The sequence below is a fragment of the Coloeus monedula genome (genome assembly GCF_965178545.1).
Source record: "Coloeus monedula genome assembly, chromosome: 3".
Taxonomy (NCBI): domain Eukaryota; kingdom Metazoa; phylum Chordata; class Aves; order Passeriformes; family Corvidae; genus Coloeus; species Coloeus monedula.
Window position 1 is genome coordinate 55484454 of NC_138783.1, and position 53102 is coordinate 55537555.

At 41.3% G+C, this 53102-nt stretch overlaps 1 protein-coding gene across 2 annotated transcripts; it reads right to left on the bottom strand.

Annotated features, from left to right (window-relative positions):
- Positions 1-736: 736 nt before the first annotated feature.
- Positions 737-27573, bottom strand: ITM2B (integral membrane protein 2B). 2 transcript variants are annotated; one of them, XM_082277350.1, is made up of 6 exons: positions 27342-27573; positions 10306-10434; positions 8021-8224; positions 5962-6072; positions 2736-2886; positions 737-1455 (listed from the first exon to the last, which is right to left on the bottom strand). In XM_082277350.1, the coding sequence occupies exons 1-6, from the start codon at positions 27438-27440 to the stop codon at positions 1367-1369; spliced, it is 783 nt and encodes a 260-aa protein (XP_082133476.1). In that variant the 5' UTR covers positions 27441-27573; the 3' UTR covers positions 737-1366. The 2 variants fall into 2 exon arrangements, with proteins under 2 accessions (XP_082133476.1, XP_082133475.1); XM_082277349.1 differs by having other exon boundaries at positions 8021-8227.
- Between the last annotated feature and the right edge of the window lie 25529 nt (positions 27574-53102).

Genomic DNA, 53102 nt, shown 5'->3' on the forward strand with positions numbered 1-53102 from the left:
GTCAGTTCCCATGTCATGGAAGCTCTCAAGTGGATCTGGGGGGAGATTTTCCAGCCTTGTTTTTTCAATGTTACTCCCTTTTTTTTCTGTCCTATAATTTTTGTTGCAAACAGCTTCAAAACAGCAGCTACTATGACACATTTTATTCTGCGCTCTCCCCTACAAAAGTTGGCTTTACAAAGATGCAAATCATATTAGAAAAAATAAAATCAATCTTGCTTTAAGAATAGCAGTTTTAAGTGTAAATGGCACGATACAGGGATGGTATTGGTGGTAACTGAGCAAGCCCCAAATCAACTGGCAAAGCTCAGTGGCACAGGCTGGCAGGAACACCACAGTGGGGAACCAAGGGAACAACACAGTCCTGCAGGTAGCGAACACATGGCTCTCAGCTGGGTCAGCCTGGCTCACAGCACATGCTGGATGATGCCCCTCATTTGACAAATACTTAGGAGAGGGATTTCAGACATTAACAACAGGTTAGATCAGCTTTGGGTCTCCACTCTGATCAAATGTATTGTGGAAATACCCATTCAGAATTTAAGCAAGCAGCACAATATTGCCTTTAAATGAAAAGGGACAGAAAAGCATGCTTCTCTGTTCATATTTCATTTCTCAGCTATCTATTCTGTCTTTAGAAACAGCAATTCAAGTAAAATGCATTAATTTTAACTGTAGTCCCCTCCTCTTAAAAATAATCCAGTAGTAGCAGAAGAAAACACAAGACTTTTAGACAAACAGGTTTATAAGGTTTATTTTCCATTGCACATACATGGATTATATACAAGTTAGTAACATAAGTTACTTCTTAATTTTCTAAAAGATTGTTACAGCAAACACTTGCCATTTTAAAACATCAAGTCAGAAATCAATCTCAAAAAGGTAAATATGACAATATTTTAAAAACAAAACAAATTGCACTTGGTTAGGATAGTCAAATACAGGTTTGTCTATATGCTGTAACAAACTATATAGCAGGTAATATTACAGTTAGAAGTAGCTCTTGCAGTCCATTTGTACATTATTAATGTTTTTCAATTTCACTTATTTAAAAACTGGTGGATATTTCAAAGACTTCCTCTTCTTCCTAGTATTCAAGATTCATCACATGAAATGCACTAGCAACTAAGTCTTTATACAATTGCTACTCAAATATAAGAAGAACACCACACCTGAAAATAAGGAGAAAACGAAAACGTATTGATTTTATATGTATCATGAGATGACAAGTATGGAAGGTGTTCAGCAAGAAAGCCCTGTCCACTACTTACATTAAAGAAGAGTTTAAAAAATAATCACTGCACACAATACAAAGGGTGGGGTCATACTGTACTTTTTAAGTCTCCTGTAACAGTACTATTCCTCATTACTGTTCACAGATGAGTGTTTCCATAGCAAACTTGTTCTCAAAGTGTCGAATCTTTCGGCAGTTGATGGCTTCACGCTTCTGAATTCCTGTTGTATTGGTAAAGAACAGAGTGTCAAGAGGAGAAGGGCTGAGGTACATCAGAGACAGAAGTTTTATGTTTGCTATGGTAAGATGTCACCAGAAATCACAACTTCCCCTCTCCCGTCCAAGGAAACACACACAGGCACACATTCAGACATAAAAAAAATCAATAAGCAGGGAATGATCCCGAAAGTGTGGTAGACCAAATTCAAGTACTGGTTTAGTGAAAATCAACCTGCCAAAACCCCCCACTGGCTAGTTTTTAACCTAGATCAGTTCCCAATCTCCCTCTCTGTGTGTCTGTAAAAATGCTTGTGGTGATGTGAGGGAGGGAACAGCAATAGAATTAACTGCTACACACAAAAAAGAATGGACTTGTAGTATTTAAACATTATCTTGGTATCAGAAAAAGACAGAATTTAACCAAATTTTAGGCAAACTTACGCTTACTGCCTACCTATGCCAATCATTTATTACTACAGGATAAACATACTGCATTTTTAATTGGATTTTGCTATTAAGACCTTTTAATTTTCAAACATCATTCTAAACTGCTTTCATAAAATGTATTTCTTCTCTTTGTTTTCCCAAGCAGTCAGATCTAACAATATGACAGAAGCAATTAAACTGCTTTGGTGTGTACTTGCGCACCACACGCTGATTAAACAACAACAAATCAACCAACCAAAAAGCAAAAAAACCAAACTACCTAAAAGCGAATCTGAGTAACATTTGAATGGAAATTTTAAGGCAGTATTTAATAACTTTTCAAGACTCTTCCAAATAATGTTTTTCAACCATTTTTCCATGAAAAACTACCAAGCACTACAATTTTCCTGTGAAGACAGCTCTTACTCACATTTCACTGACACAAACAGGAAGACATGGAACAATGTATAGATGGCTTTAATGACAAGAAGAACCTGCAATTCTGTACTTGGACTACAAGGCTAAAGCTTCTCCTGTATTAAACATTTTTCTTTGATTTGGGGTGGGGTGGGTGGTTTAGGGTTCAAGATTGAAGAAGAGCATCAATGAAAGCCTGAGCTCCAGGAAACACACCCATGCACACACACACATTTTGGCACTCGTAGCTCACTGGGGTCTTGAGCACTTTTGCAGCGGGACATGACTTATTTCCATACCTACACAAGAAAATATCAGACACACTGAGGCTTGTTACTGCAATAAGGAACCCTTGCTTTAATTAGAGTCTTTTCTTTGAACACACTCAGGCATCACTGAGGTTTTTGCCAACACACAAGACCGCGGGAGGAGTGTTTACCTTTCATGGCTTCTTTGCGCTGTAGTTTGTAGGTTTCCTTGCCGCGGCAGAGGCGGTAGATAAAGAATCCCAGTTGATCCACATTTTCAATGCGATCAGTAACAATCATCTGCTCATGAATCAAATAGGACTGAGGCAAATATGTTCCAGCCTGTTGAACAAAAATGTAACAGCTCTGTCAAAAGCCATCTCTTCATGGTCTAAGTACAAAAGAAACACTTCGCAATGTTTTTCTTCAACATATCTTTGAATTATTTCAAAATATTTATTATCCACAGACTTCTACTCTAAACGTGCAAACTTCAGTACAGAAACATGTAACAGTTATATTCAAAAAGGTCACAGAACTTCCACTGATGCTAACACCCACTGCCCTCTTGATACAGTAACATCAGTCTTCAGCAAGTTTTTTTTCTAAGGGCACCCACTGTCACAGGTCACTTCTGCACTTATCACTTGAAGTTTTCACTTAATTAATAACAGCCTACCAGACCTCAGTGGGCACAACTCCCAAGCAAGAGTTGACAGAAGCATGGTCTACGTGCAGATACTCCTGCTGATGAAGCAGGCCAGCTGCAGTATAATCTGGCTGCAGTCCATGGGGTTGGGAAGCCTTGAACTTATTCACAACACGGGTAACTGCTGTCCAGCCAAAGCCAAGACGAGATCATCCATACCTGTAAGTTATTGTGGCAACTTCCACAATTGTTTATGTGGAAAGGTATTACAAAGCCATGGTGGGACATCAGGTGTTTCAAGGCAATACACCGAAAAAGGGGAGAGCCACGATGACATGCAAAGGCTTCCCAAGCCCTCCCTAGTCCCTCCAGTATTATTTTGCCAGAGATGAAATGATGAAGGAATCTGGCTCTGTGCACACCTCACTGCACATAACTGAAGATGCACAGATTTAGCTACGAGCCAGTTTTCTAATACCACCGCTATTAAATAATCATAATTTTTTTAAAATATTAAGAAATCCTGTTAAGAGTGGTTCTAATTTATAGCAGTAAAGAAGGTTCTCCTTGCTTCCTAAAAATAAAATGATCGCTTATTGTCAAAACAAATTCAGCTTCTGTTGTGAAAGATCTTTGTATTTTTTAGTGACAATAAACAACTTGAAATTTCCACTGCAAAACAAGATCATCTTTTCAGCTCCAGTGACATGCTGAGAAGCTGATTAAATGCTATTCTTCTCAGTAAAGAAAGGACTGTATAAAATTCACTTTAAATTTTACATGAATGAATAAACCACGAATATTTTCTTCAATATATACTATGAGGAAAACAACAGCAATTTTTTTTAAGTAACAACTTAGCAAACATCACTCTCCCAAATTATCCCACTCATAATTTTGTAATTAAATCTCTGTAAATTATTGTATCTCAACTCCTGGTCTCTCAAATCTCAGGAGGGAGCCCTGAGGGAGTGCCAGAGCAAAGCAGTAGTGCAGGGCACTGGCAGGGTGGGTAGCAGTGCTGAGGACTTGGGGGGCAGCCTGCAAGGACACTCCTGGGCTTATGCCCTCCAAACCACAGGACCTCCTGGACCAGACCCAGCCTTCTCAGCCCTCCCTGGGTGGGACAGGAGGAGAGGAAACTCAGTGCAGAGATCTCCTCTGCCCAGTTGCTGCAGCAGCAATTATCCAGCTCTGGGATCCAGCACAGCCACAAATATCATCATCTTTGAGACATCCTGTGCACTGTGTACAGTTAAAATTAGCCAGTTGGCTCAGCAGCAGGAACGAGGTGGATGAGCAAATATATCTGGGTTTCAGTTTTGCTTCCCAAAGAAACAAAGGAGGCCTTTCATGTCTGCACATTGAAGCAAACTGTATCAATATATAGAAATGTGGTTCTTTAGGCTAAAATTATGGTGTTTCTTAAACACCAAAACAGCCCAGAGCTCCTCCATTTTCATAAAATGCTCTCTGTATGTATTCAGAGCTCATTTTAATGAAACTAGCACATCAGTTTCATACATTTTTTTGCTGGTGCAACCAGTGTGACTGCAGGACAGTATTTACCCACTTTGTGTATCTGCAGCATAGTTTTCCAAATTCCAGTTATAAATATTTAGCCTGATTTTCTGCGACATCAAATGCCCACAGCTTTTTGTTAATACAATGAGAATTAAACAGATGTCTCATAAAATTAGGGCACCCACTGTTGGGCACAATGATCAAAACTGTTTGCTTTTGCACAGATTTTCAGATAAGTGCGAGATGCCTGGTTATCCTCTTAGTTGTAAACCAAGCAATTTTGATTCAGTACTAATGACAAACTAGGAAATTAACAGATTTTAATAGTGAAATTTGTGTGATCTAAAAATGGAAAGAAAACACCACAGACAAAGTTAAAAAAAAGGGGGTCACTGAGTTTTACAGACACCACATAATCCTTATGTACAGGAAATTAAAGTGTGGTTAAATAGCCAGTCTCAAAAAAGCAGCAGAGGACTTACTTGTGGTAACTTTTCACATAAAATTTATTTATATACACAAACCACTCAGAAATGGCTAAAATGGTTCCTGGAGTCCTAATTCCAAAGCCTTTTTTGAAAGATGCAAACCCGAAGGTGACGTAACAGGTCTAAAGTTACAAAAGCCCAGTAAAATATTAAAACATTCTCCCTAAGTCTTAAGTCACATTTCATCAGCTCTCTTCCTCACCTAGACTGTTTTGCTGTTCTGTGAAGAAACCCAAAGGCCAAAACCCAAGGTAAATACTATTTACATCTGCATTAAAAGCATACATTATGTGAAGTGCACACCCTCAAGCCACTGGATTGAAGTGGGGGCCAACCCTAGAGACCAATGCCCCTGTTAAAAGGATTTCCCAGTCTTATCTACTTCATGCCTCTCAGCTAACCAGTCTTAGTCCAGTGCACACATGCTTTGTAGAAACTTTAGTCACAATGGATTATAAATTAAAAAACACACAGACTACTTTCAAATAGTCCAGCTACACCACATTTACATGATTTTGTCAGCCAAATTTACAGCACTGAGGAAAATCAGGGTTTTTTTGCCTTCCTCTGAATTAGTAATTCCTTCATGATTGTAGATCATTAACTAAGTAGGTTATAGACTTTTTTTCTCTTTGATAAGACCTCTAGCAATCGTATGCCTTGTGTGAATGTCAGAGGTCTGCAGAAGGGAAAAAAAAAGAAAAACTTTTACATTTTTCCTGTCTTAGAAACAAACTACTTGTGATTTAATCATACCTTGATATTGATGAGCAGCTCCAGGAAATTTTTTGGTGGCATAACAACTGAAGTGTTCAGAGGAATCACATAGCACTTATCCAGGCTAAGGTCAAGATAGGCAGTGAGTCTCTGTTGAGAAAACATTTATTTTAATCAAAATAAAAAGAACATCAGAAAATTGACAGACATTACTGAACGGCTATTGCCTCATGCTGTTCTTCTTTTGTTCACTGTAAAGCCTGTCCAACAAATCCCAATCTTAGGGCAGGGAAATGCACAAAAAAAGGGCAGCCTTGATGACAGTTTCTATCTATGACAGGGATTTGGGCAAGGCAGCAGGTGATGCGTAGCTCAAATGCACTAAGCAAGGAAACTACAAAGGTGCATCTGAGCTGTTGTGGAAACAAGTACAGCATTCATTTATGCCTAGTGCCTGCATTTCAAAACAACAGGGCAAAAACCTGCTCTAATCTTCATGCTTTTATATTTTGTTATAGTCTAAAGAGGAAATGCTGCTGTAAGAACAAAAACAGAAGGAAAAAAATATTGCTACAGATAATGCAACAAAAGTAGTTTTAGTTTCAAAAATACTACTGAATTGCAAGGTTAATGATTATTCATAGTTGAATAATTATCTTTATACAGTACCTGAACTGCAATACTTGCCATTACTTGATAAAAAGCTCAGGGAATTATCCTGATGAATCCTGTAGCTCTGTTCACTGAGCTGTGTTTTACTGCACCTGTTCTTGCTAAAGAAGACATTATCTCTAGCTGCTGAAAGCTCTGAGGCTGCAGACATATATAAAATACTGAGCACCAGGAGCCCAGCAGTCAAAATAACACCAGGACAGCAATCATCAGTGCAGCTAATCTCATTACATGGAGCAAGTGCTGTACCTATGTCAAATGACCCCTGCACTGACCTCTAGAGCAAAGCCTTTAACTTACTAAATCAAAAGTAAATTTCTAATATTATACTGCTATTACTTGCTTCTAAGATGCTTTCCTTTTTTAATTTTCTAGTTTTCCCTCTTTAGAGTCTTTATTCTAACTCTTAACAGAAGCTCCCTAAATATATTCTGAAATATTATTTAAATTACATAGCTTGAGCAAGCAATGTTTTCCTCCAAATCTGGCTATGAATATTTGATAGATAGCACTTTAAACTCAGAAGTTTGCATAAAAAAATAGGACACTTCCCTATTCTTTTTCAGCTTTGCTTAAAAAAAGCTGTTCAGCGAAGTCTTCAAATGTTCACAGAGATTTAGCTTCCTGAAAACCAGCTGTACAACATTTCATCACCATCAGACAGCTCCAACCATGCTGATAGAGAAAAGGAAGGCTTCTAATTGTTTTACAGCTGCTCTTAACACTGAGAGCTGTAGGCCTGACAGCTGCCTTAACAGAAATTCATTACCATGATTCCTATCAATCAAGGTTATTTCTCCAAAAAAGGAAGACACAGTTTTGAAACCCTAGTTCAGTGCCTCTAGGAATTGCAGTAGCCTGTGGTGCACAAAGAAATTAAACTTTGGCTTCCTGTGGCATCTGGAAAATGAGCTGTCTTCCACAGTCCTTCCCTTTCTGCTGCTGCTTTGGGGTTTTGAGCCATGCTAGGAGAGCACCTCTGGGGGTGCTTGAACACACCCAGCGACATCAGATGCAATCAGCCGCTCCAAGCTGATGTCAAAGCTATGACAGCCCTTTCCAAATTTCCCTTGGCACCACAGCAGTTGGTCAAATTCTGGCCCAGTGGACTCAGCAGAGAAAGAACAATATTCTCTTTCCTCATACTAAGGAAGCAAGTAGGTCTAAGATCTTTCCCTTTCTAAAAACAGAACTGTATTTGCAAATGATGGTTTACACACTACCTGATGATGACTGTATCGTGCTGTACTTCATGCCTGGTTAATAACTGCTTGCAGCCTGCTGCTGATCAAAACATTTCTGCTGCCTCCTCCACCCTTCTGCTTTCCCCCACCATAATAAATAAGGAGTATATTTATCAGGATGACTGAGGGGGAACATTTTTCAAGTTTTAAATGCTTTCAACTTCTTCAGACATATTTCTTACCCGGTGGAAGTCATGGACAATATCAGCAGGATCACTATCAGCAAATTCAGGGACTGGCACACTGATAAACTCAACATCTTCCTCCTCCAGGATCTGAATATTTTGCTCAATTGTGTGGTAGCGAGCACTTTGAGCCTCTGCCCCAGGCTCAGGTAAACTTAAGCCATCTTCAATGTACTTTATTCCGCAGAAATACACACCACCCTGCTAAAAATAGTAAACAACCCAGCAACAAAAAGATCAGTAACATAGAAGTTTAAAAGTAATATTCTCAGAGCAATGAAGAGAAGAAACACTTGTCAGATTAAATGAAATTTTTTGACTTTAATTTGATTCGTATACCACAGTAGGAGCCAGCTGCTATCTACAATAGGACCACAGATAAAACCTCAATTACACTCACCCCAGAGGGAGTTCTTCCCTTGAATTCAAGGAAAACAGGATCTCGTAAGGAGGTTCTTAAAATCCATTCTTACATGTATTTTTAGAAAGATAATGAAGTTCCTACATCTATATGCATGCATATTATTATTATTAAATTATGATCTAACTGTAGTCAAAATTATGATAAAAACATTAAAACCATTCAATGGTCATCCAAATCACCTTTAAAAAGCAAGTCTAACTCAAAATTTGGTCCTGCTTGCAGCAGAGGGTTGGACTAGATGACTTCAAGACTTTCCTTCCAAACTCAATTATTCTGTGAAGTTGCTTAGTTTTACAAGACTTCAGGAGTCTGGCAAGTCAATTTCTAAAATAATTTTTAAACAGTTTTAAAAGACAAAAAGGTAAAAAGAGAAATTAAAACAAGCAATTTGTGTCCTTTTGCCACAGCACACATGGCAGGCTACCTAAGTGAAGTGTAAAACAGTTTTGAGTCACAGGAAGTCACATACCAAATTTACAGGCCAGATAGTTTTAGAAATAAAGAACTTATGCATATGCACATGCCATCAATTTTAAATTTTACATTGAAAATGTGTTTTCAGTGCAATGTTAGCTCAATTCCTGAATGTTTCCTTTAACGCAAACCTGCCACATAAACAAGTAGCACAGGTTTGAATTAAATGGCACTTTCAGCTCCATCTCACTGGCAGGTGAAAGGTGGAGCACCCAGCGCTAAGCACGGGTGAAATGTGCATTAGAAATGCAGCCGACCTTCAGCTCCTCAGCTCGTTAATCCACCGGGATAAGCTGTGCTGTTTACGCATCATCGTTTGCAACACTACTGCTCCCCTGTAAATTTGGTTAATGTGATAGCCAAATAGACTACAAACCGCAAGTTCAGCTAGAATTTCTCAAGCTTAATCACTTGGCTTTCCACATTAGCAGCTACTAAAATGGGGGAAAAGCAACAATCCTGCTATCAGGGAAGAGAACATGAATTTTTACCTTATAATTAGGTGCACTAACCAGTGGGCTAGAGAGATTCATGTTTGGCTTATCCTCTCCCTTTCTAGGTCTGTGATCTTGCAACCCCAGCAGCTTCTGCAGCAGGTAGGGTGTGCTTGAGCCACTTGGGCAACAGCCCAGCACACACAGCACTGCCCAGTGACAACTTCCCCCAAGGCAGACAATATTTAACTCAGATTCCCCATGTTTCAGGTAAATGCTCCGTTTCCCCGGCACTGCTGCCTTCACAGAGCTCCTCTTGCAGCAGTGCCATTTGTTAAAAAGACTGAAAATACATTTTGTTAGAGGTCTGATCTTGTCAATGTGGATTAGACTTGACAGAGCATGTTCAAACCACACTGACTGTGCTTTTCCCAAGTCCCCTGCAGGGCCCGTATTTCTTATCCTTGTGGAAGCTAGGGAAGAGGAGAGTCACTGTGTTGCTTTGACAAGCAGTCCCTTTCCTGTACATTAGCAGTGCCACCTGAGTTAGGAAACCTGGGATCAAACAAGGAGGCTTTCAAGGGGTTAATCCACCTCCAGTATTTGGCACTGCAAGAGAGAAAAGAGAGCAGATAAAAATCTGGGACACCACTGGGGCTCCTAAACCCAAGTCCTATTTAGATACAATCTTTTCTCTGCAAAGTGAGGTTTTCAAAAGTGTTGCTCCCTTTTATTTGCCAGCTTCACTTCTGCCCTCCTCTGCTCATAGGTAACTTCAGAGAAGGCCACACTCCGGCCTTCAGAAAACATGAAGTTTTGGAAAGAAAAAATAGTTTACTTCCTTTGGTTTAGTCTGTTGTTCCTCTTCTAAATGTAACACAAAAAGAACAGTCTGTTGCTCCTCTTCCCACAGAGAAAAACAGCCCTCTCATAACAAGTATGTGACTTACCTGGAATGCAAAATATTTGTACAGATAGGCACCACCCAGGAACACACCAGCCAGCATAAAGGCCAATCCAAAGCACATGCACCAGCACCAGGCCCTTCTCTGTCCAACAGGCACAGCATCCTCAGGGTCCTGCAAGGCATCAGAGAGACCTTCAACACACTGTTCCCAAGGCAGGTTAAGAGAGCAGATACTTCAGGCCCAGCAAATACAAACATTGCATCCACCAGAAAAGGCTGTATGTACTTCAGCATAAACAAGTGTTTAAAAACTTACTTTATTTGGTAAAGTTTAAAACAACTCTATTTTAGTTGAGGTTTAGTAAAACGTGTACTATCAGTCACTTTTAAAGCCACAGTCACTGACTAAATCAGTGGACTTAAGAGAAAAGTATAACAAAATCTGCTGAGATACCTAATAATACACAGTGAGCCACTTCACAGGTTGCAGGCAGAAAAATACCCATTCTCAGGCAACCTCCATGCAACAACAACAGAGCAAGGAAGTCTACTCAGAAAGGTCAGATTCTTTTTTACCTTAGTATATGCAATGTAAGTGAACCTGAAGAACCAACAAATGATCAAAGGTAACAAGAGCAGCAAAATATACCCTTTCCTATGTTTGTTCCATCAGAACAAAACAGCCTTTACCACAGCTTGGCTGGCAGAACAGCAGAGTGGGAATGAAAAAAAGATGCTTTGTAAGTTGTTGTTAAGGAAGCTTTCTGCTCTAAGACAGCATTTGCCATGCCTCTATCTGCTGTTCATGTAATACTAAAGGAATGACAGGATGTTTCCCCTTTAGGGCACTAGTTTGCATAACCATGCAGTCCCCACAGGCATCCTAAGCAATAAACCGCTGCTTGCAAAATCTTTCCTCTATCAGCCACATTACAATGCTCTTTCCTCCCCCAAGTGTTTGCATAACTCATATCCAAAGAAAAAAAGAAAAAAATTAAAAAAAAAAAAAATCCAACTTTGAGCTACCCTGTTCCAAGCCAGGTTTTCCTGGGAAAACATCTGAATTCAAATAAATACAAAGAAATTAATTACCCTTTTGCAACCACAAAACAGTAACGTAGAATGAGGACCAGGGTAAAATCATTATGACCAAATGAACAAAAAACCACCAAACCAGAAAGCTGAGGAAGAGCATGAGGGAAGCGCCTGAGAAGGCTTCGACAGCCATAGTTGCTAGTCAATATTCTGCCTGTTGTGTTGGGTCTTTTGGCTGCATTTGCTAATTAAGATGATACCCCACTTGAACAAAGTTGTGGGCATAGTCCCCAGCTGCCTTGACCCAGTAGGGAAGGAATTCCCCTTATCTGGCTGAAGCCATCTAAGCAAGTCTGACACCAAATGGAAAGGGGACCCTCCCTGTAAATGGTGGGAGAAAGTGGCACTTCCCGGGAATGACTCAGCCATCCCAGAGAGGGATAAGTAGCATTTTGGAGGGACTTACCTCTTTTCACTGATTACAGAGGGAAATTCCTTGGTTAACAAAGTAGGTACCTAATTCATATGCAGCTAAAATTAAGTGATGTGAAATCCACCTTTACAGTATACTGCAATTATCTTTCATACAGAAGTGGCAATGCAGCTTCTTTGCCAGGCAACAGCTGCCAAAATCTGATTCAGAAATATTTAGAGTCAAACTGAAGATATTTCACACATTTTATTTAACTTTACCTTGCTAAATACCACAGTAAATCAGATTGTGAAATCTCCATCTTTGGAGGTTTTCAAGACTCAACTAGAGAAAGCCATGGCTAATCTTCCTTTGGCAACCATCCTCTTTCTAAAGGGAGGCTGCAGCAGATGACTTCCAGAGGCCCCTTCAAACCAGCATTTCTGGGATACATTACAAAGCAAAGTGAAATCGGCAAAAAAACATTTGCTGTGGACTGAAAAGGCAGAATATAAAGACAAGAAACAACTTTTTAACACTTTTAGAATACAAATTATTTAAGGAATTCAGTGTAAAAAATTACAGGATTACTAGCTGCCTGATTTTTAACCTGGCTCTTTGCAAAGACTGAGGATAGGACATAATACCCATGCTAATCTAATTAACTCTCAGGTCAGGTTGAGAGTCACCGTGGATTCTTCTATAAATCATCTGAATTACAAATCTAAACCAGGTAAACCAAGGATTTTTATTTTTATGTTGCCCTGTATTAGGTAACTATTTCCCTAGATATTTCAAAGCATACAGGACACCCGATTGGAACTTTTTAATAATAGCTGTCATTTAAACTGTTTCAAGTTAACATCAGAAAAAGCAATAGCAAACTGCCTTTTGGATACAATATCAAAATATTCCCTAGTGAAGAATATAAAGAGTATCTTTATTCTTTCCTAGTGCTGCATTTACCCCCTACACCTTTTTAACTTCACCCAGAATTATCCATTAGTAGACTAACTGCCTCTTCCATTTTTTTCATTATTTTTTAAGTTCAGAAAGACTAAGAAAACATGCATCTGGGAAATGGTGCAGAAGGCATACAGAGTACAAACACCTACCTGGAAATGGGGGTTAATGTCAGATCAATTTTCCATATGCCACAAAAATAATCAGAAAAAAATGAAAGTAACTTTTACACTTTTCCCATGCTAGGAGGAACCTGAAGGACAAGTTTATCAGTATTCCACCTTAAACAATTTTGCTTTGATATATGAGATGACAGATGTAAACAACAGGTTTAATACAACTCTTTTATCCTTTACCACCAGCTAATGGCTATCATTATTATTTCTGAAGGTGTCCCTAGTGGTGGCATGTTAAGCTACTTTGTATTTGTAGTTGCCTATTGCATTGATTTGTCCCCAGCCTACCAAAAACAACCCACCAAATTCAGAGCAAGAGTTCAAGCCCAGTTTAGGCTCTTGCTTAGGGGAATGAATGGAAGCACGGCACCTCAGCACAGGCAGAACCTGAAACTGACAACACTGAAAAGATTTTATGTTATTGAAAGAGAACACAGAATTGATTTCCTAGTTTGAAAACTAAGTATATTATCAAGCAGTTTTAAACCAGCTTAAATTAAAATATTATAAATAATTTACTGAAGCCAAATTATACTCATATTTGTAGCTGACCCATGGCTAAGCTTTCTAAGCTTTTGTATTGTTGCCATGACAGCTTAGTTTGGGCTGTATTGACCCAAAAGAATAATCTTCCCTTGCTATATAAATCTGACCCTCCACACTGCAAGAGAAGAAAGCACAATGGATGCTCACCCTGTTTCCAGGTGACTCATGTTCTGAAAAAAAAACCATTAAGTGAAAGCAGATCCCCACTAAGAGGAACAGTGCTGAATTAGCGCTTGCTTCTCCCCACATGGTTACCACTGCACTTTGTTCCCAGGCAGCAGCGCTGGCTTCTGAAGCCACAGCACAACACGACACTGCAGCCTCAATGACTAATTTTTCTCTAGGCCAGCTTTCCACTGCCAGAGGTATCTCACAAAAAGAAAGCATTACGTATTTGAGGTGAAGACTGACCTCTAAGAAGACACCTCTCTACTTCTGTGAGCGGTAATAATTAATCATTACTGTCCTGGTCCCTTTCTTTCCTCTCTTCTGCTTCATCCCTGCCCCGTGTGCTTTCAACTCCCTTGTGAATCCCCAGCCTTAAGATGATGCCACAAAACTCATCTCTGATGTGAAATGCCTTAGGAGGAACTGGATGCAAGCCCAAAACTAGCTTGTTTCCCTTGATGAGCTGATTGTTCTAATTGGAAAACATTTGATTAGCCTACTTCCAATGGATAAGACATGAAACAGAAGCATCTCTCTGCCACTTGTACACTAAATCCTACAGTGTTGAAATTAAATGGTTCATAACTTCCCAACCTGAATAGCTTCAAGCTCTGCAGTAACAATTTTCCTTTCAGACAGAAAACAAGTATTAAATTCTCTATTATTTGAGACTAGCAAGATTCAAATCTAGAGTCTTCTCACAAAGAAGTGACACGATGACTGCAGTTTTCAGTACAGGTCCCTTCATCAGTGACCACAGCAGTGAATGTAAAGCTGCTCTTTGTCTCCTTACCAAAACCATGAAACACTTCTGAGATGGGCACATGATACCACAAACTGTTTACCAGAACACCTCTCAACTATGGAGAGATCTTAACAAGATCATAAAGAACATCATTTTACATCACTTAATTTTAGCTGCATATGAATTAGGTACCTACTTTGTTAACCAAGAAATTTCCCTCTATAATCAGTGAAAAGAAGTAAGAACATCTTTATGACAATTAGCATTAACTGTTCTGCAGTAGATTTAAAAAAAAAGTTAATAACCCCTTAAACCTGCAAACACTAGCAGTTATTAATGGCTAGTGGCCATATATTCTCTTGCTCTTTTCAGCTCAATTTTAATGCTACTTTTTTTTTTCTTTAAGTAAATGCTGAATTATAGAATGGCCAAATTCATGTTTGGGGTAATATCACAAATGTATTCTAAGAAGCTCCAATACTGAGCTACAAATATGTATAATTAGACTTGGTAATTACTTAGATTCTTAGATTTTTCCCCTTGTGGCTTTTTGTACATAGTGGAATATAATTGCTTTAACATTATAAAAGTAAAGCAGTCTGTAAACTTACAAGGCATGTCTAGTTCATATTAAAATGAGTAAGAAGATTATCAGATGTTGTTCCTTTGCAGAAATTAAGGACACGCCTATCTAAACCAGGTCTGATGGACAACATGCTGTGAGAAGTCCAGAATACTGTATGACTGCTATGCAAAAGATAATGTCCCAAATTTAAAAACAGATACTACAGCAATAAAAATCATTTTGGGAGGGGGAAATGTCTTTCAGAATGAACAGGTTTTGATCCACAGAGAAACCAGACGCAGAGAATTACTGAGTATTACAAGTATTACTAAAAACGTCTGCAGCATAATACACAAAATGTCCATAATCATGCATGTGAGAATAATATCTAGCACATATACACAAACACATATATAAAAGCTTACAGTTAATGTGGGTAGAACTGGCTGGAAGCTGTTCAGAACAGTTTTCCTCCAAGGTCCTTTGCATACCACTTAGCTCACAGGGATGGACAGAACACAGTGGGACAGACTGAGCTTCCTGAAGGCAAATATTGACCAACTGCAGCTTTAATTAGTAGAACAGGAAGAACGGAAGTTAATGATGACTCCCTAGAAGTGTTTTTTAATGAGAGAGGCTAAAAAGTCTTTAAATAAAATACTGACCAATGGCTGTATAAACTGAATTCTGTTGGTCAGGCTTGCCTGCTCTGACTTGTCAATCTGACATCTGTAGAAAATCCTCACAAAAGAAAGTAAATTTAAAACGAATTTAATTTAGAAAGACCTCTGCATTCCTTCGATGGTATTCCTGCCTGAAGACTGCTTCAAGCCTGATATTCTACTTATTACTTGTTGCAGATGGGAAATTAAGGCAGGCTTTTGCAAGACTCCTCACTTGGCAGATGCTGCTAATCTGGAAGGAGATCATACTAATCTGCCTCTAAAACAGCAACTTTATCCTTACTAATAAAATTAAATTTAAATTTTAAGTACAATCATCTTTTAACTTGCTAGTTGAAAAAAACCCACTCTATATACAATAGATGCTTCAGAGATTTCTTGCTTGTCCAGAAAACGAGCTATGGCTGTTTATGTACAGTTGGTATCTGAACATTACAACCCTTCAGTGCCAGCACTGCCAGTTCTGTCACAATGGGCAGGGACTTGTCCGTCTGACCAAAGGCTCTCTGCCTAAAGAACAACATGAAAACACGACCTCAGTTTTGCTGCCATTTGCTGTAGTAACATAGCCTGAATAACTAAGGAGATTAATCAATTAGAATTATCTATTAGGCGGTTGGTACTATTAACCTCTTCTTGTATTTCTCATATCTGTATATGGTCTTTGAAATAGTATTGTAAATACAAAATCTTTTAGACAGCACTAGGAAATCCAGAAGTAAGAAGAAACTGCATTCCAAGAGCTTTACAAGTTCGAAGTCCAAGGTCATTTTAATTAGTTGAATGCTACCTTTCACGAAATAATGGGGGAGTTTTATTAAAACGTAAGGTGTCTGTCAAATGACTTATTTCATTGTTCAAACATTGTAACTATAACAGAATAAAAACATTAGTATAAGCAGCCAGCTCAAGATCATCTTAAAAGTGGAATGAGTGCTAGTGGGTAGGAACGTAGCTGCAGCTGCATGTATTGGGAGAGACAGAGGTGTAAAGAGAACAAAAATTGGAAAAGAGGCAAGAGTACGGGAGCAGGAAATAAAACTTAAGAGAGAAACATGTTAGAACATGAAGAGTTCAAATTTTCTGCAGGAAGTAAAGCAAAATTACAACTGTAAAGTGAATGTTAAGAACATGAATCAGCAGTTTATCCACAGCTACGTGACAGAGGGACAACAAAAGAAGCGTGTCCTGAAGAGTAATCCAGCAACTCCTAACCAGTGTGAGTAATCCTGATTTACCTAAACACTGCCTTATTTCTGAGATAAGAGACTGCAAAACCTGATGGCAGTCAACAATTAAAGACGATGGGTAAAGAGGGAAAAAGCCAGTAACTATTCAAATTGTTGCTTTGGTTAAATTTTGGACTAGCATTAAGATTTGTCATTGTTAGCTTTGGTCTTACATGTACTAGAAAGTGACAGGGTACTTAAATGGCCTGAAAGTTTTATTTGTAGACCAGGCAAAGACTTCTTTTCAGGTCGTTCACGTGCACTTTTGGCTATATCCTCGTCCCAGGCTGTCTACAGCAAGTGTACAAATAACCACACACTGTATTTGACTGTTTTAGTCTAACTGTGTTCCCCAGATTGTTCCTCTTCTCTCTCCAATTCCAAGATCTTCCAACTTCTTTCTCTGGCCACTTATCCTATGTCTGTGCCCCCTGTACCTTTCCCCACCCAAAGCAGAGCTCTCCAGTATCTGCCATGTGCAGAGTAACTGGGCACACCTTATTTCCATTTCCTCCCTTCATCATTGTCCAAGATATACCACTCACCACTATGCTCTGGTGATGAGGAGCTGGGCTATGGCCACAGAACTGCTCTGTACTTTGGCCTGCCATATCAACCAGCACAACACTCCTGTGCCTCTTGGCCTGCATTTTCACAGTAAACACTCAGGACAAGGATTGCCCTCCTGGGTCTTTTTCTGTACAGATGTTAGCACCACAGGATCTTAATACCATCTTATACTCTTACTGAACATGAGGAAACACTTCTTCTGCTGTATGACCACAAACACTGGCACAGTTTGCCCAGGGAGGTCATGGAGTCTTCCATCTTTGGAAATACTCAGAAGCTGGATGGAGATGGTCTCAGGCAATCAGCTGCAGGTGGTCCTGCTAGAGCAGGGGAGTTGGCCCAGATGACCTCCAGTGCCAGCCATTCTGTGATACACATCTACAGTTTTTAAGTAACACTAACACTATACATTGAGGATTCACAAATAACTCTAACCACTTGCTGCATTAAAGAAAAAAACCCCAGACTTCCAGGAGTGCTGGGTCTGTGCTAGACAAGTAATAAAGCTCCACACATCCTTTATTTCCTTTGCTTTGGAGTTTCATGAGTCTTCTGCCTTCTCCTCGCTCCCCAACATGAAAACTTCAACAAAACCTACAACATTCGGAAAATGTCTTGCCTCTAAATGTCTGGAAGCTCGTGGTGGAAATCAGGTTTATTTATAAAATATATTAATGTTGCTAAATTTATCTACAGATTTTCATAAATTAGAATGATGGAAATTTGTTCTGCATTCCACACTTAGTTTTCTCAAATACTTAAAGAAAAGAGAGCATTCTGGTGCCAGTTTGCAAGTCATAGACCGAAACATGCAGGTGGAAAGCCTGAACAGATATCCAGCAAGAGGGATTTTTTTTTTTTTAACAAAACCCTTCAAACCTATGAAGTCATATGGGATGTTCTTCAGAATGCATTTTGCTTTCAGAAAACAAAACCACCACACCCTTTATAGTTACAGCATCCCAGACATGGCATTTCATTAAACTGTCCAATTTTGAAAAATGTTTCATTTTAAAACATTGCCAAAATAAACCCTTTATTCTTTGACTTACAACTGAGTTGCATTCTACCATACTTATAAAAACTACACTAAATCAATCTATAATTTTAATGCAGTATTTCTCTCATCTTTATCCTGAATTAGATCAGTGTTTGAAAACAGGAACTTAGAAGGTTCCTATTCCACTTAAAATGGATCAATACTAAATTATCTCTTTGACCTTGATTGTTCCAGTTCCTGTTTCTGCCTTACCCTGCTCTCTTCTCTCTTCTTATATATGAAATTTCTTTTTTCCTACGACTGCCTGATTCTCAGACATCAGTATGACAGAACGCTATGTGAATTTAACCTAGATTTCTCTCAAGGCTATTTTCCCAAGCGGCATTGCCTCTTTCACCCAAGAGATCTCATTAGCATGCACATATGCACCACTGAGCCTCGGAATTTAATAACTCTATTCCCAGTTCAGCCACAGATGGTATGTCATCTCAAGCAAGTTACAAAGGCTGTTGTGTCTCAATTTCTCTCAAAAGTAGAATCCAGCATCACAAAACCCATTTGTGAGGTCTGTAGTCCTGCTTCAAAGGAGGGTGGACTCTGAAGCCTGTCAGGGTTGCTGAGGGCTCTTGACCAGTCAAGGTTTGAAAACCGCTAAGACTGACACTTCAAAGCTTCTCTGCACAACTTCCTCAACAGCATTCAGTTCTTCTCAAGACTGCGGAATATTTTGCTTCTATCAGTTAGAAGCTCTCCTTTTTCAATTTATGACCACTGTCTTTTCAGTCATCTCCCCAGGTACTGGGAGGCTGCTGTGAAGTCCTCCCTGCAGCACTTTCACCTCTGGGCTGAATAAGCCCCCCTCCCTTGGCCACTCCTCACAGGGCATAACCTCCAGCATCTGACTATTGTGCTGGCCCCTGATGGACTCGAACCAGTTTGTTGCTGTCTTTTTTTGGATCAGAAAGCTCTCAGCCTTCAGTGATGTCAGTGACTAGTGTCCAGCTGACTGTCCACCAGAAGCCCTGGGTCCTTCCCAAGTAGAGCAGCTTCCCAGCTAGGTGGTCCCCTGTGTGTCCTGATGGCTGGGATGAGTCTGCTCCAGGTACAGGACTTGGCATTTGTTATTTCTGAAACTCATGAGATTTTGTTCAGCTCATTACCATAGCCTGTTGAGGCTCTTGGGAATGGCAGCCCTGTCTCCAAACACATATACCCTGCTAATAATGTATTAGTGAATTAGAATACATAGTACCTGTACAGCAAGCAAAGCTCTCTGAGTGGAAACCATTCTATATGCAAATACAGAATAGCATTTAATTGTAGCAGTTATGAGTATCAGCACAGGAGAGCTGACCTTGAAAGGCTTACGTTTAATTACACCCTCTTTCTAGACAAAACCTTTGTAACAAACTAAAGGGCTTCAGTGCAATTAAACTATTCAAAGTCTGAAGTGGAGCACACACTCTAGTGCCCAGCACCTGGCAGCATCACACCCTGCAGGATCACAGATGCTGGCCAGTGTTCAAACAGCTCACTAAGAGAGCTTCCCAAAACTGCAAACCTTAGGCAAGACAACTCACTGCACTGTGCAGCAGCCTCCGAGAGTCGTGTTTGGCCTCACACCCTGCAAAGGCTGCTGCATTTTCAAATGTGTAAATGCAAGGGTTTTCTATCTCTGTGTAGGCTTTATCTTTTAAAACAAATAAATAGGCCTTAGTGATTCAGCAACTATGTGAGATCCACCCCAGAGATCACTGACCCCTCCCAGTTATGATCTCCCCAGCATGCTCTTTTTTCACAGTCATTCCACCATGTCATTCTACCCACAAAAGAGCAGAAAGCTGCCATCAAAGCAGGAGTTTGCTGAACCCTAGGACAAAGACAACCACAAATTAACCAAGGATTTGCATTCAACGAACTCTGCTCTTAAAATGCCTGTGGGTTTTATTTTTATGTGTGTATATATATATATGAAATTATATGTTTTGCATACTTAATAACATATAAACTTTGTAAAAATATTTGTGTACACACACACACACCCACTGACACTATATGCAAAGGGCAAACCAGATACCAATTTATTTTTTCCAGGAACTCTATAATAACTGTTGGGCAAATATGACTTTGGCATTTTGTCATGACGAATTTTGCACAGCTGTTGCACAGAGGACCCCTGCTTGCAGATGACACATGGATCACTCGGAGAGGACCTAGTGCTTTTCTGTATGTCCGTTGTGTCCCAAACCCTGCCTAGATCACATGATGTCTGCCACAAAACCATTTCTGACTTCATTGCAGAGCTCAATCTTATTAATTATCTCATTCCTTTGGTTTACCACATCTGTAAAATTAGGACAGATAGCTGAATTTTATAAATTAGCATGCTTTTCATCTGTAGATTCAAAGTAATTTCCACTGAGGATAAAAAGCAGTACATAAATAGTAAGAAAATGAATGTTGTATTATTCATACAGATCAGGAGACTAAAAGCAGATAATGCTAACCTTTGTCAATCATAGTATAAGGGAAGGATGGGGAGAAAAAAAACAGGAAAAAAAAAGGAATCTGTGCAATAAGTAACAAAACACATAATTACTTATCCCAGCTGTTGTTACATTTTAAATATGTCATAATGTTTTTGGAAATACAGAACAAAGAACATTTAGAATTTCTAGGACTGAAAAATGCAGTATTTGCTTTTGAAGGTATTTCTTGAGAGTCACAGAGAGGACTGTTTTCTTTTTGTGAAGTGCTATCAGATGCCTGTAACTGCTAGCTACTAGATAGAAAACAAGTATAAAGCTGACAAATATTCCAAAATCACAACTGAAGAACAGTTAACTGAAAATATTACTGGAGGTAAGTATGCTTACCATTCTTATATACCCCCCCAAAAGTCCATTAGCATCAATATTTCCTAAAATGCTGATAAGAAAAAGAAAAAAAGGGGAAAAAACCTACATAAATAACAAAGAAAATAGATTTGAAAATAGAAAATAGAATTGAAAAGAGAAATTAGTCTATAAAACCACAACTGTTGGATTACATTTGCAACTGCAAACATTTCATTAAAATACTTAAAAGAATAAAAATGTATATAAACATTATATTTTGAAATTAAACTTTTCTTGAAATAGATGTTCATATGTTGGATTAAATATTCATTATAATGGAATGAGTCAAAACCATTTCCCTTGAAAATACTACTGATTCCAAGAAAATTTTCTTTCAAATGATTTTCACAGGAAAGCTCAGCATTTCATTCTGATCCACATCTTCAGAAATGAACCAATTTAACTTGATCTTTCCCTTTCAACAGAACTTTCACTCCAACAGCCTCTGTTTAAGTGGTATGCTTCATACCACCACGCAATGTTAACATCTAAACTAGTTTCTTGAAGCTTATCAAAAAGAGTATTGCAGCACAGAAAGACAGGAGTGAACACAAGAGAAGTACTTATGACATTTACTATAAAGATACATTACAGTGCAGGATGGTTCTTCTAGATACTGCACTAAATAAAGCATCATCTAATTACAGACTTTTACACATGATGATGTTAAAGGGGAAAAAAAAGTTCTCCAAATACATTTTTAGGGCAAGGCGTCTCAGCCAAGCGAAAGTTTGGGAATCTTAAAAGAGAAACTATTTAGAACTGCAGGAAGTATTTGCAGTGTCCCTCTAGTCATCCCTGCACTGAATTCACACGAGCTGTATGGTACAGCCATCAGCTCTTGCTCAGTCAGCCAAAAACGTGAAGGATACAAACAACTGACGAAGCAGTTATCACAAAGGTCTGGCAGAACACATCCTGTTTGAAATATTAAATATCATTCTTCTGGGAAATGGTTGTATTTCTCAACCAAAACTTTGTATTTGTTATTCAGGTTGGGAAGTTATGAGAGACAGAAAAGGAAGTGAGATATGAAACACTGACAGAACTCCTCTGTCCCACAGGTTCATGTCCATTGCTGGGGGATGGGGATGACACAAGCTCTTCCAGACCACATTTTGAACTTTGCAATTCCAAATCCCTAAACTCACTCAAAAATAGCAAGAGATTGTCAAAGGAGCACCACAGACTTTTAGAGATCTTGGTTTTTTAGTATTCTCTCAATTGCTGGCAGCCTTTAAAGAACAGCTTTAGGAGCCGAAAGTCTCAAGACCACGGTTACCTTATTTTCAGGAAACGGCACTACTTCACCTGTAGCACAAATTCATAATGTAAATTAGGATGCAGGGGAAGATATCAGTCACAAGGCTTCTTTTCTGAGGAAGAGTCCCTCATTAACAACATAAATTTTGTTCAATAAAACTCAATTTACCCTAATTTATGTTTTTGGGTATCCATAAAGTCAAATAAAGTAACAGAACAAACCCTGGGTACTCTTTGTGCCCGAAACTGGAGGGTTTTAATCTATGGTTTGGTGGATTTTCATTAAAATTTTAGCAATGTCTGGGAAAAGAGGGAAAAAATTCACTTTGTTAGGGTTTTTTTACTTCTGGTCCTCTTTTAAATAATCATGTTTTAATCTCCACAATGTTCTGACAGATAGCAGAAGCTGGTTGGTTTAATGACCTAGTTGCATCACAGAAAATAGAGGAAAATACAAAGACTGCTCTTTTCCCAACGGCAACTGGTGAAAGGCCTATAGAAATTTGGCTGGAGAAAGCCTATAAAGGAAATATGGGAACTCCTGCAAGAAAAAAAGAAATGAAAAACAAACAAAACAATCCTAAACCACCCAGCTACAGACACATTCCATCAAGTGGGAAAACCTGCTTTCCTGACAACAAAATAAGCGGGTAACTATTCATTAGTGGATATAGTAACATATATACATGTAAAAAACGTGTAAAGTTAATGCCTTTGTTTCAGAAACATCCAACACCAATTGCATAAAATCTGAGGGGTTTTCTACACAGCAAAATAGTGCTTATTAGTTGTTGCTCAACAGTATTTCATAGGTAGATCCCTTCATTCTGTGTTAAAAATGTCTATTTTAGTATGCTTTTGGCAAGATTAAGCTAAAGTGAAAAAATTAGGTTAATTTTAAAGGTCAAAGTAATAATGTTCCTATAATGAATAAATGCAGAAAGCTGCTGCTTTTAAATTCTTAACATTTACACTTTCACACTGAACTCTCTGCACATGCAGTTATCCAAAGGTCAGCCTCAATACATACGTGTGAATCCACAGCTTCTGTGCACAAATCTGGATGTGGTAAAGATGCACCATTTTTTTGAGCACCTCAGAAAAAACAAAATAGTTTTTAAAGGTTGCCACTGAACCTGGCAGAAGGGACCAACAGCCTGAGTCACTGAGCGCACGAAGATTTTTGGGAGGGCTTAATCTAGTGAATGGCCTTTATAAAATGTCTGAAGACTTCAGCAATGCTCAGAACCATCTTTGGCTCTCCAAAGATCTATTGTAGGGAGAAATGTTAAAATACCACACATTGTTTGTTTGTTGGGAAACCGGGTCATAAAACACCCTATTGTAAAGACAATGAGCAAAATGGAAAATGAAATGTGGCCTAAGAACCTTCACTAGGAGTATTCTGTATTTTGGCCAAGAATTATGGCATAGAAGTACCATCCCAACAACAGAAACAGAGTTGTAATGGCTGCCTGCAGTAATTATGGAGACACTTTCACTACCTGCCATAATACTGAGCCGTGATTTATGCAGAGACAGGATAAGCACTCTGGATTTTTCAACTCCTTTTTAAGTAACATGCTCCAAAGCATAAGACCATTGCCTTCTGCAAAAGCACTTTTTAAAGCTGTTGTTTCCATGACATATTGACACATCCCCTACTCTTCTTGCATCTTCCTGTCTTACCTTCCCTGATTAATTTCCGATTAGTATCTTCATCAGAGGTTACTGTGCACATTCTGGAAAGATCAGAGTATTTCTATGCTGTATCATCAGCATATTTTAGCTCCAAATGCTCTTTAGTAAGTCCTAGGAAGATTATGTATTTGAGAGTAATCCTGCAATGGCAGAGTGGCAGTCTTCAAGGCACTGTGCTGGGAAAAGCAGCAGAACAAGACTGTCAAAGAATTAGCCCAAAAGCTCATTCCATGAATTTTTATTTTCTGGATATTTCAGAGTATTTGGCTTTATTCATTAATATCAACTATCAATATCTTGAGCTCAAATATTTTTAAGTTCTTGGTAATAAAATTGTTATAGTGCAATTCTGCTGATCCTCTTCCATTCTTCGGGTTTTCCCTTTACTTCAGTCCAGAATGCCTCCCAGGACTTTGTTCATAAAAGAAAGCTTCATAAAATGTTGTAATATTTTTCATGTTTACACTTGTGATCCAGATCTATTTATTTTCCTACAGAAACAATGTAGGAGAGAGGAAAACAAATGTCCCATATATGCGGTTTTGGAGATGTGACCTTTTTCAATCTACCAGAATTCACTCTTCCAATAAACATTCCCACACTGCCTTCAAACCTCACTTGAAGCTAAGGGTTTTCCAACAACGACGTGATATGAATAATACATTTGTCAGTTGTGGTTTATTTTTCCCCTTTCCTCCAAAGAACTGCATAGGCAATTGAAGTTGTGGAGGGGCGGGGGAAGATCTGTTTCTAATGCAGTTGTATTAGAGAAGGCAAAGTTCAAAGAGTGTATCTTGCATGTACCTCAAAGGTATCAAATTTTACAAGGGCCCTCAGCTCCTTCCCCCCCCCCCCCCCCCAAGATCTGAGAATAAGCTCTCTCAGACTGGAAAAATCACAATACCTCTAGAGCTACATGCATTATTTGTTTTACTACTGTAAATCCTGCATGGATTGCACAGCCTATTCTACAAAAACTACAGACAACACTACTGTACCAGATCTGTTTTTATTTATGCTCTAAAACAAAAAAAAGCTCCAAAAAAGCTTACTCAAGTGAATTTTGCACACTGTTAGGTGCAGGTCTGCAGTTCTGCTGATAAAAGATAGAAATGTGTCAAGGAGAATGTCAGAGACTCGTCTCTCAAGAGTGCTCGTTTGTTTTTGGAATTTGCATCTGTACTGAGCATCCCCTCCTGGCATGCTATTTTAAGAGTGTTTCAAGCTTCGTTCAGATGTGTTCATCCCCTGACAACAGCGCAAGAACTTTTAAGTAGCTAGTGTGAGACCGCCTTTGGACCTGGTTAATAAATGTTTACAAGTCTCATTTTTAGGCAAGGAAAGCAAAGTTAAGGCAGATCTTGTACGTCATCATCAGCTGCTAGAATTTACAGCTCTGCATTAAGGAAATCACAGTCAAATGACATGCTTCCGTCAGTATCTGGACAGGGTCAGGAGGATTTGTTCCCCAGTGTACAACTAGCCAGATGTATTTTGTTTGTTTAGCAGCAGAAAAACAAGCCCAATTTGGTAGGCTATCTGGAGACAAACATCAGCCAGGGCAGGTCTGGACTCCAAGTTAATAAGAAAACCCCATTTTCTGGAACATGCAGCTTGTCTTGCTTATGCGATTGGTGTCAAACTGACCATCATACCTGCTGTCAGGAAGGAATTCTACACCTTAATCTGGGCTCGGAGAAGCGATTACTTCCTAGAGAATGGCACTCCTCTAGGAACACGGGGCACTTAATGGACTTCCCATAATTGCAGGCAATCTGAGTAACAATACTGTCTCATCTGTTGTGGCACACTGTTCTAGAGACTTAAATACTCTAGTCAGAGTTTTACTTGGAAGTGCAGTATGCTCAGTAGAAGTGTGAAATTTAACCGCTTGCCGTATCAGGAAGATAGAAACACCTTTCTGGTCCCCCTTGGCTGTGAAATGACAATGGATTCTGCAGGTGAAGAGCCTGTCCCCATCAAAATCACAGGAAAACCTGCACCAGGGCACAACTCCAAGCTACAAACTGAAAGTTACTGTCCTCCTAGGCAGAAATTCATCACAAAGATTTAGGAGATTAATGAACACTATCACTTCTGAAGAGCCAATCTGGTAATTCGGAGGCCTGATGCACAAGAGACCGTGAAAGCAAATGAAAACAGCAAGACACTCTTTATGTGCAATGGGCCATTTTTCAAGTTTTCATTCCCTTTCCAAAGAGCTTAGAGCAAATTACACTTCTCCTAATTAAAAACTGGTTTTGATTACGGGAGCATAGAAATTGCAACCAAAAACCTTTATATTCTAGGCAGTTCCGCACTTCAAAAACTTTAAAAGCCGCTGGTGTTTTGTTCTTCGTTGCTGTTTGCAGAGGGGAGGCGACAGCAGCGCCTTGGAGTTTGGGTGCTGTTTTGGGGCGGGGGGGGAGGCAGCTCTTTGTTCCTTTATTTAAGCCAGCCCAAGTTCCGAGGCGAAGTTGTCTGTACCACACAACCACCAGGCTCTGCGAACACGCTGCGGCACAAGCGCGGCCGAACCCCCAACTTCACCCTCCAAGCGCTCCCTTGCTCTGCAGCATCCGGGGTCCGGGAGCTCGCCAGCAGCCGGCCGGACCCCGCCGGGCGGCCCGGGGGGATGGCAGCGGGGGGAACAGGAGGCACGACCAGCCTTCTCCACGCAAACCAGCTCCCACCGCCGGCCCAACACAGCGAGGGGGCTGCGGGAGCGGGCGCGCAGCCGGCCCTCAAAGCCGAGGTGGCCGCAGTCCACGCGCTATAGGGGCTAACAAAAAAACCCCAGAAACAAAACCCCAGTTAAAACCCCCAACCAAACAAACAGAAAAAGGGAACCACCACAGAGATCCCCGGAGTCGAGAGAAGCGGAGCCGTGAAGCTCGTTCCCTGTCAGCCATTTTAGAAGCGCGAGCCGATGGGGCGGCGGGGCGCACCGCTGCGCAGCCTTACCCCGGCCGGCCCGCGGGTCATCGCCGCGGGCAAGGGGCGTACAAAGCACGGCATCGTCCCCGCCGCACTCCCCTCCCCGGCCAGCCCCGCCGAGCGGAGCGGAGCGGAGCGCCCAGCGCCGCCGGGCCGGCCCCGGAGGGTCGGTCCCCCCGCCGCCCTCACCTTAGCGTCCGGCGGTAGGATCAGCACCTGGCTGTTCTCCTCCTCCTTCTTCGCCGCCTCCTTCTGCGCCAACGCGGAGTTGAACGACACCTTCACCATGGCCGGTCCTCAGCGCCCCGCACGCAGGAGAAAGAGGACGAGAAGCAGCCCAGACCGGCGGAGCTTCGCGGGCTGCCTCCTACCTTGTCACCCCCCCCCGCTGCTTCCTCGCCGCGACTGCCGCCCCCGTCCCCTTGTCAGGCGGCTGAGGAGGTGGAGGAGAGGAGGAGAGGAGGAGGAGGCGGTGCCTGACAGGGCGGGTGGAAAGAGGGGAGGTGGTGGCAGCAGGGCCTCGCCCTCCGCCCACTGCCTGGCTCGGCGCGGACGGGCGGGGGGCTTCGGCCGGGCGGGTCCCAGCTCTGGGCTCGGTAGCTGAGGGGCCGCGGCTCAGTCGGTGCTTGGCCGTGCCCCGGTTGGCATCGCACTGACCTCGGGGCAGAGACCCTCGGGGGCCCCTGCCCCCCAGCCCCGGGCTTGGCTTCTGTGCATGGAGGAGCCCCCGGCTGACGCGCTGCTGGCGCTGCGCTTCCCGGGGGCACGGCTTGGCACAAGCGGGTCGGCTCACCCGGTGCAGTGCCAGCATTTCCCTGGGTGTCATTTTAATTTGGGGCTTTTTGCCGAAAGAAAAATGTTTGGGTCTTATGTTCGTGAAGAAAATCCCCAAAATGCTGTATAGGCATCGTGATGAAATCCACCAGTTGTTAAACCCTTGGGGAAGGATACGAGGAGCACCGGGGAAGTGGAGGTGTGACCTTCCCCCTTCCGCTCCGGTGCAGTCGGGTAAGAACTCAGTGAACTCAGCACACCATCCGAGTAGGGTGCTCTCCAGTAAAACTGTGTGATGCACATATTCGAATTTACATTGTGGATATGGTTGTAGTCTGCTCCAAGAAGTTAATTTTGGTGACTCATCTGGGTAGAGTTGATTTCCTGGCAAGAGCTTGGCAGAGTAGTGCTTCTGTCAATCTCTATGAAGACACCAGGCAAGCAAAATGCAGTCCTGGAATTCAGCGGGTGCTCTGCTGCTGACTTAGTCAAAATATGGTCTTTCTCCCTGGAGCATTAGATGGCACCAGGACTGAATTGTCCTTATGCCACGTACCACATCATCAGCATCTTTTAAAATCGTTGACCTAAAATGACTAACAGAAAAGCTAACTTAACCTGCTTCATACTATCATCCTAAAGTGTTTAGAGACCTATGGATAACATAAGGATATTTTCAATGAAGATATAAAATTCACAAAGCAAATCATAGTAATTTACATGATCTTAAGATAAAACAGCTTGATGGCACAGCTTGATGGCACAGCTTGCACCCAAGACTGTAAATTGCCCAGATATTCCAAGAATTCGATCTAACTACCTTAAAATTCAACAGAGGTTGACTGAATTATTTGCAGATATTTCACTTAAGTAGAAAATGTCATGGACCCTAAGGAAGACAAAATACAGACATTTCCCTAGGCACTTTCTGACCATATTTGGTATGACCCTGGAGGTTTTACTTTAGTAGGAACGTTCATTAAAAGTATTTGAGCACTCTACATGAAAACGATAAAGTACTTTAATAAAGCTATCATAAGCTACAGTTTCCCAGGATACTACTATAGATTTTTTATTTTTTGTTTTTATTGTCTCACTCCCAGATTGAGAAAAGCACCAGGTGACACCTCTGCTCCCATTTCAAAGGGAATCTGTGCAGGCGTGCTGTGTATTCAGGACAATATTTAGCATGCAAAGGCTGTAGTTCAGAGTTTTGCTTTGCTTTGTTCTCCTTAATGACATCTTCAGATATTCCTCACAGGGAGATGGGTATGCAAAAGACAGTCAAGGCTAAGGCATGGTATCTTATCATCTATGTCAAAGTACATCTAACTCTTTCCCCAGGCAGCATACACTCCTATCTTTCCAGATCAAATATACTCTGTCTGCTTCTTGAATCATGTTTACAAACCGTGGCGGCTGACTGCAGCTGGATTAGAGCAGCACCTTATGTGTTGCCAATTCTGACCTTTTTATTAGTGAGAATTTAGGATATTAGCATTATTTCTGTTAGACACCAAAGTAAGGATAAAGCATGAAGAGAACCTCCCAACTTACTTCCTGACTGTACTTTGCTTCTTTGTGCTTTCAGGCTGTGGTTTCGCAGGCAGCTAAGCTGATAGGATGGCTCCACTTCTCCAAAAGGAGATCCTGCCTCATCTCTCTCTCCTCTTGTCCTTCATCTTACCCCTCATGTCACTCTTCATACTCTCCTCCTTCCACCAGCAATTCCACCCAGTGCCTGTGCTACATGTATCACCCATGCATATCTAAGTTTTTCTGCATTAGTTTTCTGCTGAGTTGGTGAGTTATGCCAGTGAAGAGAGATATAAGGACCAGCACCAGCGTGAACAGTGGGCCTGTGAGACTAAGAACAAGGAGGAAAGGGGAAGTGGGGAGGAAAGTCTCTCCACTTCTGCATAGATGCAAGTAGTAAACCAGCCTGTCACATCTCTCAAAACCACAGCATTGTTTTTTCTCAGACAAGTATGTTTATATCCAGATGACTTTCTCATTCCCTCTCATGTTTCTGCCTCTTTTCTTTCACATACAAGTCTTCATTTCCTTCAGTCCCTTGCCTCATTCATGTATTGGATATCGGGACCCCTCCCAGGAAGAAATGACCCACACTGTTTAGACCTGTCTGTGTCCTTGGGCACATGTTTTCCATTGTTTCAGCTGACACTAAAAAGGGGGCAACTCATTGATTCCTTGTTTACCCTGAGTGGAAAATGGCTATTACATCCATCAGGACTGGAAGCTGCTTTCTCTTTCTGATGTCCCTCGTAAAATGCCACAATGCTTCAAGCGGTACCTCTGTTTACCCATCTACAGTTCAAAATCAGCCTACTTCCTCTTACACCAGGGTTATCAGTTTCTAATGCCTATACTACACATCTGTAGATTCAAACATGTAAAACTGGGGGGGGGGAGGAGGGGGCATTCAATATTCATGTTGTCTGCCAACAAAGGACACCATTTTGAGGTGAAGAGAATGTAGTTGTTTAATTTAAAGTTTCTTTTATAAAGCTTTTAAATGCAACTGAAAGTGGAAAGTTTCATATGGTGTCATGGTTTTTTTTAATTGTTTCTACTAGTCCTTATTTCTTGTTAACTGCATAACATTGTGATATGGTGTGTCTTACTTTTCCCTCAACCACTCTTCCCAATTTTATGTCCCTCTCTCTCTATAATCCATTTACCTATCTCTGTCTAACTATGCATATCATTCTCATTTCTTGGGGGGGGGGGGAGCAAGCAGAAATTTGTTCTGTGACAGACATTTATTCAGCTTGCTTTGTCAGCCACAAGTTCAAATTAATTTGCACTGTTTCAAGCTTTTCACACTGCGGCTGGCTCTTCCTCTCTGCCTTATTCTCCCTTCTACCTCTTTTCTGCACAGCCCCCTCAGCTTCATCTGAGAGAAGTCTCATCTATCAGATACTTACCCAAATGGCCTACAACAAACATGCTGTCACAGCGTCCCTTTTGTGCAATCCCTGAATTAATTCACAAGGACTTGTACTTAATCCTAGATACATTAGAACACAGGTAAGACTACTAGATTTATTTGTATAATTCCAGTGACAAAATGCCATTTTTATCAGCAAAATGAAATTTTTTTCCCATTTCTTAATGTGTTGATCTGGGAATTCTTTTCCAGATTGTTTGTTTTTGTTAGATGGGGGAATATGTCCATGGCAGCATTTTTAGCTTTGTCATGAGGTAAATCTGCTACCACCCGCAAGTCTACCTTTTCTTTAACAACTCAAAACAAAAAGAACAACCTAAATTCCTGAAGGCTAAAGCAGAAAGAAAAAGATGGCACTTACTATTTTAAACAGAATAGGATAAGAAAGAGAACATACCAAAAGCCATATGAGTGAGTCTGTTTATCAGCCTCTATATACTTCTAAGTATGCCAGAGCCTGCTGAAGTTGGCAAACCAAATGGTGCATAAATCTTTGCCATTCTTTAGCTTGCAGATGATTGGGATTGCAGACTGTTGGTATTTTCACAGAATCTTGGGCCCAGCATTTGCAGGCAGATCTCCAATTTTTATTAATCTCTAGGCAGTACTGTAATCTGAATCTTAGAAATAACATAATTTTCACAATCTATCTAAAATGTAGCTACCACAACAAAGCATGAAATAAGCCTGACAAATCTATTTCAGCTTGGCTTGTGCCTCCCGGCACCTCACTCATCCCTGCTGTGAATAAAGCCCTTTAGAGTGAGTAAGCTGTACCACATAATGAATTATGCCATAATCCAGCAAGCTGCTTTGCATGGCTGGCTTCTGCACCCACGTGGAACCCTGGGGTCCACCAAGATGCAGCAGCTTGCCTGACTGGGTCTGCAGTTTGTCTGGTGGGAAATTGCCCTATGCAATATGCAGAAAGGTACCTGTGTGTACAGTATCCAGTTGCATGCTCTCAATTTCAAAGAATTGTTTGCAACATGAACCAGAACCTCCGTTGTTTGAAGGCAGTGGAAGGACTCTCATGCTCTTTCCTTTAAGCTGATCCTGTCAGTCTTAACTGGGTGTCATCTATTAAATGCCAGACTGCAGACAAGAAACCTTTATATGAATTTATAAACACTTTATTTGCTCATTAAGCATCATGATTTGGCCAGTACTGAAGAAGACTCAAATTAAAGACCATTGCTGCCCTGGGGACTTTATAATCTAAATCAGATACAGAAAGAAAAAATTCTCAGGGAAGCTAAGGATGTGGAATAACTTTGATGGCTTCACTCTCTTTTCCTTTAAGCTCTTTTCCTTCTCTCATTTCTGTTCACAGAAATAAAAATTGTGTGCAAGACCTTGTCCTCTAATATTTTAGCAGCTGCTTCTTTCTCCTTACCAGCCCAGCAAATGCTATTTCCCCCTTTTAAACACGTTAAATACATGCTGCAAATATCTTTTGTCTTTTAGGTTTTCTTGAGCATATACTATTTCTCCTTTTCTCTTTGTCCATCAGCACCCAAGACTTCCAGAACTGTTGGGTGCCCATCACTAATTTACCACAGGACACCAGCTTTAGGAAATTAAAGACAAATCCAGCTTGCTCCATTACAGTATATCCTAGAAGACAATGTCATAGTCTCAAATTTCTGTTTAGGCCTCAGGGATTTTTTGTACCTGTCTTTTTGTCTCCTTTTCTGCTGCATCAAATGCAAACTTCCTCACTTGGCCTTCCAGGCCTTCCCTGGCTGGCACATGGCCCTATCCATATTGGCTGTTAGATCTTGCGGCAGGTCCTACACATCATTACTGGTGCAAACCTTTCTTTCTTTGACCTTGGCTCACCCATCCAAGGAAGGAGCTGTCCTGTCCATCAAAACCCATACCATTGCTAACACAGTGTGTTCGTAGCCCAACAGAAGAGCCACATCTGTGGCAGCTGGGTCACCACAGATTTGTAAAGTTGCCCTTGTCTCATACTTCCCAGCCAGATCACCAGGGTCTCACACACGTGCATTTAATGCTATATAGCATTGTTCTCCCTTGGGGCAAACAGCTTTACAGGAGAGAAGATGAAGCCATACCCGAAGCCCTGAGTCTGCTGGATGGACTCACACACTATGAGACCCTACTGTTTGTGCTCCTCTGCAGTCCCAGGGCTCAGGATACAGCCTCCTGTGCACTGATGTGCAGGGAAAATGACAGCCCTGCTGAGGTGAAGTGATAAGCTGCTCACCTGACTAGTCTGATCCTATCATTGCTCTGCACTCCTGGTTTCATCCCTTTCTCCCCATTTGCTGTATATCACTATGTTCCCCTGGCTTTTCTGAACCTGTGCTTGTCTTTTCATAGACCCTGTGGAAGTGCGAGCATGCACACAGTGCTTTTTGTCACCAGCTAACTCACTCTAGGCACTCCTGTAGTACAAACCATTCTGATAGCATCCTTGCTATTTGTTTGAAGTAAGCAGGGGGGTGGAATGTCAGTGGTGCGCAGTTGAAAAAAAAATTCTTGTTTACCAAATTTACAAAATTTCTATCAGTCAAGGTCTTTTTTAAATTGGTTTTGGGTTTTTGTCGTTGTTGTTTTGGTTTGGGTTGGGTTTTTTTGTAAAGCTCCCTACAGCTTTTGTTGGCCTTGATGATTTTCAAATCTCTTCTGTGTTTACCAACATTCTGCAAAGAAGGGAAGAACTGACCTTTCCAGCCTGATGATGTAAGATTAATTCTACCTTGCAGCTGGTGTTTTTCAGGATAAACTTCTGCAAAGCTGCGTAAGTTGCACACTGCAAAGCATGAAAGTCTCTGTCCTGTTTAAACAGGTTTTGGTGTGGCTGGCTCTTGATGCTTCTCAGAGAACAGTAAACCATGGCTTGTGTCAGAGGGTTAATTTCTCTGCTGGCTGCTCTGCCACACCTCAGATAAACCCTCCCAAACAGGAGGAGTCATAAGCTGCACCCAGATGTGCCTGCTTAAAATATCACCTGGTATCTTCAGGAGAAATTTCATGTTACACCAAATTTTGGACAACTGCATCTGTCTGCTACAGTGACAGCCCCGTTGCTTCCTACGAGTTAGGCCCTGGTGTGATCAGAGATAAACTGGATCCAAGAGTAAAATGCTGCTTTTTTTATTACTGCCGTTGCTTGGTGGATGAGCTCTCACTGGATCAGCTCTGAGCCACTCACTGCTCAGCTGTGCCATCCCTGGAGCTGCCTCCAGAGAAGCAGCCAGGGCTGCTGGTGGGGGAGGAAGGGGAAGGAGCAGTGGAAGGGCTCCTGGCAGGCAGCAGCCACAGTCACTTCACTTTGGACGTAAAACGAAACCTCATTGTTATTGCAACTGACACTGTCAGTCTGGCAATGAAGATGCTGGGGGCGGGGGTGTGTGTCTGTCTGTGTGCGTGTGCACGCAAAAATGATGCTGAGATCTCTGTGTACAGCAGTTTGGGGGTTTTGTTTTTGTTTTTCCTGGCAAGACAGAAGGAGCAGCAACATGAATTACGAGAGCCTGCAGGAGAATACTGTTAACAAAGGATGGGATCCAGCAGTTGTCCCATGGCAGTAATCAGAGGTGTCTTTACTTTTGCATTTGAGATAAGTTTTTTTGATGCTTGGACATTACTTTTCTAGTCAGTTTACAGACTTGTAAAATATCCCACCCCATTTTATATATCTTTTAAAAGCAACTGTAAGTTCAGTAAGGTCACTTGGCTTAATAAGACCAAGGAAAGGTTTCCCCAGGAATGCTCAGCATGAAGGAGGTTTCCTTTATGATATTGTAATTCTGGTAAAGCAGAGCAATAACCATACATCCCCAGTCTATGACTCGTTCACATCATACAGCCCAGACTTTTTAATACTGCTCACAACTTCAAGAAGAGAAAAAAAGGGAGAGAGGAGAGGAGAGGAAAGGAGAGGAGAGGAGAGGAGAGGAGAGGAGAGGAGAGGAGAGGAGAGGAGAGGAGAGGAGAGGAGAGGAGAGGAGAGGAGAGGAGAGGAGAGGAGAGGAGAGGAGAGGAGAGGAGAGGAGAGGAGAGGAGAGGAGAGGAGAGGAGAGGAGAGGAGAGGAGAGGAGAGGAGAGGAGAGGAGAGGAGAGGAGAGGAGAGGAGAGAAAAAAATTTAAACCATGAGTTATAATGACAGCAGAATTTGGAGTAGGCTGCAGCATACTGCTTGTTAAGTGATGTCCCTGGGCCAAAGAGATATCTGTCAATAATTTAAAACTGTTTTAAAATTTCATTCAGGAAAATTTCCTAAAGGACCACCTTCTCAAATCCTGAATGGATTTGAGAAAATACGTTTACCCCCCAGAAAGCATCAATGTTTGCCTTATTATAGAGACAAAAAATAAAATAACATGCAATCTGTGTCCAACACTTTTCTCTTCATGATTATTTAAAGCTATAGAGCTAACAAATCAAGTTTCCTTTATATTTTTGAGGCTGATTAGTGGGGTAATGATATGACTACAAGGATGAGAACTGAAAGAAATGAAAGAGATATTTCTTACTTTCTCAGGAAAATCTCCTCTATCTGCCTTAACACAGCACTGATCACACCAGCACAGGGTAGAACAAGCTACGGTGAGGTGACTATCTACCTGTGCAGGGTGGCTCAGACTCTGAACTGTGGACATAAATTGTGCAGGAAAAATAAAGGTAATAGTAATTTGTAAGGAAAGATCAAGACTCAAGGAGAAAACTGTCATGTCAATCTAAGAATTCTCAACTATCTCCTCTGGGGAGGCTCAGACACACACACACACACAAAATCTGTGTTCCTGCCTCTGACTTTGTTCTGTAGTTACTGAAGTCAAGAGCAATATTCCCATTGACTGAAGATGTGCAATTATGAGTCTTGACTGCCTTAGAGGTAAATCATCCATCTTCACTCTGCTAAAAAAGGAGTTTACAATCCCCTTTCAAGATTAATACAATGTATATACCAAGAAATATCTGGCCATTTCAGGAAGCAACAGTGAAGAATACAGTTTCTTTGCAGAAATTGCATCACTCAAATGATTGACAAGAAGACATCATCAGTCAAAGTTTTTACATAAAAATATGCAAAATATGTAAAAACATATGTATCTTGCCAGCAAACCCGTTAGTTTTCTTTCAGTCTTCAGTAATGCATAGCACAAGAATCAGATTCCTAAATAATACTGCCCCTTCTGAATACAAAGCATTTAAAAATAGGTTAAAAGTAGTATATTTTATGATCAATACATTCTTTACATAGATTATTAATGGAAACATAATATTTAACCAGTCATTTGTGGTGAAATGTGAGACTACTTGTATATTGGTGAATATCCCTATCATCATGCAGCTTGTCACAGAAGCCACAGCAATCCTAATATGAAAACCATGGGTCATTTCCATTGCCTTTTCCCCAGTAAGATTGCCATTTACTTTCAATAAAGAATTGCCTGAGAAAAGACAATAGATGCAGGTCCCATATTTGAAAAACAAGAACAAACACAGCTAAATATGAGCCAGGAATGACAGAGGAGCCAAAAATAAATATCCAGAGAAAAAAGAGCAAGAGGAATAGACAGTTTAATGAGACTGGGAGTGTGGAGATGAAGACAATTTTCATGCTAGTTTTAAACCCAAATTAAGAAGAAGGTGATAAGTATTTTATAAAAAAATTGTGTAGGCATGTTTTGGTATATCATTCTTTTCTCAGTATGTATGGGGGCTATCAGCTTGTTTTAGTTTAGGAGACCCAAAGAGGTGTCTTTCAGTGTGAAAACGTCTTTGAATAAATCACATTATCATATTTGCTAGACTGTGTTTTCTCCTCTGTTCTGTACAAGTAACGGGCTGAGTTTGTGAGTGCTACACTCAGGTTAGTCAGGTACCTGTGTTTTCTCTAAAGCAACAACTTCTGAATACAGTTTCCATTTATTTCTCAAGTTTCAGGTTGTGTTCTTGGCACAAGTGGGCAGAACTCTCTTGATTTTAGTAAATGTTTAATAATGAAGGAGGAACAAAAAATTAAGAGGATAGAAGACTTTTTCCTTATGTTTATCAGAACTACAGTCCCGGACACTTTTCTAAATGTGTAGTGAACCAAAATCCATTAACACCTTCCTAGATAACAGTGCCCATCCATCCTCTTTGTTCTGTCAACACAGCTGGGACACATCCGCACTTTGAATAATTTCTCTCTCAGGCAGAAATACAACCTCATAATAGTAGTGGGGGAATGAGTGTGAACCCAGCCATGGAACTAGGGAAGGGAGTGGGGGGAGCCTGAACTGTAAAGAAAAAACCAGCATCAAGTCCTCAGCACAGATAGAAAGGGCATAAAGTCTTTAGCAACAGGAAAGAGGGGTCAACTAAGCTAAGACTGCAACAAATGAGAGGAAGACAAAATCCTTGCACTGAGTAGGAGTGTTGGTGGCAAGAGAAAATTATACGGGCGGAGAGCATTTGGCATGTGAAAAGAATTGAGATCCTAGAAGAAACACTGGGGTACACTGGTGTGCGTGTCTCAAGGTGGGAGTGTTTACAGTATGTTTTCAGTGGGGAGCAGGTGAAGAGGGACACTACTGAGCCACCAGCAGAGTAATAAAATATTGACCACATGGTGTCTTAGGTATGAAACAGGGGTTTGAGGGGACCCTGAAACAGGAGACATCACATAGGGGGTGTTTCATATACAGTATGAAAGGTGACTTTAAAAAGAAAAAATCTTAAGATTCTGAGTGAGGCAAGACAAATGAGGATTTCAGTTAAGCTGGGTGCTCAGGAATCAGTTCCTCTGGAGTCCCGTTGCATAAATTCCCCCACATTGCCTCAAGGAGACTGGAGACAGGAATCTGCTGTCCTCAAAGGACTCTTCAGCCACTGGGGTGGAAAGAGTTGCCAGGCAGGCTCTCATGTGGGAATGTTAACCCTTGACACTTCTACAGCCACCACAAACGGATACTTGCCTCCTGGCTGTCCATCTCCTCCAGGGAGCCATGTGTCCCTTTGGAGAAGGGTGACTGAGGATATGCTCTGCTAGGGCAGCACACCCTCATGGGCTGGACAGCAATTTTTTAATGAGTGATGGCAAGTTGCATTCAGTCTGTCCTGCACTTTGGGAGTGCCTTCATGCAACAACAGAATGAACAGATGCTGAAGAGACAGTTTACAGGGAGCAATTTCTCATTTCTCCGCAAAACTGTAACCCTGCACATATGGCCTGTCCACCCATACCGCATTTATGTTCCATTTTTCTCTCTCTGGAAACATAGAGGCATTAGTATGTTCCCAAGATTCTTTTGCATTATTGTCACATAATGGTTTGTATATTTTTCTGATCTGACACTTTCAGTTTGGGTACATACTTGCATTCTTACTAAAACACATCCAGAACTGCACAGCTTCAGACAGCTTTCTCTCCACCACAGAGCTGCTACCAAATAGCAGCACAGGATCTTTTTTTAACACTGTGGTTGTAACTGACTTCATCTGACAGGTTCATATCTGCCTCGGGAAGCACCAGCACTGGAGCAAGACTACGCTCTCAGTATCATCTCAAGCTGTCTGTCTTGTGTTTGGGGACAGGTACAGGAAAGGCAGATCTGGCTGGGAACTTTTACTGCCAGTATGTGCTACAGACAGAGGCTGCCCATTTTGGGATGAAGCAGCAGAAATCCTTAGGAGCAGTAAGTTTGAGTGGTCTGTTACAGTGTGGGTATAGCACTTTCATAGACCTAGGGCACAAAAGTCCTTTGTAGGAACCCCCTTGAAGAGACATACTGTAGTCCCAAAAATTAATGAGGAGTCAAAGAAATAGATTTTTGTTCTCCATCCCTTCAGATTTTGCTGCTCTGAGTATAATTTCATACTCAGGCAGGGAGAGTAGGATTACACAAAATATGATTAACCATTAGAAATGGAGAAGAGCAATTAGGATCAATCAGTGCATCCATTTTTAGAAACCTGAAACAATGAACACAGGACATGGTAGTGCTGTGTGCTGTACAGACACAGGACACAAGGTCTCCACCTCTCGGGACTGAGCAGTTAAGTTTAAAATCAAAGACAGTGGATCAAAACAGACAAATCAAAACAGGACAACAACTCAGGCATCCTGACAGACCTGCATGGCAGTTCCTCACCGTTGCCAGCTCTTCTCCAAAAAGGGTAGTTTTGAGGAGTGTAATGAAGTACTTGAGGGACAGCCTATAATGACAAGCTCATTATAATGTTTATGGAGAAAGCCTTCCTGTGAGAGAGATGTGGGGGGCAGGAAGTTTGGAGACATCTGTCTGAGCCACGGCATTAGCAGATTCAGTGCATCCATTTGACATGGCTGTGTAGAACACTTGAACAGACTTTTTGTTGGCCTTATCTGTCCAAATGATCAAAAAAGTCATTGGATAGACAGAAGAGAGAGAAAGAGAAAGAAGAAAAGCTACATCTACTGTGTAATGAGAGCCATGCCATAGGCTGGGTGGAAATGTGCCAGCATTTCAAGCACATGCTACTCCCCACTTTGCTGCAGTCTTGTTTTCTGAATCTCTGCCTGAGATCAACACTGGATGGGAAGAGAAAAATGGAGTTTTGCAGAAATGAAATGTTTTGCCTGTCTTCTGACCAGGCACATATGTAGCTCTGAATCTGAGTTTCAGTCAACAAAGTAGGATGTCTCACTAGGATGTGTCAGTAAATTCCCTGATGGAACTGCTTTTGTTCAATCCACTTCAAGTTTTGCATGGTGCCCCTTGACTTGATGCTGAGTGCCTCTGTGGTAAATGAAGCGTTTTGCATTTCCAACTTGGGACATGGCAGATAATAAACAGGTTTTTTACTTAGAAAAAGACTGACCTTGTTCAGGAAGGAAGGACATTCTGAGCAGTCCTTTTGCGGTATCTCCAGGCAAAGAAGGAACCTGTTTTTGTCCCTTAGCACTTTTTCCTTCAGAGCTGTAAGCCAGCCTTGGCCCATGGCAGTCCCCTTTAGTCTCCAGATGTTAAGTTTGGATAGACTTTTCCCTCCCAGTTTTCTTGGATGCCACAACTGGCAATCACAAATTTATTGCCCACTTACCAGGAAAAAGGCAAAGACTGGTCATGGAGGTGAGATGCTTATGAGCCAGAGGTGATGTGTTAAAGTAGAAAATACGTCTATAAAGCAAATACAGACTATGCAGACTTTTTGACTGTCCCAGATAGATCACCTTGAAGCAATTCCCTGATGTAAATTAGCTTCCCTTGAAACATCCCAGAAAAAATGCCAGTCTGCTGCAGGGAAACTGAAATATTTCTCATAACAGAAGATTAATAATGAAAATACAATCTGAAAAAAGAAGTCATCTATAGGTGAGTGTCAGCAGTGAAAATGTGGCTGTAGAGAGAGGTTACAGATGAACTGATCATAGGAAGGAAATTTGTTGGTTTCTCACATTTAATATCACAAGGTGCTTTCTAAAAACGGAAGTTGAAATTGCACAGAGTATTATTTTGCAACTGTAATATAAATACATAATATCATAGTGGTTCTGTAGCAGCAATCAAACAGAAATGAGGCAAAGAATTATGCTGGAGTAAGACCATAACCCTGAATAAAAAAAAAAAAATCCCTAGTCCCATAGTTGCCAGAAAATTCCTTTATCTAGACCCCAGTGCTAATGGAAGTTTTTCACTCTACATACCTACTGTCACTCCTAAGAGGCAATGTGCAGGGTTTTGGAGTGTGTCCCTCCTCTGTCCTTCCCCATCCTTGTCCTCACTGCTGTTGTGATCCTGTGCCTGTTCAGATGGAGACAAAGTGGAGCACACTGTAGAGCCTTCTTCTCCCATACACCTGAATTTCCTTCCAGTGAAAAACAGGATGCAGGAAGGGGGGAAAATTGTACATCTGAACCTTATCCTCATATGCAGTTACAAAGTGACCAGGACATATTTTGGGAACTGATGTCTCTGGTCCCACAGTTTTAGACACACCTGGAAGGTACAAGTTGCCTGATACCAGATTTCAAAAATTAGGGACTAAAATGTGTTTCTTACTGCCTTCCACCATAAAACAGGAATAATATTTTACAGCAAAGCAAGGAATGCTGACAAAGTCAGCTTTTTTTTCATAATCAGACAAGTGCACCAGGAGAATAATTATTTGTCTATTAGCACTTGATTTGCATGCGGCTTCAAAACTATCCATGAAAAATGGTGTTAATTTATATATTCTGACTGTCTGGATGTGAAATGGCTGCTGTTACAATTAAAAAGGCTAAGGAAGCCTATGGAAAATTGATACGGAAACGTCTGTCTGAGATGTTAGTTAATTAAAGCATGTAATTTATTAAAACAACAAAACACAGTGAACTGATTCAAGACCATCTGTCTAGGGTAATCTTAAGTATATAGTCACAGATTTACATCGTTTGAGTAATAACCATAGCTGAGCAAATATTTTGAAAGAAAGATGAACCCATCAAGCAAAAGTTCTATGTGTGAGCCCAATGAGGACCCTAGTCCTCAGTCAGGACTGGGCGTCTAGGCTTTGACAATATGAAAAAAGCAACAAGGAAAGGGAGTGGAAAATAATTGAGGACTAAACAGCAGGTTTTAACATGTTTAAAATTGTTGATTAATACATCCTTGACTAATGAAAAGCATATTTTTACTTCTTAGTTACACAGGTTTTGCCCAATTTTTTTTTTTTTTTGTTATTTTGAGTCTTGCTTCCTTTTATCAGAAGCAGAATGAACAGCAATCAAAATATGCACTAGAATGTTTTCCTTTAAGAAAAAAAAAAGAAGAAAAGCATATTCCTCCTATGACAGTGTTTGAATTTTAATGTAAAATGCATTCTGAGATCATCCTCACTTACAGAGTTCTTGCACTGAAGGATGACAGGCTTTTAAATCTGCCAAAGATGAGTTCAGAACTTTCTTTCTGGCTCTGCATTGCTTCTGCAGTACTTGCTGACATGACTGGTGCTTAGGGGAGCATAAGGAGTCTACCTTCATTTAAGGGCGAGCTGTAGAAATGGGAAATGCTGACAGCTGGGCCTCAAAGGTGAAGAAGGAACTGACATTAAAATCATATTTCAAAGAACAAAATGGATACGCAAGGGTAGCAAATGGTCAGGCTTTAAAGAGATTCTTTCTGTACTCACTAATTCACATTAGCTGTATCCATTTTATCAATTGAAAGATGTTAAGGCTATGCCTGTGCTAGCAAATTATATATGCTGATGATCCCGCTGAGGGCCACTGTGACTACCCATTTCGTTAAACTCTCTTATCTCCCCAAACAGGGTGGCTGCAGCCAAACTGCACATCGCAAATGGTCTGTGACTGATTACCACACAGCATCTAGGGGCTGTCTGGGGAAGGGCTGCACACCCTAGCACAGGTGTCAGGAAAGCCTTCTGACAGGAGCTCTTGCTGGGATCCTTTTTCCAGCTTAATAGACTGTATACTCAAATTATAGTTCCAAGGGACATTTATTATCTCCTTCACCAGTATAGGGAGAGCAGAGTGTTTGCCTACTAATGTGAATAAATGTGCTGAAGTCATCAGAATAACTCATAGTGATGAAGGCATAGATCTAGTATGTTGTACAACTGATGTAAAAGTACAATATGATTAGGAATTATTTTGTGAATTTATTTATTCTGTGAAGCCACAGACCTCTGAAGATCTGGTGGCTATTTATATTCCTAGAGTTACTTGCATACTTCAGGGTTTGACACACTGTGGTCGAGACACAGACAGACAGTGAAATCCACTGGGAACACACTTTACAACATTCAGTTTACTTCTTTTGGCAACTGAAATCTATATTATATTTCTGTTAGTACTTCACTATGTCCTGATTCATAAAATTGGTATTGTGAATGACTTGGTTTGGGGGAGGTAAGTGTCCTGGGGTGATGTTATGACGCCGCTTTATTCCTTAACCGCCCGCTCAATGCCCAAGGATGCTGTGCCTTTAGATGGACCCGGGAGGCAGGGCCGGAGCCACGGGCCCGAGTGCGGGGCAGCTGAATGGCCGGGCCCAGCTGCTCGGGGGCTCTGGGGCTCGGGAGGGAGCGTGCCGGGAGCGCTGTGCTGGTCTTTGAGTTTCCTTTGTGTTCCAGGTAGCTGCGAAAAAGGTTCTGTTGGTTTCCCTTGTCCTATTTTCCTTTCCTTTCCCCTTGCCTCACTGCCTCGCTTCCCTCCTCGCTGGTCCGGGGAGCCTGCAGTTGGCCCCGGGTGGTCCGAGCCCATGTCTCTGTTCCCCCTCCAGGAATCTGTTGTATTTTGAGGTTTTTTTTCCCCCCCTGTTCTACCCTGTTTTGTTTGGTGTTAATAAACAGTTTGGTTTTTTTTCCACTTTCACTTGCTGTGACCCATTTGTCTTATTGGTGGAGGAAAAGGGAAGGCCCTTTTCCCTTCTGAGGAGACACTCATTCCAGAGTGTTTCTTCCTGAAGTTTTGTCTCCAAAACCAAGACAGTAAGGCACTCACCACAAGATAGGAGATGTATGAATTGTTGAAAGTAGCTAGAACCCTACCAGAATTTCAAAGCTAGCACAGTTTTATCGTGTTTTTCTCTTTTGGATTCACCCATATGGAATAATATGTGGATAATGTATTTTATAGTTTCAGCAAAGGACATATCAAACATGCAGTGACTTGCTAAGACCTAACCAATGTCAGATTAAGGATGAGATGTACAAGGCCACGGGAAGTAAAATATTCCTTGTTCAAATTTAATGGATAAGCTTAATGAACATTCTCTTAAAATTAAGCCTTCTATGCATAGTTATCAACCCCCACTTCCTGGTCACACAGGATCTCGTTCTAGATTACAGGCCTGCAGCAAAAGAAGCAAAGCAACAGAGCAGGAAAGAGTGGAAGACAAAATTAGTATTTATTTTTTACTCACCTAAGTAATCAAGTATTTCCATATGCCACACAGCAATTGAAACTCTGTTTCCAACTCATTTTCATCTATGGTGGATCTTCCATCATCTGAAAATGGTGCAAACTCTGATTAACTCTTTATGAAGCTGGGATAAATAATATTGCTCTCCTGTGTAGATTCCTTTTATCTAACATGGCTTGGGTTGATGGTATACATTTTCTTCCAAATAAGGCACTATATGCTATATTCAACTGTCTGTTTTCCTGATATATGTAGGGATCCAGTATGTGAGAAACTGCTGTCTCTGAATAGAACTGGGCTCAGAGTGGCCAGGAGTTGTTTGCAAAGGGAGGACAGACAGACATGCAAGAGCACACATATGCTAAGAGCAAGACTGCATCATTGTAATTTCCACAGAAGCTAAAAATAAACAAACACAGAAGTCTGATTTTGCTGCACAGTCTTCCTTAATTGTCAAAGTTCAGTTGGGCTAGAAACTGAGTTAACCACATTTTAATGCTAAGCATATCTGAAGACTCATGCTGCAAGCCTAAGGCAAGTGTGTTCTCAGAAAGCAGGCTCCACACCAGGCACTGAATGCAGCCACAACAAATCATCTTCCTTTGCACATCTAGATCCTAAAACAGGGTGTTAAAAGACCATGCACACTGTGGCTAAGTGTGGGAAGAAGAAAATAAAACCACCCTCACAAATGAAAATATGGAAGCTCTGCTGCACCACTGGTGACTCAGACCTGCTTCTTTCACTCCTGCCAAGAAATTCAGGACACCTTCTCTTCAGAAATCCCTGGCCATGTTACTGAAATACCTGCACTTCCCAAATTTTGTAAGAAAGCGCACACATCCTCTTTCCAGATCTTGGCAGCATAAATCAAACGATTCTGTGAAGAATAATCTGGGGTCTAGGGCTCCTATGGCTCTGTTACATACTCCACAACAGCTCAGCAACAGATGCTGTTGGTAGGAACTCGGTGTATGTACTGCACGGAGGAATTTTCACTGAAGCAAATCGACTTCGCTGTGAAGGATGCTGGAAAGCTCATGTGTGGGAGGAGAGGAAAGGTTCCTGTGTCTCCACCACAGCTTCCACAAAATCCCAGTGTGTCTCAGCTGCTCTGAGTGGATCCTATTGCCTGGGTGTCTGGGGTTCACAGACAGAGCTAGTTTTTCTCTCCAAAGAATGTGGATGACTTTGTAGATTATAATTACTCAAACTGCATCCTGCTGCTCCTCAGGGGCGAAGGAGCTCTCCCTTCTGCTTGACTGTTGGGCAACTGAAATGACTTTGGTTTGGGGAACAGGAAAAAGCCAGAGATGTGGCCTATGAAACAGGTCTGTGAATCTCCTGGTTTAAAAATCCCAGCAGAGACAGGCTGGCCCTCTTGTGACAGCTGCCTGTAAAACCTGCAACCTGACAGCAAACAAAATGTCAGGTCCTTTTAACAAAGGAATTACTAGACTGCTGCTCAAAGAGAGGAAGTTCTCAAGTAGGTATTTTGTCATTTAAGTGACACTCTTCCCTACTGAATGCAGGCTTCATCACAGCATTTCCTACTATTGTTGCCTAGCATCTGGATTCCTGCTGCTCCCCTCCAGGGGCTGGTGATACTTCTCCAGAAGTTTCAAGCACACAATTAGATTGCTCCCTTAGTAAACAGAATTTCCTGGAGGGGAAGCACATTGCAGCACTGTTCCACAACTTGCCTAAGCTGCCAGCGAGAGCCAAGGAGAAGGCTGGTTCTTGAATCTACAAGGATCTGTAAACTCAGTTGGCCCAGAGTGCACAGCAGTAGAAGTTTGGCAGGGCTCTGACATAGAAGTTGCATGTATTTAATGATACATTCTCGATAGCAGAGTCCAAGAAGAGCTGGGCTGCAATTTGGCAGGAAACTGGACCACCCTAACAGTTTGGAGTTGCCAACAGTCTGTGATCCTATTCTCATCTTCCTCCTCACCCTTCTTCTCCCATCAGAGCCTCCTGCTCCTTCCATGGAATTGCTTGGTGTGGAGCTCATCCAAACATGCCAGGTGACCAAGAAAGCTGACTCAGCTCCTAAGCTCAGGAGACCACTCACTTTTTTGCTGGCTTTGTTTTCTGATGTGAATAGTGAGACAAACTGACCCACTCTTAAACTAAGTGCAAGACAAATGGTGGCATTGGTGCAAGGCAAGCATTAATGGCATGTGCCTGTGTGGGAGGAAATGCAGGACAAAAAAAGAGGAGCAGCCCCCTTCCAGCAGCAGCCAGCTCTTAAATTGCATTCAGCATCACATGAAACCCCACCCTTGGGCCTTGCTCATTGCCAAGTCCTTTTTTTAAAATTTATTGCAAAACCCTACAGTGGGTGATATCTAATTTATTTTGGGACTCAGTGCGCATTTCAAACAGATTTATTTTACAGGAGGTATGGATGATGGCAACCCACTGGGCAGATAACAGGCCAAACTGTACTTTGGAGTATGATTCCAACACAGCAGAAGCTGCTCTAAATTTGGGCTATTGCTGCCTGATTCCCCTCCTTCCTTACTCACACATTTCTTCTTTTTCTGCACGTTTTGGCCTTATGTTTTCCATAGCATTGGTGCCAGTGGAACTATGCCCAGGGAGCTGACCTAACTAAAATCTAACCTGAGAATTTTTTCCCTTGGAAATCTGTTTTCTGAATTGGCCCACTGCACAGTCCATCTCATTAAAGGAATGGGGTACAAATATTTAGCTGATGGCGTAAACAAAGGAAGAAAGATACTCTGCATTTTTAACAGCCTGTTAGTATTTTAACATGTGTGGTAAGTGAGTTTTCAAACTTAAGCACTAAGAACAAAAGGGGAAGATCCACAAGGGACTAAAGATGGAGCATTTCATCTCTAGGCAGGTATGCAAAGACTTTAGTTCATGAGCTTGATTTAGGCATCTCTCACCCCTTCCAGGAACTGAGGCAGTGGTGCATCCTTTTCCCACCAACAAAACCTCTGAATGAGGGAGATCAGCATCTCTTGAAACTAGACAGAGGGAAAGACAAGGCAGAGAAGAGCTGAGATTCTTCTTCTCATATTTAGACTTCTCTGTGTGTGAGATTGGAACCTATTTTGATCCCTCCTTCCTTTCATTTGTTTCTAGATTTAGGTAATTAGCTCTGCCCCGGGAAATAAATGTGTCCTGCTGAAAAGTAGCCTCCAAGGAAAAATAGGCAACGGTTTAAATATCCAGTTGTTGTCGTTGACACTGGCTGGATGCTGCTCAGTTACTGCCCTCTGCAGCTGGATAGAGGGGAGAAAATTTAACAAAGGGCTCATGAGTTGCGATAAGGACCGGGAGAGGTCACTCATCAAATACCATCAAGGGCAAAACAGGCTTGACTTAGAGATATAAAGTGAATTGATTACTAATAAAATCAGAGCAGGATAATGAGAGGTAAAATAAGCTCTTAAAAAAACCACCTTAGCCGCAACCCCTCCCTCCTTCCCACCGACTGTGCAGGGAGACAGGGAATGGGTGTTTTGGTCAGTTCATTACCTGTGGTTTTTCTCTCACTGCTCAGGGAGAGGAGTTGTTCCCCTGCTGCATCGTGGGGTCCCTCCCACGGGAGACAGTTCTCCAAGAACTTCTCTGATGTGACTCCGTCTCACAAGCAGGAGCTCCCTGTGACCTGCTGCAATTTGAGTCCATCCCACGGGCAAGTCCCCCTCAAACTGCTGTGGTGTGGGTCACTCTTCCAGGGGGTGCAGTTCTCCAAGGACAGGCTGCTCCAGCATGGGAGCTGGGCCTTTGTCTCTACAGGTCACAGGCATCCATCTGCTCCGGCGTGGGCTCCTCCACAGGCTGCAGGTGGATCTCTGCATCCCCCCATGGATCCTCCATAGGCTGCAGGGGCACAGCTGCCTCACCATGGGCTGCACCACAGGCTGCAGTGGAATCTTGACTCCAGCGCCTGGACGACATCCTCCCCCTCCTTCTCCACTGACCTTGGTGTCTGCAGAGTTGTCCTCTCACATGTTCTTACTCAGCTCTTCTCTAGTCAAAATTAAAACTGTGCAACCACCTTTGTTTAGGTTTCTTCTTAAATATGTTACCACAGAGGTGTTACTGCCATTTCTAATTGGCCCAGCTGTGAACAACAGCACGTACATCCTTGGAACCATCAGGGATTGGCTCTGCAGGACATGGTTAGAGCTTCTAGCATCTTCTGTCAGAAGCCATGTCTGTGGCTCCCCAATACCAAAAACCAGGCCATGCAAAACCAATACAAATGACATTAAATGAAGTGTCAAACATGGAAAATTCTGAAGTAAAGTCAAAACAACAAAATGGAATGGACGAGAAAGGAAGACCATCATAGTGAGCCAAAACTGCAACTAATGATTTTCAAAGAAACCTCGAGATTTCATTTCCACTCAGAATTTTTGCATTTTCCAATTTCATTTCATGTCATTATATATAATATTTATATATATATATAAAAAAGACCTTTCATGTCTTTTAATTTCCATTCATTCCTTGATTTCTCATTTCCTTTCATGAAATGAAATCTTGAGGTTTCTTTGAAAATCATGTCATGAAGTTTTCGCTCATTTTCATGCACTTCCTGCCTTTCCATTCCTTTTCATTGGTTTCACTTCATTTCAGAGTTTTCTGTTTTTCCAATTTCATTTCATGTCATCATATTTCCTTACCTGTATTTCCATTTCACTTCATTCTCTGATTTCAAGATTTCATTTATTTTCATGAAGTGAAATTCTTCATTTCATGAAAGGAAATGAAATGAGAAATTTCCTTTCATGGAAAAAAATTGTGAAAGGAAATCAAGTGAGAAATCAAGAAATGAAGGTAAAGGAATAGATAGGAAAGGAAATAAAATGATGTAATGTTTAGACCTTGGCTGGGTGGCAGGTGTCCACTAAACTGCTCTATTGCTCCCCTTCCTAGTGAGACACGTGAGAGAATAGGATGGAAAATATCTCGTAGGTTGAGATAAGGCAATTTATTAAAGCAAAGGAAAACCAAACAAGTGAAGGTTTTTGCCTCAGCACATGTGATGGTTTCTCTGGAAGGCAAATATTGTAAAATAACGAATGGCTCCCCTTCTTCCTCTATCCCTTAGCTTTTATATCTGAGCTGATGCCGTATAGTGTGGAATATCCCTTTGGTTAATTTGGGTCAGCTGGCCTGGTTGTGTCCCCTCCCAGGATCTTTCCCACTCCCAGCCCCTTGATGGGGGAAGGAATGTTAGAGGGAGAGTGCAGCTCAGCAGCAGCCAAAGCACTGGTGTGGTGTCAACACCCTGCCAGTTACCAATGCAAACCACAGCACTGTGAGGGCTGCTAAGAAAAACAATGAACTTTATCTCAGTCAGGCCCAATACACCAGTCAAAGACAAAAAGAGGCCAGGGTTTTCCTCAGAGGGACACTGTTCAAACCTGCAGTTCCCTTCGCAAAAGGAGACTTTCTTAAGACAGAGCCAGGAGGCTAAGATGCATGACCCTTCCCACCTACAGCAGAGATTTCTAGACAAAAAAAACCCCAAACCAATGAAGAATCACAAAACCAGGAAAAGCACAAGCAATAACAGGAAGCCCTACTCTGTACCTTAATTATAGAGGTGCTCCCCTGAGAAATGGAAGTCTTGGGTACCAGTCCTTGCTTTCAGCATAGATTACAGTTTTTTAATCCAGTGACTCCTCAAAGCAAACCACATAATTCCAGGGACAAGGCTATAGGCAAGGTATTAATTCTCCTTACTTACTAAATTCTTTGATTTTTTAAAACACAAGACATTTGTACAGTTGCTAATAACATGCTGCAGATGCCCAAGAGCTCCAAGCAGGAAAGAGAACGAATGCTTTGTTATTCTAGGAAAATAGATGTGTATTTTTACTGTAGTCATAACAAAGGAGGCTTCAAGCATTCCTCTACATGCCAGTTGGGCTGTTTTTGTCATCGCAGATATTCATCTGCCTGCAGACTGTAATTTCTTTCTGTGTTCATATGTGATGCATTCTGACAGCTTTTCTACAGTTAAAATTTGATATTTCAAGAAATCCATTCACAGTCTGGCTTTGCATATAGCACGTGCAGTTACTTCAGCTTCCGCATCACTTTCCATTTTACTTTCAGCAAACTTTGGTTAGCATATTGTACATGTGTGAAATTTCAAATTGGAAAGGACTTGTTTCAATTCTCCTCCTCTTAATGGAAGCTTGTCATCTCTCCAAAAGATAGAGGAAATGGGGTGTGACTGAGAGTTAGATTCCCTTCCTACACACTGTTATTTCTGGAAAATTAGTGTGAATCAGGTGTTTGGAAGTGAACACAAGATGTTGTTTCAGCAGGAGGTAGGATTGCCAGAGGTCAGTCTGAAACTAGGGACATTGCATGGCTTCTCCAGCTAACCTGCTGCTGATGTTCAGATGTTGAAACAAACCACAGCATTTTGTTTTCATAAAAACAAGCCTTGAGGTAATTGGGCACATGAGATTAACAGCAAACACTTGTAATAAGGACTGCAACAGAGACACTAAAATCATAGTAAAAAAAATGGCAAAACTACAGTCTCTGGAAAGAATTTAAGGTTTAAATATTTTAAAGTTTTAATGGCAGAATTGATCAAACTCTGAAACCTTTTCTAACTGCTTATGTCTGAACAGAATTTCAATATAATTTCCTTGCATAAACAATCTTAAAAATCTGTGTTGAGTCCTCTGCTAGTTCACAAAGTTCTGTAGCTTTAAGCTACTATTTAATTAATAATTTCTTTTTTTTTTTTCTCGGCACCTATGTTCAGGCCAGGAAGAAGAGCTTGGTGAGAAGAAGGATTATGGATTTAGGATTTTATCTCTGCAGAGTCTGGCACGGTCTTCTGTTTTGAGACTGCACCTTAGTACCTGCATTGTCTGTTGTCGTAAGAGAGAGGCAACTGTCTAGGAAGGACAGAACCAATGGCACCTGTGAATTCACAAGCCAGGAGCTTTGTGTGGGTCTCTCACAAACAAGGGACAATTTTGCAGGCATCTGATAGCCTGAGAGAAGTAGACATCCCATAGAGATAGGATAGCCTTTTCACAGAGACAAAAGCAAGCCTGTTTATGAAATACCTGTTTCCTGAAAAATAAATTTTAAAATTTGTATTATATATATTTATATATTATATAAAGACAGGTACTGTGAGTTAACAGAGAAAGAAGGCCCGAAGTCCCTAAACCAACACAAGATATGTTGCTACATGCAGAATGCATGTCTGGAATACCAACATTATGTTCTTTGCTTGGGGGTCTGGAGGAAAGTGCCACGGTTGTCTTTTGGCCTGAGTATATTTCCCCCATGAATCAAAGGCGCCAAGAAGTGGGTGAGGCAAAAGGATAGACTAGTGCACACCCAAGGCTCACCCTGACATACCAGATATGTGTTTGGACTTGGGACTACTGCAGAGGCACTCCTACGTGCTGGTGTTTGCCCCATAAGATTCTTTGATTTTGCTGGCACGTAACAGAAAGGTACAGTCAGTGCTGTGAGGAAAAAACACAGCATAGTGCCATCTCCAGCACTAACTTCTAACCTACACTGGCTGTGTAGTGAATTGGAGCTGTTGGGTGACTGCAGAAGGATACTCTGCTGTGACAGTGGAATGGTCAAATCAGAAGCAACGCAAATAGTTCATACAACTGCCTACAATTCCATAAACATCCTGCCTGCATCCATGCTGAATGCAATTCTGTCTTGTGAAAGTGCCCAAAGAGCAGTAGAACTACACTGTGTTTTAAAGGACAAAATGTTAATAGCTTGGAAGGCAGAAGCACTTGGCTTGGATAGAGCTATCAGCATCTAGAAAAAATGTACTTGAGCAGTCCTAGCACAAATGTGTTCTCAAGTACTCTGTCCTGCAAGACAGAGGAATCTGCCAGGTACTGTATGCTCAGGCCACAATCTACCAAACAGTTTAAATATGTTCTTAATTGCAAGCAACAAGCCCAAAGCCCAGCGTTAAACACAGGGAGAAGCATGCTGTTGAACTGAGGAAAAAACCCTCAGCACTTCACAAGGTCAACCCTTGACAAAACTGGATCTTAATTTCTTGAAGTACCATAATTGTTCATGTGTCTTTGAGCCTTGAATTTGGAAATGAGGGTGACTGTTATTTCAAGGTGTATGACTCAGGCCCTGAGTAACCAGAACAAAATCAGAGACAAGTGAGAATCAGAAGCGCAAGGGATACTGTGGGGGAAGAAGCAAGTGACTAAGTAAGAGGTTTCCCTGAGGTGAACTCCTTGCCATACTACCTGAAAATGCTTATAACTCACTCCTATGGCATTCTTTTCATTGCCAACTTTATTACCAGATAATCTAAGTGTCATTTATGAAGCACCTGGGGACAGGAATTGCATGCGATCCCAGCCTGGCCACCTTCCCTCCTACTGTAATGACTACATGGCTCTTACTGGGATGGGGGCAGGGCACGGCAACCATTATGAAACGAATTCGGTGAGGTTAAGAGAAATGAAAACATGTAAATTATTCTCCTGTCATGACACTTTTCAAGGTCTTCAAAGATGTGACAGATTGCACTGGTTGCTTTTCATATTCTGTATTCCAGTGTGCATTTTGCATATATGCCTTATGTGCTCGAGTTCATGCCTACAAAGCAGCTTTTAACGAAGCATTTTCCAATGCTGGCATTGTCATTTGCATAACATATGAAATTTTGACAGGCAGCATGGAGCTGAGCAAGGTTCTGTGCCCTTACAAGGCACAAGAAACAAGTCCTAGCACAATAAGTTTATATTAAACAGGTAAAAAACCCATAAGAGTTTCAAAATACCCTGGATATCAGGGATACATTTATCTTAATCATGTATGAACTGTTGTCAGATTACTTTCATCGACTGCCACCTATCTAGCACAAGGTGGCATGGTAAGACTGCATGGCTTTTGATATCTTATGTCAGTACTAAGTTGCAGTCTGAGTTAAAAAGGAGATGAGATATGAGTAAACATGAGTTGTAGTTATTATTTTTCCACTGGACGGGAGTTTGGTGTGAATTTAACATAGAAATCATCTTAGAAATCAGAATGGTTTGGGTTGGTAGAGACCTTAAGAGACCATCTAGTTCCAACCCCCCTGCCATGGGCAGGGACACCTTCCACTGGATCAGGTGGCTCAGGGCCCCACCCAACCTGGCCTTTGAGATATGGTCTCTGATTCTTCATGACAATGCTGTTGCACTAGTGGCTTCATCCTTTTTGGAAACAGATAAGGTGACCCTCTAAAGAGCTCTGTTGGCCACCTGAAAGCATTCACGAGTCACTACTGAAGAATGTCTTCTTAATGGGCTTTCAGT

Bases quoted from the DNA above. Each gene is read 5' to 3' on its own strand.
- ITM2B (XM_082277349.1), bottom strand. From the start codon at position 27,440: ATGGTGAAGGTGTCGTTCAACTCCGCGTTGGCGCAGAAGGAGGCGGCG. The intron at 2,887-5,961 runs GTATGATTAAAT...TTTGTTCAACAG, and splicing joins AGCTGCTCATCAATATCAAG to GCTGGAACATATTTGCCTCA. The intron at 1,456-2,735 runs GTAAACACTCCT...CCAATACAACAG, and splicing joins GCGCAAAGAAGCCATGAAAG to GAATTCAGAAGCGTGAAGCC.